General features: G+C 36.1%; 3 protein-coding genes across 7 annotated transcripts in view; 1 reads left to right on the top strand and 2 right to left on the bottom strand.

Annotated features, from left to right (window-relative positions):
• Nucleotides 1–4,537, bottom strand: part of LOC114309988 (F-box protein SKIP16) — an 8,198-nt gene extending 3,661 nt beyond the window's left edge. Inside the window, exons 1-2 of one of the 2 annotated variants that reach the window (XM_082874991.1) lie at nucleotides 3,933–4,537; nucleotides 85–807 (exon numbers count right to left, since the gene is read on the bottom strand). In XM_082874991.1, the coding sequence (XP_082731117.1) occupies nucleotides 85–807; nucleotides 3,933–4,136 (927 nt within the window). In that variant the 5' untranslated portion in view covers nucleotides 4,137–4,537. Of the gene's footprint in view, nucleotides 1–84; nucleotides 1,741–3,932 lie in introns of both variants that reach the window. The other variant, XM_082874993.1, reaches the window with a different exon arrangement.
• Nucleotides 4,538–14,576: 10,039 nt separating this feature from the next.
• FPA (RNA binding protein) lies at nucleotides 14,577–45,485 on the bottom strand. 4 transcript variants are annotated; one of them, XM_028255890.2, is made up of 7 exons: nucleotides 45,014–45,484; nucleotides 40,666–40,911; nucleotides 39,973–40,113; nucleotides 38,682–39,697; nucleotides 36,565–37,639; nucleotides 36,270–36,486; nucleotides 14,577–14,904 (listed from the first exon to the last, which is right to left on the bottom strand). In XM_028255890.2, exons 1-6 carry the CDS (start codon nucleotides 45,305–45,307, stop codon nucleotides 36,289–36,291), a joined length of 2,970 nt encoding a protein of 989 aa, XP_028111691.2. In that variant the 5' UTR covers nucleotides 45,308–45,484; the 3' UTR covers nucleotides 14,577–14,904; nucleotides 36,270–36,288. The 4 variants fall into 4 exon arrangements, with proteins under 4 accessions (XP_028111691.2, XP_028111688.2, XP_028111689.2 ...); XM_028255887.2 differs by having other exon boundaries at nucleotides 36,270–37,639; nucleotides 45,014–45,485; XM_028255888.2 differs by lacking the exon at nucleotides 14,577–14,904 and adding an exon at nucleotides 31,972–32,301 and having other exon boundaries at nucleotides 36,270–37,639.
• Nucleotides 45,486–69,216: 23,731 nt separating this feature from the next.
• LOC114310008 (3-beta hydroxysteroid dehydrogenase/isomerase family protein) overlaps nucleotides 69,217–72,089 on the top strand; it is a 14,062-nt gene continuing 11,189 nt past the window's right edge. The window contains exons 1-3 of the mRNA XM_082874982.1: nucleotides 69,217–69,655; nucleotides 71,702–71,791; nucleotides 71,895–72,028. Of these exons, the coding sequence (XP_082731108.1) occupies nucleotides 69,424–69,655; nucleotides 71,702–71,791; nucleotides 71,895–72,028 (456 nt within the window). The 5' untranslated portion in view covers nucleotides 69,217–69,423. The remainder of the gene's footprint in view (nucleotides 69,656–71,701; nucleotides 71,792–71,894; nucleotides 72,029–72,089) is intronic.

Here is a 72,089-nt window from a genome sequence, read left to right as displayed (position 1 = left end):
TTGTAATAAAATCCAGTGCAAACACCCCCTCCCCACAGATAGAGAAGGCCTTTTGTGATTTGTGAATCTTGCATTGAGGGTTACCTGTACACCATTTGTTATTGCAGTGGAACAGTGTGGAGCTTCCTCTGGGAACTGGTTGATGCTTCTGATTTTTCCTTCTTCGCGAAGTTTAATAATGCCATTGTGTAAGCGGCGACCATGTTCTTCCAGCCATAATAGCAAGGCATCCTGTTGTTGACTACCTCCAGAATCATGTACAGAACTTAACAATGCATTTGGCACACAAGGAATCATTTCCCCATCAGTTGCAAGATTCTGGGTACCAACACAGAGTTGGCCATTGGTGCAGTTAAGGAAGAAAATCTTTTCAGTGTTAGTGGAAGAAGTTGCAACAACAATATATTTGGATCTGCGACTAAATCCAAGTTGATGTACGATATCCTTTGTTTCTAGGATTATCCGACTCAAAGGTAACAAGTACACGTTAACTAGGCTTTCATAAAAGCAGTAGCCACCTATGAGGCCCAATGGATTTCCAAACATGCCTCCACTAATTTTTTTGCTCAATATGTCTTGACCATCACAAAAACGATACAGAACCCTTGTGGGAAGAGGCAGTTTTACTTTCAATTTTTTTTCGAACTCCTTTATCTCATCCTCAGATGCACCTTTACGCAGTGTAGCCAACGCCTCAGGGAAATTTTCCGACAACCAGCATTTAAGTCTCGCCCAACATCTTCTTACTCGCATAACCAGAGGCCAAGGATACATACCAAAAGATTCCCGCCATATTTTATAAGCTTCCTGGTGGGAGGGGGAGAGAGAGAGAGAGAGATGGTTAATAAGTGCCAATTTCTCATCGAAACAGAAAAAGAATCATATGCTACAAAGCAGTATTTAAATCAGAGAAACCACTAGCTCAAATTGAAATCTTGGATAGACATGATAAAGATAGCATATGGAGCAAGAGGAGTATGACTAATAGGGTTATGACGTTAGATCAGCACGGCCAGGTTTAAGTTAGTTAGAAGCCAAGCACCCTGGCCCATACCAACCCTAACCCAAACTCAGCTCATATCATTCACCCCACTGGATATAACAATGTCAGTGTCATGTTTGGCCCTAAGCAGTCGACCTCAATTAACTAGATAAATAACAATTCAATCTTAATCTAGTCTACCACTGGAGGGGGAAGGGCTACAGGCAGCCTGGAGATGGTCAACCCAAACACATTCATTGATTATGCTTTTTGAAACGTACAGTATGGGAATGTTATAGCAGAGATAATGGTCGAAAACCACCACCTCACAAGAGGTGCTACTTGCTAGCTTACCATTTGCGAAAGGAAAATTCAAAGGAGAAACATGATGAACTTGTAAACAGTTCCAGTTGAATCCATACCACAATATGCAGATTGTAATCCTCCTCTAGACCAATCAATTTTAGGAAAATTTATCTATTAATTGAAGACTAGTTGTGATGCATGTCACATGGAATGTCTATAAATGGATGTCCAATCCAATTTGATAGTTTTGGGATATAAAAGTTGTCGGAATTTATGAAGAATATAGAGGAATTGAACCAGAATCCCAACTTTCCTTCTTAAAAAATGGCCAGATGCCCAGATGGTCGGATGGTTTTAGATCACATGATCCAAACTCATCCAAATCCAATCAATAGGACTAGTTATAAGTTGGGTGCAGCTGTATATCAAGTGGCAGTACCCAAGCATGCATCCTGTGTCAAGAGATACAGCTTAAAATGAGAAGGTTTTCAGAATAATAAAAGATCAAACAGAAGCTATGGAATGAAAACAGAAGTTACAGCCAAAAATGAAAATAAAAAATTCAAGCACCATGAGAGGGAAAAAAAAAACTTTAATTTGAACCTATTGATATACCCATCACTCATCTGCCATAAAAAGGACTTGCTAGTCCAGCAAAAGAACTAAGACCAAAATCTCTACCACCTCAGGTTGGTATATTGCAAAGTATTCAAGATATACAGGCAGGAAGCTCCAAATGGGCAAGGTGTTGTTTTGCCCATTTCAGTTATCAACACATACAAATGAAATCACCATAATGGACAAAAAAGGGAAATTTCAATGAAGACGAAAAGATATACATATTTCATACATATCTATTCTATTATATAACCTGTACAGGTCAATTAGTGTGAACACTTTTTTTGAAACTTTGTCACGCTTTTTTTATTTTCCAAAAATGATTTAGATGTTTAAAACTCCACAAAGATGGATGGTTTCTATGCATCTTCTTTATTCATAAACTACTGTTCTTTGCAGGTGCATTGCGCGTGCACCCACACTCTAGTACGATATAAATGTGTGTGTGTGTGTGTATAGAGAGAGAGAGAGAGAGGGAGAGCTCATTTAAATTCATTTTCAATCAATAGCACAGATGAAATGATATTCCTTTTGTCACCACAAACAATAAGAGTTTCTAGTGGCTGACTAGTTGTAAATGTCAGTAATGGTCCATTTTGGCTGTTGAGAAAATTGCACGAAGAACAAAGAAGAGAAGATTGAAACTAAGTAATTTCTAGTGCTTCAATTGCAAATGAAATGTTCAATTCTTTCATAAAAATATTCATCAACAGTTTTGAAGATCCTGATAATCTCCATGGACAACTGGGAAAAAAATTGACTCCATTCCAAATCACTGCTCTTAATTAGTGTAGATAAGACACAAACAAATTCCTCACCAAAACTCAATAAAAATGAAAATGGGTCCGAAACTACAACCTGCATCAACCAGCGCACGCACACACAAATGAAGAACATTCCAGTGAACATAATATTTGCTTGGTTGCCAAGAAACATAAGGCAAAACCCAAAAAAAAAAAAAAAAAAAGGAAAATAAACATCTAAGTCATGAACAGAACTCCTCAATTTTGTCGAATAATTTAATATATCAGCTAATTTAGGATTTTCTGGCTTTTTTTCTTTTTCTTTTTTTCTTTCCCTAAATGGGCACATTGCACTTTACCCCCTTATAGTTTGGTTCATATGCAGATTGCCCCTCTCTCATTTAGAAATGATCACATAGCTCCATTTTGATTCGCGGACTGAAGTGCGCTGTTAGGCATTTCGTCTAATTTAACAGCAAGTGTAAATATGTACCAAACATAAGAGTTATATGCTCATTTTTAAATTTCAAGTGAGTAAATTGCACATGGAATAAAGCACAGTGGGTTAAAGTGCACTTTGTCTTCCAAACAAATGACGAAAATATCCGTAGTTCACAAACTTCGGTTTCTAATAAACATGGGTATTTTAGTCTTTTTCATTAAATCATTAACGGGATTAACGGGCCTAATTGTGCACTTCAATCCGCAAATCAGAAGGAGGCTATGAGCTTATTTCCAAATGAGAGGGGGACAATCTGCACATATAGTTCAAACCACAAGGGGTAAAGTGAAATTTGCTATTTTTTTATAGCACAATTTCCATTTCAAAAATTTTAGTTTCTCCTTACTCCCACATTCTTCTCAGGAACCAAACAAAGCTCAAATTACTGCTCTCAATTAGTAGGTAAGACCCACAAACAAATTCTTCACCAAAACTCACCAAAAACAACAACAACAACAACAACAAAAGAAAAAAAGTCAGAAACTACACCTGCATAACATTCCAGTGAACCATAAAGTATGAAGTTTGTTTGGTTGCCAAGAAAAATAGGGCAAACCCCAACAAAAGAAAATAACTATCCAAATCATGATGAGATTTCCTGAATTACGTCAAAAAAGAATAGTTTTTTTGAAGCCCAATTTCTGTTTCGAAATTTTTCGTTTATCCATACTTGCACATTTTTCCCAGGAACCAAACAAAGATGAAAAGAAACTAATAATATTGTCAGACAATGAAAAGCATACACATAGAAAGAGAGATAGATATATGAATTAATATATACCTTGAAAGTGGAGATGGGATTGCCAAAAGGGTCTTCGGGAACAGAGAGTTGGAGGTCGTCGGCGCAGAACTTGGACCAGAGAGACTCGTCGGCAGTCCAATCCCGGAACCTCTTGCTCACGCTGGCAGCCGATGCTGCCCCTGTCGGACCCACCTTCGTCAGAATTTCATGAACCGCCAATCCACCCACACTCTCCAAATTCATCTCTCTCTCTCTCTCGTTTTGGGGACACTGGCAGGGATTAGCTGTGTGCGAATTTGTATATAGATAGCGTGAGAGAAAAGAGAGAGAAAGTGCGAAACAAGAGATTGGCTCGGTGAAGTGGAGAGAGTGTAAATGATCGGGTGTGTTACGGTGTTTGGGAGGTTTGTGTGTAAAGTGAGGTTTTATTTGTTTAAAAATCAGTAGAGCCGTCTACTCTGTTTTTGTCAATGTCACCTCATAAAATTGTAAAGTATTGAGATGAGACGGGAAGTGGTATTATGACACACCAGTTTCTTTGGTTTTAATTTTTAAAAATTAATTTTTTTTAAAGGGCAGTGATTGAGGGCCCGAAATGGGGGAGTCCGAATGCGTCGAAATTTCATTTCAGAAAAAAAAAAAAAAAAAAAAAAAAAAAAAAAAAAAGAAAACAGTTTCCAAAATTAGAAATTAGGGATATTAGGGGCAACTTTTTTAGGGCTACAAATCATTTTTCTTTTTTAAATTATATTTTTTTTATTTAGTGGATGTTTTTAAAATTTTAAGAAAATTTTTAAATATACCTAATAAAAATATATTTAAAAAATATAATATTTGAGAAAATCTTTAAAAAATATCAAAAAATACAAAAAAATACTAATATTCAGTACTTTTTTTATATTTTTGTATATTTATTAACTTTTCAAAATATTTTTTCATAAATATTTTATTACTTAGATACATCTAAGTAAGGTGTATCTAAAAAAGTAAAAAACAAATTGTTTAAAATTTTAAAAATATTCACGAAACACAAAAAAAATACGAAAAACAAAAAACACAAGGCTTGTTTGGTTTGTGTTTGTAGAATAGTTTTTGAGATAAAAAGTACGAAAATTTATTTGGTTTGCTTTTTTTCAAAAATGATTTTGGAAAATTATTTTGGGGAGAAAGTTTTAAAAAAAATGGTTGATTTGATGTGTATGAGAAAGAGAGTAATTTTAGAAAGAAGCAAACAAACAAATTTTTGAGATTTTTTTTGAAAAAATTTGTTTGGTTTGATTACTCTTGAAAATTTGTTTGTAGAATTTTTCCCAAAAACAAACCAAACAAACCCACAATTTTGAGAAAACTGAAACCAAACACACTGAATATTTTGCACCTTTAAATTATGTTTTTTATATTATTTTTAATTATAGTTATTTTTTTTAATTATATCTTATTTTAGTTATAATTTATGAGATTTTTAATTATGTCTCATATATTGGTGTTGTTTGGCAAGTTGGTTTGTGGCTAAAATAGCCACAAAAGACAAAATAAATTATTTTAGCCACAACAAACAAAACATCACATCCAATCCATAATCATTACACTCTTCTCTCACAAAAAAAGTCAAAAAAGTCAAAAAGTCATTCCCAAACCAAGCTTTTTAACCCAAGTTAAAATAGTCAAAAAAACCAAAAAGTCAACCCACTTCCCAAACGGAGTCATTGTTTGATTATGACTATTTTTTTGGATAATGTCAAGGACACTAAATTTTTTACCAAACAAATGACCAAATGACCCTATATCCATGTGAGACATTTTGTCATTTGTTTGGCAAAAAATTTGACACCTATAATATTTTTTTTATTATAATTTAAAAATATATAATCATTTTATTTATTTTTTTAATTATAAAGTATATACGGTATACATATTTTGAGGATCATTCATGACTGAGATATACATGATTTATCAACATTTCTACTTAAATGTATGTAAAACTTCAATCTATGAGGACCCACATCCATATAAAATATTTGATAAAAATAGTAATCACTATATTTTATTTTCGAATTAATGAATTTAATTTTTTGAAAATTGAGTTTTTTATTTTTCGTGTTTGTACGAGCAAGAAATAATTTTCTCGTATAATCCTGTTGATCAAATTCGCGCTCCTCCAAACGTCGTCGCTTTACTCCCTGAAAACACAAACGTGAGCTAGCTGGCGGGTGTGTACTGGATACCTCTCCGATGCCTAAGTCAGCAAAATAGACAAATAGACAAAAGTTATGTGTATTCGAGAATCAAAGTTTTGTTACCTCTCCATAGGTGATGTTATGAGCTTTTATAGGTTCCGCGTGACACAATCCTAGTAGGGACTCTTATTCCTCTATGTAGAGTCCTCCTAGGAATCACACTCCTGAAGGATAATGCTTATCCCTCAACACCCCCCCTCACTACTTAAACCAAGTGAGATGGTTTTATCCCGGTTGGAAGGTAGTACGACCGGGATAAAATAGCCATGCTAAACTGGCTAGAACGACCGAGCTTTAGCTAGCTCGGTTCTTTCCTCTGTTAATCGTACCTCGGTTTCATCTGTAGACCGTGCTAACCATAGCGTACTTGGACCGAGCTACTCAACAGCAAGGTCTTGAGTAGAAGCCAAAAATACCTCGGTTCAAGATGGTTTGACCGAGCTAACTGTCACCGCACCGGCCGTGGTGACCGAGCTAACAACCAAGCTCTTTCGGACCGGGCTATCTGCAAGGCTCCTCTGGACCAGACTAATTACAAGGCCCTTTTACTCAGCCCTTCTTATTGTGGTCCACAGAATGGCCCATTACCCAGCTTGGCCCAATTTACATATAAATTACCCTCTCAATTGCCCCTTAATTCCATCTGTGCAGCATGATAGGGATTACCTGTTACCAGCCGAGCTAAAAAAGCTTTAGCCTTCCAATCCGAGCTAAAGAACCTTAGCCTTCCAACCGAGCTAAATTCGCACCATGCTATCAATCTGTCCGGTCAAAACGTCTCTTCAGTCTCTAATTGAATCGATTTCCATTCTAAGAACACGTGGCAGACTCTGATTAGCTCAATGCAGCTATCATGCCGTCTTCGTACTCTGCGTTTTTTTTTAACAGTCCCGCCTTTTTGTCGTTCTTTACACAAAAACTACTCATTTTGAATCTATCACGTCTACTATTCATCATTTTCTCTCTCTTTGAGCTTATTCTCCTTTGTTCTCTTGCAACTGCGGAGCTCGTGTTCTTGCTGGGATCTTTTTCACCTTTGGTCCCTCTATTTTGAACTGGTATGTGACTCAAATCTCTTTCCTTTCCGTTGATTTCGCACTTATTTTGTAATGCATAGCATGCATTTCTGTATGATTTTCAAAAACACCTACTCCACTTTTGCTTCCATTTTCTGAAAAAACCTTTGTAATATAACCACTGTCTGTATGAATAACTGGGGACATGGTAGTTTTGATCCAAAATCATACTCCAACCGAACTAGGATATTGTTTGTATTAGATATGACCCTGGCCGAAATAAACAACCGGACCAAAACTTCATACCCTATTCGAAGTTTCAATAGGCCTTACCTCTTAGCCGGGCTATCGAACTGCATTAAGTGTGCGCAATACCATGCTAGAAAGCCCTAACTACCGACCGAGCTAAAACCTGGAGCTAAGCCAGCTCATTAGTTAAAACCGAAGTAACAATGCTGCCCCAAAAAGCTCAACCGGGCTAATGGCCCTTGCTCAAACCGAGGTAAGAATGGATAATGGCCCACGTAGCCGAGCTAGGACTTTGTTTATCTTGCATTTGTTTCTTTTAGCACGGTCCAACGATCTGTGCTTAACATCTTTCTTTTTTCACTTTACAGACTTAGGTTGCCAGGCACTCCCTTGAACGCTTAACTGAGCTACTCAGCGTCAATTCACGGCCGAGCTAATACTCCGTTAATTTATGCATAATTTTAAACCTCATGGGTAAATATAGGTTTTTGGTAAACACACCAGGGGCCATGGCCGAGTTCCGAAGGGACTACCATATCCCTGATGATGTCCATCTCACTCTAGCCGAACTGGATATCACACATTGGGGAAACCCTGGTTTTGTTCCTTTTACCCTTCTTTCCATTATAGAAACCGGACTAAGATTCCCTGTACAACCTCTTCTTTGCGAGTTCCTTAGACAAACCAACCTCTGCCCTACCCAGCTTTCCACAAATTCATACCGCATAATAAATGGCATCACCGAGCTAAACCGCCGGGCTGGCCTTAACCTCAGTCTAGCCGAACTCTTCCACCAATACTCCATAGGATCGGCTAAAGATGGCTGGGTTTACTATTTAAGAATAAGACGCCGTCGTGAAAAGATAATAAAGAATATCCCGGATAAAGATATGAATGAGGATGATTTCTTCTGGGTGTCTGGGAACTTTGAGGACCAACAAATCCAGATCCCGAGCGACAAAATAAATGGGAACAAGGGTGTAGCTGATAGGATTACCTCGGCTCAATTCCATACTTTTCTTTACTTCGGTTTCTTATCTTGAACCATACTAACTGTTATCTTTTTTTCTTCATGCAGATTTGAACTTCCTCAAGTCTCAGTACAGCTACCCAAACTTAAACGCACTTCGTGCCGCACTCCGATATCCAAACAGAAGCTGGGCCGAGCTACTGAATTTTGAACCGACCTACTGATATAATAGCCGCAAGAAGACCAGAGTGACCAATTTCCTCCTTGAACCTTCGCTAGAGCCAGATCCATCATTGCCTCAAATTAATCTCATCTCACAACTACCGAACAAGAAATGGCCAAGAAGAGAGTCGTAAGAGCACTCCTCACCAAGATAAATCGGCCCGAGGTACCACAAGCCGATCAAACCCAGGAGACCGTGGTAGCCCTACAATCCCATCAACCTGAATCGTCTCGGACTCGCAAGCGCGTTCGGTCTTCCACTACCGAGCCATGCCTTGTCGATGAGGACGAAACTCTGCTTCCTTCAACTGAAGTACCGAGCCCACAACCTGAGAGCCCAGACCGAGCTAACTCTTCTTATTAGGCACCGAGATTAACACATCAGAACCGAGCCATCAAACAAACAGATTCAATGGTGGCGGATAAAGATCACATGTTGGCCTTCAACCTGGCTAAGAGCGTGTGTCTGCCCCCTGATATGAGGGTTAATTTACCAAGATGAAGAAAATCAAGTTAAGTGTACGATTATGGAAATAAATTTGAAAGTTTGTTAGTTTGAGTTTGATTTTTATTATTCTTTATAAATTTGAGGTTCATCCTCACATGCATGTTAGAATTTCAAAGTTCTAGATTTAATTCATATGTAAAAAGACTTATGAGATTAAATTTGGGTTTGCATGTAAAATCAAGTTAGGACCAAGAGTATGAATTACGATTTCTTAAATTTGTTAAACTTGGGTTTAATTTCATATAAATAGATGAAGTTAGCAAGATGACGAATAAATGGAGTTATGTTCAATTTATGGAAATTAAATTGGAAATCAATTATTTTGACTTTAATTTTGTAATCTTGCATGAAATTAAGCTTCATTGTTACATGCATGAATAAATTTTATAAGTTTAATACTCTAATGATACATATATCATGGATTTTGAAGGATTTGGATTAATTTAATCTCATATTTTGAAGAGAAAAAAAAAATGTTTTATGAACATCAAGTTTATGGAAAATTAGAATTAATCTTAATGCTAGTTAAAGCTTTGATTTTATAATTAAATTTTTAATCCATGCATGTAGTGTGATTTAAGATTCTATTTAAATTACACATATTTTAATTATGAATTTTTCAAGAGTTTTGAGAGTTTAATTCTTGTTTTAAAAATTGTGGGCTTGAAATTGGGTTTGATATGGAGAAGATGAGTTAAAACTAAATTTGGACAATTGAAGCATGATTTTGAATGAATGATTTCTAATTGAAAGTGTTTATTTAATTATACAATGGTTTTCCGTTTTTGTGTACCAAAAGTACATGTTTTGAGGCTTTGAATACGAAATTTGAATTTCAATTACAATTTTGGAATTTCAGAATTTGCGTTGTCCGCTCGAGCAAGGGAAGTCTTGCTTGAGCGTGAAAATCGAGCTCCCAGTAGTTTTTCAAATTTTGCAGTCCACTCGAGCGACCAAAACGGCGCTCGAGCGGAGGCCCATTTGCAGCATATTTTGAAAAATTACACTTAGTTCACATTTTTATTCTCATCTCTTTCCAAGGCATTCTAAACATGATTTATGACTCAATAAAGATTAATAAGCTACCAATCAACATGGATTAGTTAGTTGAAAAGTGAATCATTGATCTAGTGGTAATTGTTTAAGAAGCTAAGTAAAAGATCAATCTATTTGGAAGATAAGGGCTTAGTAATGAAAGAATATGTGAAATAAGAACCTGGCTTATTTGAATGAGAAAGAATCAGCGTAGTAGAACTTTGGACTATTTAGACGAAAAAAGACTAGAAAAGTCAAGTTTGATCAAGGAAGGTATTTCAATGTGTTTATGTTATGTGCTTGTGTAGGTCACGCGCCATTGTCTGCCTGGTTTATCTGATATGTCCAGTCTGTCTGATTTGCTTCTGCAGCTATCTGTGAGTAATAACTTAGTAAAGTTATGCTCAACTGTATTTATTCTCTGTGTGATAAAATGAGATCTGTTTTGTGAAATGATATGTTCTGTATAATGAATGATTGTCTAATTTCTGATATCTACTTGTAACATCCTTAGCATCATGTGATATCTGTTAGCTGTTATCCAGTATCGGAGGTTCCTTTGTGGAACTTAATCTGTTAGCATTCTGTTACTCGTACCGGAGGCCTCGTCATGGGGGCTCAGCTTCCGTTTTGTTACCCAGATTCGGAGGTTCCTTTATGGAACTGGTTATTCGTAACCTCACGTGTATACGTTCTGTTCTGTTCTGTTAATGCTAATGGATGTATCACGTATGCTTGCGCATGACATATGATTTCTGTCTGTATATGATCTGGACAAATTATGAATTTGATATGAAACTGATTTATGATTTCTGAATCTGTACGGACTCATTCACTGAAACCCCTTTACTATGTTATTGTTCACTGAGCTTTCTTTTACAGTTTATATTATGTATGTAGGTGAGCCGGCGCGTGATTAGGGCTAGAGTTGACGGCCTTCATTTCTGTTTTTGTCAGCCAACAGTTGTGTCTCCCGTGGAGGTTCCGGACACGTCAAGTGATTGTTGCTATGTAATATAAAGTTTTAGTTATGTTTTCTTGTTTGGTTAAACAAGTCTTGTGTATTTTTGTAAATAGGGCGTAGCCCCTTTTTGTCTAATTTGTATATATAGGATGACTTAAAGATAATGTGTATATATGTATATAAAAAGTTTAAAATTTTTCTGTCTCATATAAGTCTACATAGCTCAATGGACGTTGTATATTGTTATTTGCTTCCGCTAGTCCCTAATATTATGTTAATCTGTCTCAGAGGCCTTCGGTAATCCCAGGATTACTGGTCGATTACGATGCTAAACTTATAAGGACGGGTTTGAGTCGTAACAAATAAAATAGTGACTTTTTACTTTTTTTGAAGATGCCAAACTTAACCTAAGTTTTAGCTAACTTCCCAAATCATTCCTTTATTTCACGTGTCAACCACACCACATTCAAGATGAATGACTACTGCATAATTGGAGATTTTACATCACTTGTAAATTAATTTTTACAATTATAACTTTTTAAATTCATTAAACAAATTTAAATTGTTAGTTTAAAAGACAAAATTATTACTTTCGATAATTAGTAAGAAAAAGTGGAACTTGATTGTTAAAATAAGTTATGACGGGTATGTTTGGTAACGTTTACGTTTTCAGTTTAAATTTACAAAAATTTTATAAACTGGTTTTTGTTTATTTTTTATTTATTTTTAGAAAAACATAAACTACAAACGCGTTTGGTAATTAACAAAATGTTTAAAAAAATTTAAAAATATAAAAAAGAGTGAGAAATGGAAAGTGGTGGCAAGTGGTGGTGAAAGATGGTGGTTGAAAGTGGTGACGGTGGGTGGTGGGTAGCTAGTGGTGGTGGGTGGTGGTGGTGGGTGGGTGAGTGGGTGACGGTGGTGGGTGGTGGCAGTTGGTGGTGGCAGGTGGGTGGCAAATGGCGGATGGCGGGTGATGGTGGGTGGTGGTGGCGGGTAGGTGGTGGTGGGTGGGTGGGTGGGTGAGTGGGTGACGGTGGCGGGTAGTGGGAGGTAGAGAGTGGGTGGTGGTGGTGGTGGCGGCGGTTGGTGGATGGTGGGTGGTGGTGGTGGGTAGGTGGGTGACGGTGACGGTGACGGTGGCGGGTGGTGGGTGATAGCGAGTAGATGGTGGTGGCGGTGGCGAGTGGTGGTAGCAGGTGGGTGGCGGATGGCGAGTGGTGGCGGGTAGGTGGCAGGTGGTGGTGGTGGTTGGTGGGTGGGTGGATGACGGTGGCAGGTGATAGGTGGTAGCGAGTAAGTGGTGGTGGGTGGTGGTGGCAGGTGAGTGGCGGGTGGGTGGTTGGTGGTGGTGGTGGTGGTGGTGGGTGGTGGGTGGTGGTGGCAGGTGGGTGGTGATGGTGGGTGACAGGTGGTGGATGGTGGTGGCAGGTGGGTGGTGGATGGTGGTGGCTGGTGGGTGGTGAGTGGTGGTGGCAAGTAGGTGGCGGGTGGGTGAAAGGTAGTTGCGAGTGGTGGGTGGTGGCGGGTGGATGGTAGGTAGGTAGGTGGTGGGTGGTGGTGGTGGCGGCGGCGAGGGGTGGGTGGTAGTGGCGAGTGGGTAACAGGTGGGTGGTGGGTGGTGGTGGTAGGTGAATGGTGATGGCAGGTGGTGGTGGGTGGTGGGTGGTGGGTGGTGGATGGTGGTGGCGGAAGATGGTGGTAGAAAATGGTGGCGGATGGTGGCTAGTATTGGGTGGTAAAAAAAAACTGAAAACTCAAAACAGAAACACATTTTTTGTGTTTTCATTTTTTGGTCAAATTTATAAACTGAGACCATTGATTTATAAATCAAATATTTTACCAAACAAGTTTTTATTTGAGTTTTTAAAATTTTTATAAATAAAAACTGAAAACTGAAAACGTAAATTACCAAATGACACCGACATAATTTGTATATTTACGTTAGTTATGGCACAATTTGTTTATTGTATAAAATATAAAATGTCATTGAAAAGTTATAATTACGACAAAAAAAAAAAAAAAAAAAGAATCTCTTGTCAATATGTATTTAAAGATTTTAAATAAGTTGAAAAAAAGTTATAAATCGTAATTTAAGAGAATCACATTTTTTTTATCAAATAAGTTTAAAATGTCCAATAAGTTCAAATTTCAAAAAAAGTTCAAAATGTCACAAAAAAATAAAATAAATGAGAAGCCAAAACAGTTTTTTTTTTTTTTGGATTTTTCTTTTTTTTTTTTACATTCGAGATTCATATATAAAAAAACAAATTGAAAAAGCTAAAAAATTGACATAATTTTAAAAAATTTACTAAAGACAAAAAATAAAAAATAAAAAAATTTGTCTTTTATAGAAGTTTCCAAAATTTGAAGGGGAAATAACAATAAGTGGAAGTTCAAAAATAAATATTAATGTTATGGAAAAATTTAGGTCAAATTTTACTTTATCCTCTATGATTTGGACCATATGCAGTTTAACCCCTTAACGTTTAAAAATAATTTCATGACTCCCATGTAATTTGTGGATTAAAGTGCACCATTAAATACTCTTAAGCATTCCGTTCAACTTAACAGTAAGTGTGAGCCTCCGTTTAGGAAGTGGGTTGGCTTTTTGACTTTTTTGACTATTTTAGCCTAGGCTAAAAAGTTTGATTTGTGAAGGACTTTTTGACTTTTTGACCTTTTTTTGTGAAAGAAGAGTGTAATGATTATGGGTTGGATATGATGTTTTGTTTTTTGTAGCTAAAATAGTCTATTTTGTCTTTTGTAGTTAAAATAGCCAAAAAAACCTAAAAAAGCTCTTCCCAAACGGACCCTTGAAACGTGTGTAAGTGGTTACATGTTTATTGTCAAATTTTAATGGAGTAAATCGCACATAAAATAAAACATGTAAGTGGTTATATGTTTATTTTCAAATTTCAATGAAGTAAACCGCACATGAAATAAAACACAAGAGATTAAAATGCACTTTGTCTTTTATACAAATGGCGAAAATATAAGGATATTTTAGTCTTTTTTATTAAATCATTAATGGTCTTAACGGTGCAATTTAGTTCACAAATTACTATGAGATTATGTTGTCATTTATAAACATTAAAGGGATAAACTGCCCAAACTAAAGAGGTAAAGTAAAATTTGCCCAAAACTTTACAAGTTTGACTTTTAATGTAGCAAAATTTTTCATTAATTTATAAAAAAAAAAAATCATACCTTCTACTTAAATGATATTTTCCCAAATCTAAATACCAAATTTTAAGTTAAATTTATGACTTAAAAAAATTAAGTTGTTTCACTCAAAACTTTTTAACTTTTTAATGACATGCTAAACACCCCCCCAAAATATAGTAAACCCAAAAATATGATGGAAGAAACAAAATTAAACCAAAATGGAGAGAGATGTTGACATATATGAATTAGAAAGAAAATATGCTTATGTCATGAGATTGATGTTGGTTATGTCATGAGAGAGAGAGAGAGAGGGAGAGTTGAAAGCTTCAATATATAGTTATGGATTCATCCACACATCAAAACACAATACAAAACAAAATGGAAAACACAAGGCGTCAGTTTTACATAACTACCCCCAAACAATTCGCTCTACCTACGAAAAAAGAGAACAGAAAAGAAAGGAAAAGAAAATAAAATTAGGCTACTTTTGGAAGGAAAGGACATTAAAGCCAACAACCAAACTCGCGCCCGTCAAATGACATTTTGAATTCCTCGGCGATCAATTAAAGCTATTAATGGCCACCACCAAATCACCCTTTTAATCGCCGTATTTGCAAGTGAAATAGTGGGTCCCAAACTTACCTACACACAATCAAAAAAACGTTTGAAAAGGTCATGTTAGGCAAAAGCAATACATTGCGACAATGTTACGTAATTCAAATTTTGTGATTTAAAAGTAGCTCAAATGGTTAAAACGACGTCGTTTTGAATACAGAACAACATAAAAATGACCAAAACGACGTCGTTTTGACCATTTGAGCCACGTTTGAGCCACAAAATTTGAAGTACAACACATTTTCCAATACATTGTAAAGCTCATTTTTGTTTTGTAATCAACTTTCATAATGAACAAAATGACTAAAACACCCTTGTCATTGATTTTTTAATAGCCCATTTCAGTTTAACCATAATAATAATAATAATAACCTAAATGACCAAAACATTTGTGAATCATGTTTTATTTTATGGTAACCTCTACAATTTTTTGATCTTGGGTTTGTTACAAAAACATAAAAGATAGAGAAAATTACTCATGTATTCTTAAACAAATATATTTTTTTTTTTCTTGTCATTTTCCTAGAGGAAAAGAAAATAAAAATTGCAGCAATCAAAGGTTGGTCCTTAATCTGAAAGTTTGAAGTTGGATCATGAAATGAAATAATCGACTTGAGTATGACTCGTGTTTAATTTGTTAAATAATCGTTCAAATTTGATAAAATATATTTTAAAATTATTTAAGTTTATAATATTTATTAAGGCACTAATTAACATCCCGGTAAAAGTGTACTTTTTTATCTTTTTATCTTTTGAATCACATTATCTCTCTATTTTTTTTACATATTTTTTGTAAAAAATTAAAAAATATACTTATTTAAATCAATCAAAACGCCCCCTAAAAATTGAGAAAGTTGTAATGTAATTAATCTTCGAGCTTTCAAATCAAACTTCAAGAATCTACTATATGAGTTTGTGAGTTATATGAATTATAAAAAATTAACCTACTAAAACCTGACTTGTTATTACTTTGATTAAAGTTTATTTGAGATCAACTTAAGGATATTTAAAACTCGTTTTCAAGTTAAAAATTAAACAACCTTGATGTCAACTACCTTGATGTCTTCCTACATTTACCAACTCACTCGAGCCAAAAGCAAATTCCATTGTGATGTAATTGAGCCCTAAAAATTCTCCACTATCACAAATGAAATTATCCAATTTGCGTTTGTCAAGTGATGTTTTTAACTAATAAAAACTAAGTAAATGTTACTTTATTCATCCCTTACAGATGGATTATATATGTACTTTGTTACTTATTTTTATCATAATCTTATGATAAAATTTGGGGGAATTACACTAACATTGTATTAGTAAAAATTATTTACAAACAAAAAAAGTAAAAAAATATTACAAATATTAATATTTAATATCATAAATTTTTTTCACTAATATGTAATAATTTTTTGAAAACCACGCTGAACAATAATTTCCCTATAAAATTATAATAATTTATGATTTAAAAATAAATTTATTTTACGACAAATCATACATAATTTTGTGTTTAATCTTGTTTTTAAATCACAAATCACCGAAATTCTAACTACCTAACAAGTTTGGGTCATCAAATCTTAGTAGTTTTGGCCTAGTGATCTTGTAATCACACCTTAAGACATGGTGAGAAATATGTTAAAAATTTGAGTTGATAGAGCAGTGATGATCTCTTTAGTTATAATCTAACTCTATTAACAAACTAACCTCCAACAATTTTGAAAAAAGAAAACCCAAAAACAAAAACAAAAACAAAAACAAAAAAATGATTGGAAACTCTAATTGAGCACTCCTAATACGGAATAAGCTTCCCTCCATATTTTCATACATCTCCATACTTCTCTTGAAGGCCCTAATTTGGACATGTACCTATAATCTGAGCCATCTATTTCGTAAATTTCGTAATAGTGGTCATTCATGTAAAAAGTGAGTTTCGTTAAAAAATTATAAACTTAAGAAAAATCGCATTTTATTTTATAAAATGAATGACAAATGTTATTATAATCTTAAACCATTCATTTTATAAAATAAAATATTTTTTGTTTGTGTTTATAATTTTATTTATAAAATTCATTTTTTATATAGATGACCTTTATTATGAAACTTACAAAATAAGTTGTTTAGATCATTAATGCGGGTTCAAATTGGGATTTACAAAAAAAGTATGAAAAAAATATGAAGAGATACAAATATAGAGAAAGCTTATCCGTCCTAATTTACCTTTAATGATGTGAAAACATCTCACTTAAAGAAAATGCGGTAGACCCCGGTGGGAGTAGTGAGAGTCCTTCTTGATTGGCTAGAAAATATATATATATATATATATATATATATATATATATATTTTTTTTATACTTCAGCCACTGACAGTATGTCTTGTGACAGTTGGGTGGCTAGTCACGGGGTCTCCAGCATCACCCCACTCTTTATTCATTCTCTCTTTAAATATAATATATTAAGGGGTTTGGTTATGGTGTGCAACTTACACCTTACACCTTATACCTTACACTTACACCTTACACTTACACCTTTTGTAAAAAATTAAACCTTACACTTACACCTTTTTTGAGGTTGCACACCATGTGCAACCCACTTACACCTTACACCTTACCCTTACACCTTACCCTTACACCTTATACTTATACTTATACTTACACCTTACACTTACACTTTTTGTGTAAGTGGCACATGGTGTGCACTTGCACACTTAAGAAAACTCCTATATTAAGACAGAAAACACCATTCAAAAAAATCAACGTCAACATCACATCACAGTAAAACTAATGAGTTATGTATGACACTGCAGTAAAAATAATGAGTTAAGGTCATGTTTGATTTAAAAGACTAATAGTGAAGTATTAATAATCCTATTAAATTAGTGTAAGATTCACTATCCAATTGGATTAATATCCATTGGATTAATAATCTCACCCCTACCTCATTACTAATAATCCTACAAATTTGTTGGATTAATTATCCATTGGATTAATAATCCTAAACCAAAATGTTAAAACAAACATGAGATAATTGGGCCCACGGATTAATAATCCTAATCCCATGCTCTAATCCACCCAATCAAACATGCCCAGGCCATGTTTGATTCACAACACTAATAGTGAGGTATTAATAATCCTATTAAATTAGTGTGGTATTAGTTATCCCACCCCTACCCCATTACTAATAATCCTACAAATTTGTTGGATTAATTATCCATTGGATTAATAATCCTAAACTAAAATGTCAAAACAAACATAGAATGATTGGGCCCACGGATTAATAATCCCAATCCTATACTTTAATCCTTCCAATCAAACATGCGATAAGAGTACACTCAACTTCGAATCTGTACCGATCTATGTATGACACTGCACATATTAGCCAATAAGGACACAACACATCTATCAGGTTCTTTTTACAGATCTAGTGCGTCTAATAATTTTACGTACCATTAACAGTGATTTTTGTTTTTACTGCCGTACCCCCCAACGCAGTGGAACAATGATGTTGGTTCAGACCCAAATAACATAGCAACACATCATCTTGTCAATTACATTATAAGCCCTCATTAAAGAGAAGTTATTGGTTGATACACTTTAGGGATGTCTCAAGTATGTTATGATTAGTTAAAAAAATAAAATTTATAATTTTATATTAAATAATTAAAAAATATAAAAGAACATAATGAATTATTATTAGCAAAAAGCAAAGTCAAGTGATGCTTCAAGAGCACCAAATAATTTCTCATATGGGAAGGCTATTTCGACTAAAATAATTCATAAAAATAAAATAATTAATAAGACAAAATATCACATTCAATTTATAATTATTTCTTTTTTTTTCAAAATCATCAATCAACTACAAAAAAAATATTTCTAAACACAATTTTTTTAACCAAGGTAAGATAATTAATTTCCCAAACAAGTTTGCATTGAAACATCAACAATTTAACCAAAATACAGGGTTAAAAAAAATTAAAATTTGATGTATAAAATTACTGTTAAGAAATTGCTAAATATCATAAATTTGTTATTCTGCTATGTCTTGCTCTTTCTCTCGAATGAAAGCTATATAATTCAATAATATTTTAATTTTTAAATTTATTTTGGTAAATTACTACTAAACCGTAACAAATCTCTCTCTTTTGTTTGGATTCCCATGTTGTGTGGTACTGTTTTTCTTTTAGATTTGAAAGTTAACAAAAAAAAAAAAAAAAAAAAAAAACCCGCCTTTTAAATAATCATTTTTCAAAGACAATTTATTTAAACCATTTATACCTTAAAAACTATAACACCACCAAGACGATAAATACCACCTAACCTAGCCCTTTACCTTCAAGCTCTAATGCTTACCCCCACCTAAAACTTCAAACCAACAATTAGTCCATGCTTGATGGACTAAATTAAATTGGATTAACATTCTTAGGATGGTTAATTATGAAACTATATAGTATATATATATAGGACTTGTTGACTCCAATATTAGAGCATAGAATTGGATTATGAATCCGGTGATATGCACATTCCTGCGTTTGAATGGCACAAATGGTGGCCAGCTTAGTAATCCGTAAGATTCCAATCCCACAAATTCATAAGATATTAAATACCATATGAAGGTAAGTATTAATTATCCCACACATATTTATCTTACTAATGGAGATGGCCAGTCAATCCAATGGTTAATCCCATAGATTATTAATCCTATCACTATTAACAAATCAGACAGCCGCATATAAAAATAATTCCTTTCCCAACCCCCCGCGCCAAAAAAAAAAAAAAAAAAAGAAGCCACAATGATGTGGATAGCGTCTCACAGGGTCTAATAAGTGATTACCAATATTATCCAAAATTATACTGAAGTTTACCCCAAAAAAAAAATTCACTATAAAATTACACTAAAATTTAGGGTCACTTTATAATTTATGCAGACTTATTTGTGAGGTGGCTTTGATGAAGTGGATTAGCATTAGTGATGTGGCTTGTGTACATCACCATCACTTCTTTATAGGAGTTGATTTATGGTGAATGATAAATTATTCACATATATGAATACATATGTATATTATATATATATATATATACACATACACACACATACGCATCCCATTATTTGGATGACACAAGATTATAAACAAAGACTGACAAAATCTTATCGATTTTGTAATTTAATTAATTAGTCTTTGGATGACACAAGATTATAAAAAAAGATTGACAAAAACTTATCAATTTTATAATTTAATTAATTAGTCTAAACCTCTCATTCATCTCTCATCAATAGTCCTCTACATAAGCGATATCACTTTCTGGTAGACTAATAGACCAAACCCCAATTTTCTTAATCAAACATAAGATTATATATTATTAATCCAATCATGTCCACCCAAACAAACAAATATGCCCTTACTAACATCGACACCACCACTGCACCTGAAACCGCACTCCTAACTTTTCCAAGATAACCTTCCAATTGGCAGAAACACTTGAATCACCAAACCCACTTCTAATTCATCATATATACATCAAATACCAAAACCCAACTAGTCGACCACTAATCCTTTGAAAAATCAACAAAAACCACCACAACAAAACCTCTTAGGCCAATTCTTATTCAACCACAAATCTCGTTTTCATAAATCACATTTCTGTCACCCTCAACTGCCAAAGGGTCGGAATTTTTGACATGACACAAACTAGACACGAATTTAGAAGGGTTATAGTTATCGACGCAAACCTAAACACAATGATACAAAAAATAACATAGATTAAATCGGTGCCAAACCCACCAAACTCAAATTTGTCATGTTGGGTAATATATCAGCTATTATCAACGCAAACCTAAACACAATAATACAAAAAATAAATTAGATTAAATTGGTGCCAAACCCACCTAACTCAAATTTGTCATGTTGGGTAATGTATCAGCTATTGGAGATAGTTATGAATTATATATTACGTGGCAATTGCTTTAGTTATTGAATGTAATTGTACTTTTTTCTATTGATGAAAGGTCATGCCGATTTAGAATATTAATCAAGCTATTAGTAAAAATTCGAGACTTACCTATTTGACAATTTGTGTGGTTTTTCAGCTTCTACTTTTCTAAATTATTCATGATTTTTTTTTTTTTTTTTTTTGAGTTAGTTTTTTGGACATTGTCATTGTAAACGTAGTTATCCTAATTAACAAGAAAAAACAGGTTACATACACAATAACAAACTGATCGTTTTAATTGTTAATTGTAAAGACACTCAAAAAAAAGATTCAACAATGCTTGATAATTCAAATTTTCATAGCCCGAATAGCGCGAATGTCTCAAAACGGCGTCGTTTTAGAGATAAAACGACGTCGTTTTAATACATTTGAGCTATTTGGCCACACAAATTCGAGCTACCAAGCATTTTTCTAAAAGATTGGGTCACGTTAATGTCAGGATACTCGAAACTTCGGGACAATGTTTGACAGAATCTGACACAAATTCGAAACGACAGGACCAAGTTCAGACCAAACAGTGAGTAACAGATTCAGAGTTGAAGAAATCAAAGTGCTTTCTACATATTAAAGCTACTTGAAACGAATAAAGAGGTACACTAGCTTTGAGTCGATTTCAAAATCCACTCACAAAAAAGCCTTCAACACCTCCTTCATGGAGTCACCACTAACAACACGAAGTTTTGCTATGTTCACTCCCAATTCATCAAATTCATCTCTTATTATTTGTAGTCATTTATTTATTTATTTATTTATCCAATTTAATTATGAAGCCAATTTCTCTTCTTGAAATGATAATTTTTTTTAGTGGGTATGGATTTCAGATACCAAAAATCAGTTTTAAATGTTAAATATAGGGATTCTGTAATCTAAAGACCCCCCCCCCCCCCCCAAAAAAAAAAAAAAAAAAAAAAACCTATATGATTTTAGAGAATTGCTATCTTCTGAATTTCTAAACAAAAGAGCCGTCTTTGAATAAGGTCAACTTCATATAGTGTTGCGAATAATTTTAAGTTGTGTTTGGATTATATATAAAATAAAATAAAAATTAAAAAAAAAAATGAAAAGAATTGACAGTACCATTCACATGAAATCACTCAAATTTAGATTGAGAAGTTTAGACACCAAGTTTCAAAGCTTTACCATAATAGATTTGAAATAACAATGTAAAAAATATGATTAATTCTTAAAATTCTAATTGCAAAAAAATCATAATAAAATACTTATCTTCCCAAAAAAGCAATTGCCAAATGGAAACTGAATATTTCATAATTACTTATTGCATCTGATTAAGTGAAATTTCATTTTTAAAGAGGAACTACAACTCCTAATTTGACTATAGTATTTCTTGAATCTAGCCAACTTAAATAGAATTTTGAAGGTCTTTTTAAGTTATTATATGGGACAGTTTGTCTTAAGATTCTCAAAATCAAATTGCTCGGCTTGCTATGAATTAACGGGAAATCGTAGAATTCGAGTCATAAAAAGCATGAAGTTTAATTTGTGCAAAACTAGATTAAAAAAAAAAAAACAAATGTTCGATGGTCATAACCCCAGTAATTTCATTGGTCGGAACAGCCTACACTTCACAATCGAATCATAAGGCAAGTATCCCCATTCTACATATAACTTAGTAAAACCCTTGAATTTTATTCCTCGCTTGAGCTCAATAACCTCAAAATATTTTATCTTACAATTATCAGTAATCTTATTTCGTGAAAGAAAAATTCATTCTCTGAATTCTTATGTTAATTTAAGAGTTAGTATATTCAAAAAGTATGAAAATAAATTTTCTGAAAGATGTGAACATCACTACTGCTGCACAACTCCAGTTATTAAGGTAAAAATGATTTGGTACCTTTAAAAAGCCATTGATTGGGACTTGTTTAGAAAACTCAGATTGCTTAGATCTTCAAATATTCCTTTACAAATTTCATACAGTTCAGAGGTGCTAAGCCAAACTCCATTTTTATCTTTGGTTAATAGAAGAGACATGAAAAACAAATTCATAACAAGGAAGAAGAACCTATGGGTACATAAAATTTCGTAGTTCGATGTGCAATTTTAACCCTTTGTATGCACAGAGTTTGATCTACTAGAAAAGTGCATAGATTCATATTCCATTTATATTTACAAAGTAAAAATTTTGATATTAAGAGCCCAACTTTGACATACGTACTTTAACTAATTCCTTCTCAAAGTAACGTTCACCCCACGAGCATACTCCCGTATTGATGTTTGCATTGTTTTCAAAACCCTGTTTGCTTAACTTTAGAATATCGGGTAAATCTTAGAGTTGCCCGTGGGCATGCCCACAAAATCTAGACCTAATAGACATTTTGCCATAACATCATCGGTTTTTTCACTTAAATTTGTTTGTTTGTTTGTTTATTTGTTCTTTGTTGGAAAAAAACATGTTAAGAGTTTGTTTCCAATCACATATAGCAGTTAGTGTTCCAGAGGGAAAATCTTGTGACTCGAAACACAAACCACTCCAGTAAGTAGAATGTGATTGGAACATATCATGACGTGTACTCTAGAACACGTTGGCTCACGCTGATCATGCAGTTTGAATAGCAATACATCTCTATATGTGAAAGAGACTTGTTTAAAAATTGACGATTTGATGATACCAAGTTTGATTAACATACAAGATTACGATAAATTAGTCAAACTTGTTATGTTGATTGAAGTAGTGCCTCCCCAAGTCTTTTGCCCTAAAACTCTCTTTTTAGACATCAGTTCATGTTTCTTGTTTTACTTGTAATCGCTAAAAAAGAAATTGAAAATATAGGGGAAAATTATATTAATCGCCAAATTAGTATTTTGACACACAAGTGAACCATTTTGTGGTTTGTGGGTTGTAAAACAGAAATCGCTGGAGTATTTAAGTTCTCTAGAAACCATGGTTCATTGAAAATCAAGTTGTTTGTTAACCACACATACTGTGCAATTCTCTCATCAACACATAGATTGAAGATGGTTTAGTTAGATAGTTTTCATTTTTGACTTAGAGAGAGTTTCTGTGATCTTCATTTTTACAAAATAGATTTTGTAGGAACGCTTAATTTTGCCGATGCCTTCTTGTATTGATTTTGGATACTTCTAGTGTATGGATATTGTGTCCCTTCTAGGTCTTTATGTAATAGACAAAATTACTCATTAAAAATTTAAAAAAAGAAAAGAAAAAAAAGTTATGTACGTAGTACCAAAAATAACAAAACAAGTAGGCATAGATTTTTTAAAAAGGAAATCTCCTATGTTGAATGTTTCATATTATCAAGGCATTATCCAAATATAATGAAAATTTCATCAAAAAAAAAAAGAATAGAAGTAGTTTGATTTGGATTGCTTATGTGTTTGCAATACATAAATGACTGATAGCAGTTGTGCTCATCATGCATTCATGTATATCATTTTACTTGTACTTGAGCTCTTTCATTATACAACTATGAGGATGATTTTATACAACTATAAGGATGATTTTGAAGGATTACTAATACTTTTTCCTAGGCTGAGGATTACTAATACTTGAATTAATAGTATTAACTACTTGTCGATAGAACTCTTTCCTTAAAATTTTGCTGATATTTCATCTTACTAATTCAGTTTCTACCATTAATGTACCAAATTCCCATTGTAATTTATCTGAGATATGAAACCATACAGCATCCCAACTCATATTTTTGAGGCAAGTTTTTTAAAAATTAAATCTCATATAAAATAAAATATAATTCACAATTACAACTTCAAAAACACTTATAAGGCTCACCCTAGATATATAAAAAGAATATGACAAGATAAAAAAGCTTCATATTTTCATGAACATGTGAGCTACACAATGCTATAAAAGATGGAAAACTAACCCGTGTGATTGTAATTAAAGCATATATCATTAGCAAAAGGCAATTAAGTAAACAACCACTGCAATCTCCCTAAAGAATGCATGTGAAAATAAAAAATATCATGAAAAACAGAGAACAATATGTGAATATAAATGCAGTAAACAGAGACATTCTTTCATGCCAGAAGAATTTACCAAAGACACTGCAAACTTAGTCAATCAATAAACTTAAGCAGCTGCAAGAAAATGAATTTAGGTACAAAAGAAAACAAAACATGGAAAAATAATTGTAAATTGGATATGCTATAGGATAAAGCCAGGCATATTGACAACAGATACAGTCAGGTTTCAACAGCATTTGAACACATAAACATGCCTTGTACATGAAATGGGGGACAAAAAAATAAGAAGAAGAAGAAGAAGAAGAAGAAGAAGAAGAAGAAGAAGAAGAAGGGGTGAAAATTGAACCAAACTGAGACTAAACTTCTATCTAAAGTCTAGCAACCAAGATGCTAAAAAACTTGACAGATCTCTTAAAGTCCCATAAAAAGACTTGTGAAGTCTCAATTCTTTATAATAAACCACTGGCTCCAGATCACATTTTTTGCAACTGCTGCTCAACCAACATGTCCACCTCAATCTCAACAATGATTAACTTCACCACAAAGAAATTCCACACACTATACTCACTTGACATAAAACTCCAATTATCTGATGATGCTGCAAAATCCTCAACTCAGATGGCCAAACAATTAAAGTCCAATAGGTATTGACATCAATTGGCATTGGAAGGGGTATCAGATTAATCTCTTCAAAACATCCATCTTCACAAAAAGGGCCATTGATCCAGTAACACATCACTGCTTTCAGCCAACAAAACAAACAAGCAATCTAGGAACAACTTTTTCTCTGGTTTCACCAAATCGAGGCATTACGCTCTGATTATTTCATACCAGAAAGGCGCTTCAAAACACTAACCATATCACCTATTACTATTACTATTAGACAAATATATTTATACACAATCCAGAGATACAAGGTAATTGAACTCCAATTGGTATTGACATCTAATGCCATTGGGAGGTATCAGATTGATCTCTTCAGAAATTCCGTCTTCATAGAAAGGGCTACTCCAGCCATATATCACTGCTTTCAGCCCACAAAACAAAAAAGTAACAACAATTTCTCTAGTTTCACCCAAAGTTTTAAAAGGCTTTACTGGGGCGGGGCTCGCCTCGCCTTGAGGCTCAGGTAAAACACATCAAGGTTTAGAATTTTAGGATTTACTCCCCAAAGGCTAGCGCATAACAGTTTGAGGCATGCACCTTAGGTGTGTCTTGTACGCCTTTTACACATAAGCATATGAGAAGTACACATATGAAGAGGTTGCCTTGGGTTTTTGTTAAACTTACTCTAGCAGATTGTTTAAACATAAAAAAGAAAAAAATAAAAATAAAAGAACCTCCATTTTGCAAATTGTAAAGGAAAATTAAGTAAATGACCAATCAAGAAAAAACACAATTAATTCTCAAATGAGAAGCTCAATCACTAAAACTAAGGATATTAATTTCACTTTCAATGAAGGCAAACTTCATTTTTTACAATGAAATGTTCAATGCCTTGAGGAGAAAAAGTGTTTACACCTTTATATTTATTTATTTTTAATATTTTAAAATATTTAATTTATTCATTAAATATTAAAATTCAAAATTCAAAATTCAAAATACTTACACCTTGACGTCTTAAGGCTTACGCCTCGCTTCATGAGGGGTAAAACATCTCGAGTTACGCATTCGCCTTTAAAAACTTTGGTTTCACCAAAACTTTGCTCTGAGTATTTCATACCAGAAGGCCGCTTTGATGATTTCATATCAAAAAGAACTTTCTAACCACTAACCATATCACCTATTACAATTAGATTAATACATTTATACACATCAAAATACACAAGGCAATTTTAGCAGGCCACAAGTGATGGTATAAAACCTAACACCACCACAAACAATAGCACTAGATAACAAACAGACCTGCTAGACACAGTTTTCCTGATTATATTTGCCTAATAAATGGTATGGTCAACATTCTGATGCATCACAAAAGATTTAATTCAAGCGTACAAATACATCCTGATATCCTCCAACACAAAATATTATAGCCCACCAAGTGTGTAGAGAAAACAGACAATAAATAACTGAAGTAGAACAGCTTTAGGAAACTCGGAGAATTGCGGCTTACAGTAGGAATTGTGGTGCGTTTTGGACATGATACCATCTTAGAAGTGTTCAGCTTCTTATTCCTCTTACATCATGAAGTTATCTTATTGTTTTAAGTAGGGGTGAGCAACGGATATTCTAATCCGCCAAAACCGACCGAATCGATCCGTCGCATTTTGGACAAATGCGTGATGACATTGATTTTTTCCAATCCGCCTAGTTTTGGACGGATGACGGATTTGATTCCATTGGCCGCAACCGAACTGCCAAACCGCGAGCACCCCTAGTAATTTGTAAGACTTTGTATTTTCAATTTATTTATATATTATGTATGTGTTTTCAATTAAAAGAGAGTTTAAATATTCTGTTGTGTTTTTAATTTGTTTTCAATTTGAAAATCCTTTTATCAAATGGCAAGTGTTAATATTTAGTATTTTCATGTGAAAAATATAAGAGCATCTCCAACCCTGAACCAAAGTTTTCATCAAATCTGAGTAAAAAAATGACTTTTTCCTCAATCTGATACCGAGTGCTCCAACGGTTGATTTTCATCAAATTTTCATCAATTTTGTGCCGAGATAACCGGTTGGTCGACCGGTTAAGCCAAAAAAAAAAATTTTTTTTTTTTTTTTTTGAACTTTTTGAACCTTTTAGTGGTCGACCGGCCAGTCAACCAGCAAGGCAAAAAAGTTTTTTTTTTTTTTTCAACTGTTTGACCTTTTTTTTGGAACTGTTTGAACCTTTTGGTGGTCGACCGGTTGGTCAACCGGCTGGTCGACCGGTTGGTCTCCCCCAACGGTCATGCACAGTGTTTTAATGAAATGCGGAGCTTGTCCTCATTTTGGTGAAACGTTTGGTGAAATCTCGATTTGATATCAATTTGGTGAAACCGTTGGAGCATGAAAAAGTGCTTTTTTCACCAAATTTTAAATTTGATGCCAGATTTGGTTCAGGGTTGGAGATGGTCTAAGATTTAGGCCAAGTTTTGCATCCTCAAAAAAAATCTAAAAAGTCAAAAAGTCACTATTCTATTTAAATCACATCATCTTATTTAAGTCACATCATCTCTCTATCACATCATTTCAAACTCAACCCATACCCAACCCATATTTCATAAAAAGTCAAAAAATACACTTATTTAGGACACCCCAAGCAACCCCTTAATTTTGTCATTTTTAAAAAAAAAATCAAATTAAATAGTTTTGAATTAAAAAAATAAGTAATGAAATATTTTGGATAATACATTATTTTCTTATATGTATTTATTATTCGTATTTAACAATTTACTTGAAAATCTTTTAGTTATGAAAATTTCCGCATCGGCGTGTCCATGTCGTGTCATGTGTATGCTTCTTCGGCCTAAGCCATAGCCTCAACCTCAATCTGACTAAAGTATAGTGGTAATGCCCTGAAGGACCACATATAATTCTTAAACTTATGTCCTCTTACGACCAAACCACATCAAAATATATAGTTTATGATGGATGCCTAACACAAAGCAAGACAACAATTACAAGCTAATTTTCATGCTAGAAGACGTAATTTTTTTTCTTCAAAATAAAATGACCGTTTTTATACCTTCAATTTTCCATTTTAGCCAACAATAGTTTGCCTTGTGATGGAATACAAGTGAAGGATAACTACTTTCCTAAGATAAAGGTTGGGGAAAAAAAAGAAAGGCATTACTCTGTTATTTACCCACACCGTTTTAACATTTCAACTCAAGAAGCCACTAATTCTATTCCTCAAGTTGTAAAGATTATAAACTTGCAAACTTGTTAGGAGATGCAACTTTTCCTATAAAGGGGCGGCTTGGTCCAAAAGTAAAACTTGTAGTTAGTGTCCCTAGTTGCGAGAGTCACCTGCCTTGGGTCACAATATATTGTATGATTCCGTTCGATACACCAAGTAATCAATTCGTATAAAAAGGGTGAATCGACAAAAGCCAAATCACATTAAAATCTCGTAGGATTTGGTTCAATACACCAAGCAATCGATTCAACCTTATCCATCTATTTGTACTAGGAAAAAGAAATATTTTGGAGTCATCAAGTGAGTTTGGAAAAAGTATGATGATTTGGATACTATGGGCCCCTACGGTGAGTTTTTGGAGATGATGATTAAAGAATGAAGTATTGAAAACTTTTGGAGTTTTCCAATTTTTGCCTCCTAACTTTTTTGGTTTTTTTTTTTGAATGATTGCTTTTTGACAAAAGTGTAGACTATTACAACTATTTTACTTTTTGGAAAATTGCCATTCAACAACTCCAAAATTGTAGGAGGTTTTAAGCAAGATTATATATTCTCCCCAACAATAGTATCAATAAGGAGACCATTTGCGTTAAATTGAAGACTTGCATAGTTTTGTATCAAAGACATGCATAGTTAAGGAAGGCTATTACATACCGTTTGTCCCACTCTATGCGGACTGTCAATGGGTTGGTTAGGTACAAACTAAGAAGCACGGACACTTCTAGGAAGGTGACGTATCCGTGTCGGGTACGTGTCGGACACCGACACTCTCAGGACACGTGTCCGACACTCTTCAAAACGTGTCCTATTGTTTAAAGACTTGGACACTCTTTGGACACTTGAAGGACACACGTATCAATCGTTTAAACACACGTGTCTAACGATTAGACATACGCAAAACTAATTATAAGTTTGAACAAAATAACTTAAGATACAATAATAAAATAAAAACCATATAAATTTATAAGAATTAGTGTCATATTGCATTTTTTATTATCTTTGAATGATATATTCATATATATATAACATATAATAAATATATAAAATTATATATTTCATGCGTGTCCTCCTCGTGTCGTGTCCTGCATTTTTTGAAAATTAACGTGTCGGCGTGTCCGTGTCGTACTCGTGTCGTGTCAAGTGTCCGTGTCCATGCTTCTTAGGGTACAAACCTAGCAACAACATTATGTGAAGTAGATACCTTCAAAATCAATCCACATTCAATGCTCAATAGCTTAGCAAAGAAGAACACCCCCCCTCCACCCTTCCCCCCCCCCCCCAAAAAAAAAAAAAAAAAAAAAAAAAAAAAAACCCTTTCCCTCTGTCTCGCTCACACAACTACATGCTAAACTAAGACCATTTCACTCAAAGTAGAACATTGACATCAACAAATAACCAAATTCTGAAAAAGCTGTAACATCTTAGTATCTCATCCTACATTTTGAATTTTTCTTTGAGTTACATAGAATCTTCCCATATAACATATTTTCATCTCATAATATTCGCAAAGTAATGAAGTCGGAAGATGCTTCCAAATCACAAGTACATAATTAATCCCTAAGATTAATATGTAACATTCGACTTTCAACTCCGCTCTCCTTCACTTCTGTTAGTCTTATCGACCACTCTTGCCTAGCCTAGCTTAACCAAGTTTGACCTCCGCTCTCCTAAAAGATGACGAGTCTTTTATGTCTTGTTGTCTTTACATTTACAAGAATCTAGATCTAGGTCGAAAAGCTTTTACAACTAGAGGGCGAGTCTAGCGAAAAGCTAGGAGCTCGCAACAACTAAATCACAATCTCCGAGCGAGCTCATATTGACATAGGCTGGCTCTTTTCAATGCTGGGAGTGAAGCTGGCCTTGCAAGAACTATCTATTCAATCAAGGAGATGGCAAGCAGAACGCACCCAAACTCATAGGCAATGACATTAGAATTGTTGGAAATCGCCAACTTGGTTGGTCCAAACAAGAAAAGCATGGAATCTTTGGGCATTGCTTAGGCTGAGTTAAGTAAAGACAGGCTACCTAGAAACTAAACAATAAACATGAAAACTTCCCTCTTAACATTACTAACAATTAGTTTTCTTACTTTTTATTTCATTATTGATTTGAGACTAGTTAGGAGAATAAAAATGAAAATTCCTATTATGATAATTTCTTTTCTTTTTTAATAGTATATCAAATCTATTTTCTATTTTAGAATGAACGACGACCAACCAACACTTTGACTTTACTTTAACTCATTAGATTCATTAGTACGTTCATTAATTGAAAGATCTTATTATACGTTATTAAATAGTAAAATAAATAAAAATTCACAATTTTAAAAGCTAAACCTAGTGAATTCCTAATTGGCATTAGGGGATTTTTTTTCCAATTGATTATTTTATCACAATGGTTGATTTTACATCATCGAATGGACCCGCCCTTTCTTCCATATGCATGCTATGATATGGTTTGAATCATAAGAGTACTTTCTTCTAATCGAATTATATCAATCACCAATTTGAGCAAAGACCCCCACTACTTGGATTCAAAAGGCGCTTTCAATACCAGTGAATTGGTGCTCAAGTTGAAATCAGTTGTCCTTCCATAGATTTCAACTCCAAGAGACAAAATCTCCATGCATGTGTTCTTTTCTCAAGTGCGTTTACAAAAATAGAATATGAAGTTTGCCCGGGATTCGAACCCAGAACTAGTCAGATGGAGTAGATAATTTCCTTGTTAAACAAGCAAAAACCCTTCCCTAAGTCTTGTTTGTCCATTTGATCCGAGTCCGGATCTTCTTCCAGATTGCAAAAATAAAATACAAATTTCCATACACGACTTCAATATGACAATGGGTTGCCTGGGATTCGAATCAAGAAATAGTCGGATTGAGTAGATAATTTACTTGTTAAACAAGCAAAAACCCCTCCGCAAGTTGTGCTTGTCCATTTGATCTGAGTCTTGATCTTCTTCTATATTACTCTCTTCAAGATTTTCTCCAGGAAAAGGCAATCTTTCTAGTGACAAAACTACTTGACCCCCTCTAGGAAAAGATGCACCAATCCCTTTGGCCTTACCTTATGACCTTGGCCACTTTTTTTAAGTGATTAATATGCACAATTTCATAATTATGTACATGAACAAATTCCATAGGCCATTTATATCCAAAAAAACCAATGTACGATCACTCTTCATGACTCCATATACTTGGGGGAATTTAATGGATGGCCCCCACCTCTACTTGGAGATTTCAACTTCTACTAAATTAGAGCAAACCATCAAATTGGGCAAATTCAAAACAAGTATCACCCTCAAAAAAGAGTAAATTTAAGAGATTGATGTTTAATGAGGTTCTAACATCACAAAAGTACACCACACCATGAGACTGAATGTTGCAAAGCACTTAAACGAAGGCTACATATACCTATGAAATGAAGTTTAAGAAGGAAACAATAATAACAAAGACATAGGGCTTAGGGCACTAGAACCATCTTCAAGATCCGTCCTCAATGATAATAAGATTAAAAACTCTCTCTATCTCATCCCTCACACTCATTCATCCGAACTGTTAATTTTTGTTTGTCCACAAGAAAAAATGCTTCCAACACACAAAGGAGCATCTAAGGCATTGAAGGTACATGTGGCACCTACGCTGGAGCAGACACGATGACAGCTATGTTAATCCAGAGGACAACCAAAAAAATGTTGTAACATCTATTGACTTGACAAAGTAAATGACACAAAACAAAATCAAACTCGCATTATGAATGATCAACATATCAATTCCAAGTAATTACGAACATCTTTTTAATGACAAGGTCGGCAATAACATATGCCACATTCTATATATTTTATTTCCACATAATAACTTTGCCATTCATTGAGCAAATGACAAAAAACATCTTTTTAAATTTATTTCCACATAATAACTCAGAAAATACAGATTGCCGCGGATGTAAGGGCTTTTGAACTTATTCATATATATTTTCTGATTGTCTTGTTTTAGGCCTTAATCGCATTATAGGATAAATAATTCCTATAATTGGAGGGGCTTGAACATTAATGCAATTAAGGCCTAAAACAAGACAGTTAGAAAATGTATATGAATAAGTTCAAAAGCCCTTACATCCACGGCAATCTATATTGTCTGAGTTATTATGTGGAAATAAATTTTTAAAAAAATACTTAATGAATGGCAATTTAAACATAGAATGTGGCATATGTTATTGCCGACCTTGTCATCAAAAAGAACCTACCTATTTTAATGGCATAAGCTCTATAGGTTAATGCTTTCCATGCATAGTTGTCACACGGCATATAATGTTACTGAGTTGTTTTCTATTATAGACAATTCTTTATTTAGATATGAAGTAGAGGGAAATAAAGGTATGCGGGCTCAACCTAGGCTGCCAGCCAAGATGAAGATAGATTGAAGGGGTTGTCAGGGAGCTTCATAGGGAATTGTAGGATCCCTAGCTCAAAATATTGCAGCCAACCAGGATTCAGGGGAAAGATAGTCACGAGGAAAACTAATTCCATAGTCAAGGCTGAGACAGACCCTATATTTACTTCGTAATAGTCTTTAGCTCGACATTGTCAAGCCATATTATCTACCCAAATGGACTTTAAACTAACATTCTATCTTACTGCCTCCTTCGGTGAGAAATTCCCTTCCTTTGTCTAAAATGCTTGATTGCTCTGTGCTCAGCAAACGTACAAAGTGGAGCTGCCCGCTGTTTGGCTGACCCTCTTCTTCCCATTCAGGTTGGGTTGACCCAAAAGTACAGTAAGAAGGAATGGAACCACCGGAAGTGTTTTAAAAAGCGCGCTTAGGCATGCGCCTAAGCTCAAGGTGCAATGAGGCACAGCCCTATGCCTCGAACAGATCGAGGCGAGGCAAGGAATGGAAGGGGCACGAAAGGTGCCGGGGTGAGGGCTTTATTCTAAGGTGCAAGGTGTGGGCTTTATGCGCCTCATGTATTTTTTTACTCAAACTGTTGATTAAGCGATTTTTCTGTGTGCATACCCACAGGGAATTATAACCCTTCAATATAAAAGGCCAAACGTGATCAGAAAGTGATAAAAAAAAAATTATAAAAAAAAAAAAAACCTAGGCGGAGATCAATTAAAAAAATCAATCGACATTGCATGGAAAAGAGAAAGATCGACATTTGTCTTCTTCAAGTTCTTCTCTTCTCCTCCTTCTTCTTCTTCTTCTTCTTCGTAGTGTTCTCCTTCTTCTTCGCTGGTCCTAGTTCTCTCTCTCTTCGCTGGTCCTAGTTCTCTCTCTCCCTCTTTTTTTCTTTCTTTTTCTGCTACAGCCACTGTTCCCCATTTCTTTCGCTAGGTTGTCCTTCTTCGCTGCTCGTGGTTCTCTCTCTGCTTCTTTTTTTTTCTTTCTTTCTTTTTATGCTTGTGCATGCAAAAAGGTGGATTTTTATTAACCTTTTCTTCTTTTGTTGGATAATATATTTGTGATTTTTAGAAGATTGAATATTATGTTTAAAGATTATTTGCCTACTTTAAAATGTTATGTTTATGTTGAAAACTTTACCTACTTTAAAATTTTGCTTATATTCTACAACTTGCGCCTCACTTTAGTGAGGCGCGCACCTCTCCTCACGCCTCGCACTTAGGCTATAGGAGACCTTATCGCCTTTGTGCGCCTAGAGCTTTTTAAAACACGGCGCCGTAGAGTCATCTACAATTCACACTTGGGCAAAGACGACTAACTTTGGAAGCGAAATACGAACCAATCTCCGCTATTCCGAGTTCCCTATATTCGTAGCGAAATCAAGGTCTATGATAAAGGCCAAAGCCTTATGAATTCAAGTTTGAGGACATCCACTTAGTGCATTTATGCCAAAAGTTAGGTATGTACCCAATCCAACCCCTCCCAAACACCCATTAATAGGAATTAATTGGGCATTATTTATTTTTTAATATAATTATATATACACAAAAGAAGAACCAAATTCTTTTTACAGTTAAAAAGATAATTGACCTAATACAATATTAGCATAAATTGATAATTTGATATGATACTTCATCAGTCCTAGATTCACTAGATTTTTTACTTGTAAATATGGGTAGTAGCTCATGTGTGACGGGTGTAGATTAAACAAAGTGCGCTTAAGAATTGCAACAACAGTGCCAGAAAATCAGTTTGAATTTACACCCGAAAGATCTACTATGGAAGCAATTTTTTTAGGAAGACCAATAGAAATTTACAGTGTGAAGAGGAGTGATCTTAGTATGATTTTTATAAATCTAAAAAAACAATTACGATAGGGTGCCTATAGATATAATATGGTGAGTATAAGAGAAAACAGATGTGACAAAAGGGTATTGATGCAATAAATGACACGCACGATGGAGCTATGACTGCCATTAGATCACCAAGAGAAATAGCAAGAGTGTTTTGTAACAAGCCTATGTTGCTACGTTGCCAGATCCAGTAAAGAAGCCTATGCTACCAGATGGCGCCAGATCCAGTAAAGAAGCCTATGTGGCTAAAATAACTGTGAATTCTATTCATAAAAATTAACTGATCCAGTTTTAGCATTACAACAAGCACAACCACAAAAAGGAAAAGGAAAAGGTAAAAAGCAAAAACAAAAAAAAACAAAACATAAGCACGTGTTCTGTGATTTGTAGGGATAAACACAAATGTACATGTCTATGAAGTAAGTTCCATAGCAGTATCTCCTAAATTCTAGATTTTGAGAATCACCAAGCCTAAATGCTTCAACTTGAAAGGAAACACCAAGTATATCTCAACATATTGCAGAGAAACAAACTTCGAAATATTCTACAATATAGAGAATACCCCAACCTACCCTCTACGCAACTGACACATCCTTGTGAGAGATCTAGTAGATGACATACCAGAACTAGCAACAAAGGCTTCAACCAAATGTAAGTAGTTTTTTTCTAAGCCGAAAATTATCCACAACAACTAAGAACCGACCTATAAACCGATTAAAGCATGTTGAGAAAAAAGAAATTCCAGCATAAGTGGCTAAAACTGCAAAAAAATGAATTCCAACAACCTAACTCTGGTTTTCCCTAGCCATGAAACCACTATCAAAGACAAACCAGCAGGGCTAAACTCCTACACTCTACTCTTCCAAAGGGATCACAATCCAAAATGCCAAGAATAAATCAGATCCCAAAAGAGGCCAATTTTCCACCTCCAATAAGCATTCTTCAATTTCTGTCAACCAACCTTTGAATCCCCATGTAACCAAATGCTTTAAACCTTCCATGCCAAACTTAATTCCACAAACAATATCCAATAAGAAATCAAGAGATCATTTATTCCCTCCTCTGCACCTTATATCATCAGAAAACTTAATGAAACGACAATTCAATTTTAATGCCATTTGGATAAAGTTCTCAATATGAGGTTATGTATCCAAACCGGAGTAACTTGTTCATCTCACCAACCTTATTCAAAGTTTTCTAAATATCACACGAACTGCAAAAACCAGGTCAAATATAAAAGAGGGCAGAATGCAAGATTGAGTTTCATCATGAAATCACATTTTAGCAGAGAAATGACTTTCCTGGAAAACTCGTATATTCAAAAGAAGAAAAAATCATGGATTAAGCAATTACCTGGTTGACGGAAATATCATTAATGATTAACGGACCCTTGCCCTGCTTGAGTGCTTGGTTGTTGCTGTTGCTGTTGCTGTTGCTGCTGCTTCTGCTGTATCTGGAGGAGGAGGTTAGCTGCGAACTGCAGCGTTGACTGGTACCTCTGATTCTTATCAACCTCAACCTCTGATGTTCCCTGACTTGCTCCATAAAGGGCAGGCTGAAGCTGCAGAACCTGATTCGAAAGCTCAGATATATCAGCACCCTGCGGCAATGCAGTATGGGGCTGCTGAGTAACATTACTACCATGAACCTGATTAGACAATGAAACAGAGTTTGCAGGTTGCTGATAGATAGATGAACCATATGAACCAAGAGAATCTGTTCCATGTGCCATCCCAAAGCCCGTCTGAGTAATCTGAGGAACTTCATACTGACGTTGCCAGTCAACCTGTGGGGAAACAGAAAGTTGTCCACTCTGTGAAGGGTTTCCTAACATATTCAGTGGCCTAGAAGAAACTGCACCTTGTGGCAGGTGAAATGCAGGATCTTGAACTTGGGAGTTTCCAGTAACCCCCAGTGGAGAATTGCTTGATGTGTTCAAGCCAGTTGCGTAAGTCTGAACCTGGGGAAGTTGTCTCTGGAGATTAAATTGATGCTCCACTTGATGCAATGGATGACCAGTCTGCTCAGGACCTTGTTGCAGAAGTCCCCTTTCCAATTCAGTGCTAGCAGGCATTGAAGGTCTCATCGAGGACGATCCTAGTGGTTGTTGGGCAGCTTCTGAACCAGAAGATTTTGCAGTGGCTGGAAGTAAGGATGCTAGAGTGGCAATAAGCTCAGGAGTCAAACTAACTCCAGCTTGAGACACTGCTGCAGTATTTCCTGAGGCTGGCTGCATGGGAAGCGAGGCAGTAGTAGAAGGTGCAAGCTGATTTCTAGGAGGCAATGAGTCCTCGTGTAACGCACTACTATAATCCATCTGCAAAACATTTTCCTCCCGAGGCAAGCCACTGTACTCATTTTGAGAAGGAATCTGATGTCCATCCATGTAGTGAGACGGGAAGGACTGTGGCTGCATGGATGTACTACTAGGGGAATGTTGTGCGAACTTCAGGACCACCCCATAAAGGCGTTCAGGACCCGCAACATTTAGCACATTAGAGAGGAAATCTGACGGAGGCACCAAAAATAAGGTGGTCCCATCCTCAAACTTGGCCACCCCAGCCCGGCCTTTTGCCCCTAAATAACGCAGAAACTCAGTGTACGAAGCAAAATCCTCTTCACTATCAGGCAGAAAGAAGACAATATCATATCCAATGGCATCAGAATAATGTTTTGTTAACATGTCAAGGCCTGTTCGGGCTGAGCAATTGACCACGTCAGGACTGCAGATAAAAAAGTTCCATATTAGAAATAAAAATGACAGGATTCAGGACAACTAGTCATATGCTACATCTACCAGATCACAATAGCAAAGTTCTGGGTTTAAGTGAAAAATAATTCACCAGGACACAGTCACATGATTAAGCATCAAAACAACCCAACGTTAAAAAATGAAGATAAATATAATGACAGATAGGAAGTAATCAAGAACAAAATTAGGCCATGATCTAAATCCATAAATAATCCCACAATGAGTCGATAAAAGGAATGTGTAATCAAACAAAAAGCACACTTAAGCTCTCCAAAACTTAAATGAAGAAATAAGAAAGCAAAAGGATTTACAAAATTGTTGCCACTTTGTGATACTACAACGGAGGATTATCTACAACAATTTATCTATGATGGTGTTTGGGAAGTGGGTTTTATGTAGGTTTTTTTAGATGTAGGATATTATTGAAGAAAAAAAAAATTGTATTTGGGAAGATAGTTGGGTTTTTTTGTGGTTGGATGTGATGTTTGTGAGAGAAAAAGTGAAATGATTATGGGGTTGGATGTGATATTTTGTTTGGATGTGTTTTTTTTTTATTTTGCAAAATTTTTGTCTTTTAGTGGAAAAAATGAGAAAAAACCCAACTAAAATTCTTCCCAAACACCACCTATGTATCCTTCCACAAGCAATAACGAAGATATATACTCATCTTCAATTCTTAAATAATTCATATTATGATATATCTGGGGTATACAAAACTCACTGAATGGCTCAATACATTTGATGAGCCGATACATCATAAGATGTATTGATAAGCAAACCCATTACCTACAAAAGAATAAGAGAATTAAAGAATAACAATTGAAGTGGCTAAATTACAGTGATGTAATAGTTTTAGTTTTAGAAAAATCTTTGGTAAGAATCATATTATGCAAGACCCAATCAAACAACATTAGTTGCATTTATTGTGCAAAGTTAAAACAGACATCCAAAAACTTCACTTAATAAAAGGGATAACTACACAGAAAGTAGGTGACAATCAAAATAACACTTACATCTCAGACTCAATGCCTCTCCCAAGAGGGACACAACGAGCACAACAAACAGGGGTTCCACCCTTGGCAATAACACCACGCCATATGTAATCATGATCCGGATGGACGTGATCATTTCCAACAGTTTTGATCCTTACTTCTGGTGGACTAAAGATATTCTTCTCTTGAACATTGACCTCTGAACCTGAAGCACCTCCATCAACTTGCGGGCGAAGCCCATGTAATCGGTCCAACCCCAAGCCCTGATCATCCATTTTCTTTGAAGGAAAAGAAGAATCATAAACAGGAAAAACTGTATCAATCCTTGCCCGCTTGGATTCCCTTTGAAGTTGATTTGCATCAAATACATCCCATGCACCAGACACAGGTCTGATTGGTCGCTTCATGCCCGATGAAGGAGATGGAAGCATCCCAGGTGCAGGAGACAATCTTCTCCAATTTGGACCACCCATCAGACCATTGGGATTAGCATCCGGCCGTTTATGCAGTGCAGTCAAATCATTGAATTCTGGTCCTGAAAGTAGAGGTTCAAAGTTACCTTGAGGACCAAAAGGCCTCATCAGCATATTAGGACCGAGAATACCACTAGATGGTGCAGGTCCAGAAAGTGTATTTGCAACCATCGGAAGATTATGATGAAACATGTCCATATGTGCAGGTCGAAATGGAGGTTCATTAAAAAACATATCCGGCCTTGGCCCTTTGATTCCCGGGTGAAATCCAGGGTAATCTTGGCTAGGAGCAAGACCACTGTCCGAATACATAATCGATATCCTCGAATCATTGAAAAGACGACCTTGTAACCCTTCTTTGGCACGCCGTGCCTCATCAACACTTCTGAATTCAACTAACGAGTAGTGCATCAAAGGAAAACTTCTAATTGACTCGATCTCACCAAATAAAATCATCGCATTGTGCAACATCTGCTCATCAACATGAACAGGAGGAGGGTAACCTATCCACAATATATTGCTTGGCTGTCCATCGCCCTTTGGCCCTCCAGAAGATTGAGAATGCTATCACGAACATAAAAGGACAAGTTTAAGATGTTATCAAACCCACTCAATTAAAATTTAAAGTAAAACCTCATGTTCAGTAAGCAGTCTGCACTCTAAAAATTTATAAGAAATAACTACTGTCAGCTAAATACAGGATCTCCCAGAACATGATGAACATTTAGTGGCATTAGTGTGCAATGAAGCTGTGGGGAGCAAAGCATGAATTCCAGCTAGCCCCCACAAATTTACCTCAATTGAATATAGCAAATTAATGATTGATGGTTGAAAATTACCAGTTGTCTTTTGGACCCAGAATGCATAGGCTCAGAATAGTTTCTAATGGTGTCTTGTGGCATCCATGGTGAATCAGAAGGGCCCATTCTCCGGCTAAGAAACTGTCCTTCCCTTGCATCATGGTAATCAGCCCCTTGTTCCTATCGACATAAAAAAAGCATAAGACCAAAAATTAATGAAATTAAAAGAAGTTACTAAGCAGAGGTGGGCATACAAAGAGGACTTACGGGATCAGCAAGACCTGCTAACAAGTCAGAAAGGAATTGAGACAACAACATTTTTATTTCAATTTGAGCAGGATTTTGTTTGTCATATTGGGGTGATCTTCCAGAGTTGAAAGTGGATTGGATTTAGTGCCCAGCAAGGATAGGTTCAATGGCAGTTGTATAAATGACCTAAGAATGTACCAATGGGCTGGCTAGCACATCTAAAATACAAGGATAATTCCTCAAAGTACCAAATTTCCCTTATCAGGTGCAATAACTAATATATTAAAAAGGGTGACCAAGAATAATTATATATTAAAAAGGGTGACCAAGAATAATTCTAAGCACCTCACTGTGACAGAGACACTATGATGTAGGGCACAGTTAAAACTTCAACTCACTATGCAAGTAATCACAGTACCTTATCCAAGCTACAATTAAATATTCCAAAGCACATCTAAAACGTGATTGAATTAATCGACTTACTCTTCTTGAAGTCTGTGATCTGAGGAAATCAACACGTATCTGGTCACTGCCTATTTGCTTCCCATTCATACTTTTTAATGCTTGAAAAGCATCTTCCAATCTAAGGTAATCAACATATGCAGTATTACGGTCCCTGAGGAACTTGAACTCCTCAATTTTACCAAATTTGAGAAACTCTTCTTCCAAAATTTCCTTCGTAATGGATGGGCCGATTCCACTAACCCACAAACTTTTGCATGGTTTAGCCTGCCTCCTCCAAAAAAAGTAATAGGTTAGAACTCGGCGAAAAAACCCAAAAAATGTGTAGTTGTAATAGCAACTTTACCCTACAAACAACAGGAAAAAGATGATACATTAATCAAGAGAAATACACATCATAGACACCCAAATATGCATACGTTGCCAGATGGATGAGTGTTCCAAAAGTCATATGCATTTCCCTTCTAGCATAACCCATCAAGTAAACTAGAATGTTTACACCCTGCTAATGGTAACAATGCAAGTCTACTTGGTATGTAACTTCTAGTACCACTTAAAACGAAATAAACAACACAAATCACAACTGCCTGTTACCATGTTCATGTCTCAAATGAATTTGAATCAAGCAAGGTATTGATGCATTAGAATTGCATTAAAGCATTTTTCTGGTCAAACTAAACTAATAAACATAGTTATGCGCATCAAAACCCTAAAAAGCATGGACAAGTGACACAACACTAGCACGCCGACATTACAATTTTCAAAAGATGTTGGGCACGACACAAGAGGGTACTCACAAAATTTATAGTTTTATGTATTCATTATGAGAAAAATTATATATATATATATATATGAATATTTCATAATAAAAAATGGGTGTTATTAATGTGTGCCCTTAGAGCACATGTTAAGCAAGCTTAAGGCTGTGTTTGGTTAGTTTCTCCAAACATATTTCCACCCTTTATTTTGAGTGTCTTATTTGTTTAGAGTATTCAAAAATTAATTCTACAACCCCTTTTGAAAACTCTTTCCAAGGTGGGAAAATTTGAGCTAACTGGACGTCCGGCCCGATTGACCGGAGCAGTGCAATTCTTTTTTTTATAAATGCCACATGTTATTTTTTATATTTTAAATAAAAAAAAAAATTGAAATTTTTTTAAAAAATTTATGAGCTTTGAATAAAATTTTGAATTGTATGTTTAGTTATGAGTTGTAAGTTTTTGTATCAAATATCACATGTCACATCAAAATTTCCCCACTCAATTCAAAACTCTTTTCAAAACTCATTCACCAAACAAATTTTCCACACTCAAATCATAATTTCAAAACTCACAAACTCAAAATACAATTCTATTCTCAAATCATATTTAGAAAACTCTACCAAACGCTACCTAAAAAGATTATACATTGTTTTATTGCATTCACTTTCATGCGAGATGTACAATCTTTTCATGTTAACAAAATTCATAAAAAGATTATAACATAACACTAATTTCTAAAGTTTAAAGGTAGAGGGATAAATAAATATCTACATTATTTTTCTATTATCATTGGATCTTAAGTTATTTTGTTTAAACTTCTAGTGTGTTTCGTGCGTCTAAGCAATGGGCACGTGTCTTCCAAGTGTCCGAAGCGTGTCGAGATCTAAAAAAATTAACAAAATAATAGGACATGTTTTAAAGAGTGTCTGACACTCGTCGATAAGTGTCTAAGAAGTGTAAATGCTTCGTAGATCAAACCAAAAGATTTTAAAATTCATATTATTAAAAGAAAATTATTGGAATTGCATTAACTCATTTTCCAATCTACATAAAGCATTACTAAATACTTATGCATTTCCATACCCTTTCACGATAATAAATTGTTTTCTTTTTTTTTTTTCATCCTTTTCTTCACTATTTACTAAATTACTAAAAACCAAAATATACAATTCCATAAAAATCAATTGAACCCCTACAAATAATATTTTTAAAGTATGAATTATGGACACTCCAAAAAAGTGTCGTAGCAGTGTTGAACATGCCCGGGACACACCATTATTTAATTAATTTGTGTTTTGGGAACACACTAAGGACACGCCAACTAGTTTTCCCCTCTCTTCTTTAGTACTTTTGATGGATGTAGAATGTTAAATGTTTATTACTTTTTTTTTTCTTTTTTATGGATGATCAATCAATTAATTATTTAAATATAATGTTGTTTTTAAAATTTAATTCGTGTTAGTTTTTGTTAATTTTGATGGTTTGTGTACATAATATTAATTTACATAGCACGTCATGTCTCTACTATGTCCATGTCCGCATTTTTTTTAAATCACTTTATCCAATGTCCATATCCGTGTTCGCGTCCATGCTTTTTAGTTCTTAAATCAATTTAGCTAAACAAATACAAACTATGTTCTCTATTATTTCAACCATTGTATAGTTATTACCATTAACAAAGGTCAACTTCCCATAACATGTATAACCTTAATAGACCAAATCAAAGTTCAATTTTTTTTTCCCCACCTTCATTTGCAAATCCCATTATGTGTGCCTTAATTCATTTAAAATATCTTTTATATGTAGATATGCCTTTAAATATGCATTTCTAGAAATGAACTTTAGTCATAGTCCCCCCCCCCCCCCCAAGCTGCTTTAGTGCTTTTGATGGAGATAGAATGTTAAATGTTTATTACTTTTTTTTTTCTTTTTTTTTATGATGATCAATTAATCATTTAAATATATTTTTTTAATTTGATTACCGTTGGTTTTGTTAAATTGAATTAGTGTTAGATTTTGTTAATTATGATGGTTTGTGGACTCATAATATTAATCTACATAGCAAGTCATTTCTCCATTGTGTTTGTGTCCTAATTTTTTTTGAATCACTGTCCCATGTCCATATTCATGTCCTTGCTTCTTAATTTTAAAATCAATTTAGCTAAATAAATACAAATTATATTCTCTATTATTTCAACCATTATTTCATTATCACCATTAACAAAGGGCAACATCTCATAACAAGTATAACCTTAATACACCAAATCAAAGTAAAAAAAAAATTGCCACCTTCATTTGCAAATCCCATCATGTGTGCCTTAATTCAGTTAAATTATCTTTTATATGTAGATAATCTTTTAAATATGCATATCATGAAATCAACTTTAGTCATAGCAAGAAGATTCTTCAGTGACCCAATCTCTATCCAACACCATTATGCCCATCCTGGTACACGTATTTACTTCTTCACATGAAATGTACACATATATACACAAGCAGTAAGAATTCATCTCAAGCACTCCTGCTTTATGCATTGTTTCATTTAGGTTAACCATCTACAGAGGTGAGAGGTTACTATTCCTTTATTTCAGTTTGTCAAAAAAAATTAAGCAAGGGTTAACCGTAACCCCAAGCTGAATGTGCACAGATGCGGCATAAATTCACGGATCAGTTACTCACCAAAAGAAAACCCAGAGGATAGTCATAGAGGTGTGGACTTTCTTGATGGGTAGTTTTGGATGCCTTTGATCTTTCTAAATTCTTCATAGATTTGTTTACATGCAGAAGACTCAAGAAATTTGGAGGTAGAACAAGTTGGCCATTTTTTTCATTTATCTGTGCATTTGAAAGGTGACAAATAGGAAAAACTTGGAAAGTGTAGATTTGTAAGTTGTGTAGAATCAAACGTAATTTTCTTAGTCTTTTGCATCATTGGGCCGAAAAAACATGAATTGATCCCTTGAGAATATTTTTGGATCTTGTACCTAGCATGGACTCTCTTGTCCATAGATTAAGTTTTGTATGATTTTGGTGGTCAACTGATAGAAAAACCAAAAGTTCTGAATTTATGTGGAACCAAAAAATTATAGAAAGTTTTTGTAAAATTTCAAATCCGAAATTCTCATAATTTGGTCAAATGTTCTGATTTTACAGCCGAAAATTTTAAGTCTGAATTTTTGGGTGGCGCAATCGTGTTGCAGGCCAATGAATCAAGGGATTTGGATCAGATCACACCTGTATTTGCAGACTAATCTGAATCGAAGAAAGGGTTTCCCCGGCAACCACTTGAATGTAAATGAGGGATTTTATTCATTCATTGACCCCAAAAAAAATGTAGATGGAGAAAAATAGTTGAAAAAAGCTATCAAATTTTAAATTTTGAAATTTAATTCAGCACATTGAAGCCACCAAAACTTCTCCGATTCTGAATGCACAAATGCTCAGTTGTAAGTAGAACAATAACGATTACACAGACCAACCAATCAATTGAAAAAACAACAAACCACACAAATTAGACTAAACCCATCAATTGAAAAACAACAAACTACACAAATTAAACTAAACCCAGTAGTAAAACCTAAAGAAAGGGCACAAAGATGAGAACAAACCGGTCTCGCAAACTGAATCTTCAAAGAATTTCCACGCAAAATCGTCCCTTGGAGGGCCTGCTTGGCAGCCTTAGCATCCTCGATTCGCTTGTAGTAGACAAAAGCGTAACTCCTCGAAGCGTAAGGGGTTACGCTATCGACTGAACCGTGTCTGGAGAAGAGATTCATCAAATCGAGATCTGTGACATCGGGAGAGAGATTTCCAACCCATAAATTGTTGGAAGGTGGTACGGGATATTCCGAATCGTTACCACCGTGAGTCGGTTTGCTCGATCTGTTCGGAGCTTGAAACATGGTTGTTGAATCGAATCGAAACCCTAGACGAACACAGGCTTTGAGAGAGAGATTTGATACAGAGGGAGAAAGAGAAAGAGAAAGATGAGGGTTCGAGAGAATGGCTTTAAAAAATATAAATAGCAAAATCTGTGTATTTTGCGCAGTCCCTATGTGCGCATCAGTTACGCTATCTTGTAACTTGAGGAAAGAAAATAACTGTTTATTTAAGTTATAAGAGGAAAAAAAAAAAAAAAAAAAAAACCTTATTTGGCATATATTAAAAAAATTAAAAAGTTGAAAAATTAATATCTTATTTAAATCATATCCTTTTTTTATTACATCACTTCAAATTTAGCTCATATCTAACTCATATTTTATAAAAAGGTTCAACTTGTCTCAAGTTGAGATCAAGATTGGACCCGTCCAGTTCGGCCTATGGGGCTTATTTTTTGGGCCCGTTTTGATAATCCGAACCGTCAATGTGTATAACTCATCGAGTACTACATGTTTGTAAAAAATCACGTTGATCGGATATCAATAGCTATGTGATCAAATCAGTTTTATATAAAAAAAATGGACGATGAAACAATTAACGGTTGATAAAAAACTGTTTTGTTCACATAGCTATCGATATCCGATTAACGTGATTTTTTACAGGCATATAGTACTCGATGAGTTCTACACATTGAACGGTTTGGATTATCAAAACGGGACCCGTGGTGGGCCCCCACCGGCCCAATAGCACGGTCTAATCCAATCTTAGACTGGACCAAAGCCACTGCATTTATAAAAAATCAAAAAGTGTACTTATTTAGATCATCCCAAATCACTCCTAATTGTTTGGTTTTATTTTTTCAGAAACACTTTTTAAAAAAATATATTTTATTATTTTCATATTTTTAAATTTTTATTAATTTTTTTAATATTTTAAGCAATTTTTTTGCTTTTTAGACTCACCTAACATAAATATACCTAAAAAGTAAAAAAATTGTAAAAAAAATCTTTTAAAAATTCACTAAATACTAAAAATATAAAAAAAATATAAGAATTCAGTATATTTTTTATATTTTTATGTATTTATTAATTTTTGTAAATATTTTTCACAATTTTTTTACTATTTAGATATATCTAAGTAAAGTATATCTAAAAAAGTAAAAAAAATGCTTAAAATTTTAAAAATATTCACTAAAAATAAAAAAAACACACGAAAACTAAAATACTCAATTTTTAAAAAACTTAATTCAGAAAACTCAAATCAAATACACTGATTGCGATTTTTTTTTTTATTTGAATAAATAAGAAATTAAAAAAAAATTAAAAAGTGATTGTGACCTTTTATTTAGTTAGATTTTATTAGACAAAATAAAAGAAAAAATTTTATGTTATATTATTAAAATAATTTTTTTATATTTTGTCAATTATTTTATTTCTTTTATTTTTATAAGGAAAAATTTGGTATTATAAAAATATACAAATTTGCTGATTTCTTTTCTTTCTAAACCTCTCCACTTTTGGAAAGATTGACAATAAGGGTTATAAGATAAATGGGTTTTTTTTCATTTATCCTCATTTCTCTCCATTTAAGTTATTCAAACAAAATAAGAGAAATATATATATCTCAATTTCTTTCATTTTCTCTCCAAATCACTTAGTCCAAACATAGTATTAGATTTTGAGGGTCGGTTTGTCAACATATGCATTTTTTTGGGGAGGAGAAAATTTATAAATTAAAAAGTTACTTAAAAAAAAAAAGAGACGGTCAGTTAATAATTCTCCTCGTATAATCCTGTTGACCAAGTCCACGCTCCTCCGTACGACGTCGCTTTATCACCTGAAAACACAAACGTGAGCTAGCCGGCGGGTGTGTGCCGGAAACCTCTCCGATGCCTAAGTCAGTAAGCTTGACAAATAGACAAAGCTCTATGTTCTCAGAAAGAATTATGTTCAATTACCTCCTCCAATGTGATGTTTGTGAGCTTTTATAAGTTTCCCGTGGCACAATCCTGGTAGGACTTGGATTCCTCCACGCAGAGTCCTCCTAGGATTCATACTCCTAAGGATAATGCTTATCCTTTTACACCCTCCCCCACTGCTTAAACCAAGTGGGATGGTTTTCCCTTTGGCCGAACTACCTTTTGACCGAAGTCACACTGGCTATGCTAAGCCACGGAGAAGACCGAACTATCCTTAGCTCGGTTTTCTCCTCCAACTCCTTATCTCGGCTTTCCCCCGTTCAACCATGATGCGTTTAGACCAAGCTTCTGAGTAGCAAGCTCTAGCCGACCTAACCATAATATGTCACGACCGGACCAAACGCAAGGCCGGACTCCCTTCAACTGCCACCGGACCGGAGTTGCTATACACACTCTTTAACCGGAGTAACCACACCTCTCCTGGGCCGAAATAACTTCACCTCTTCTGGGCCGGAGTATCTATACCTCTACTGGGGCCGAAATAACACTACGGCTTCTTACCGATTCTTTCACACTTTGGGCCGCATGGCCCAACTCACAGCTCGGCCCAATTCTTTCCCAAAAATTACCCTCTCAATTGCCCCTTAATTCCATCTGCACAGCGTGATTGGGATTACCAGTCTACCAACCGAGCTGAAGTTTATTAAGCCTTTCCAGCCGAGCTAAAAACCCTTTAGCTTCTCCAGCCGACCTAATTTTACGTCGGGCTTCACTCTGTTCGGTCAAAACGTCTCTTCAATCACAGCGACTGTAACGCTTCCCATTCCAATAACACGTGGCAGATTCTGATAGGCTGAGGACGGCTGTCACGCCGTCTTTCGTACTTCGTGAATTTTGAACAGTCCCGCCCAAATTTTGGGCTTTCTAACAAAAACACGCCCTGAGGCTAGGTCCCTTCACCTTTGTCATTTCTTCATCTTCTCTCTCTGTGTTCTTGTTGTTCGTGCTATTTCTTTACTGCGACAGTCTTCATCTTCAGTCCCTCCTTATTCAATTCTGGTAAGCAAATCCACTTTTCCTTCATGTTTTTGCTTTTACATTCGTTTTGTGCAACTGTATATCTTGTTTTGTATGTTTTTTGCCAATACTTTCTTCCATTTGCTGCTTTTGCTTCCGTATTTTTATGAAAAAACCAGTAGAACTTCATGTGTGTATGAACTATTATGTAGAAAAACCAGTCTTAGATCCAAAATCACATAGCAACCGAACTAGGATACTGTTTGTCCAATATTGGTAGATCACTTCAGTCAATAGCCGAACTAGAACTTGTAGAGACAACAGTAGCTTCAAAAAAATAACCTTCTGATTTACTTTAGCCGAAATAAGATCACCGAACGAAGTCTGAATATACCAAACTAGGAACCTCAGTTTTCAACCGAACTAAGCTTTTGGGGCCAAGCAAGCTTTCTTAGTTCCTAAACCGAACTCAGAAAGCCGCCAATAGAGGCTTAACCGAAGTAACTTTATTCATACTGCAACCGATTTAGGCCCTGGGGCTAAACCAGCTTTCTTAGTTTTTTAGACCGAACTCAGAAAGCTGCCCCTAGTCGTTAAACCGGTCTACCGAGCAACCTGCCCAAACCAAGCTACCAAACCTTTCGATGAACCGAGATAGAACCAGCTTTTTGAGGCCGAAGTAGGGCTCTTATACCTTGCTTTTAAATTGTAGCACGGTCCATTGATCAGTGCTTTAACCCCCTCTGTTTTTTACTTTGCAGACTTAGGTTACCCAAGCACTCCTGCGTGCGCTCAACCGAGCTACTGAGCACGATTTTTGCACCGATATAAATTATAAGTAAATTATTCATCAGATGGGTAAGTATAGGTATCTAGTTGAGACCCCTGGTGGCATGGCCGAATTTAGGAAAGATTACCAAATTCCTGATGACGTCCATCTGACGTTGGCAAAAAAAGATGTTATTCCTTGGGAAAATGAAGGCTTCGTCCCTTTTACCCTTCAATCCATAATAGAAACCGGACTACGGTTTCCTGTCCAACCGTTGATCTGCGAATTCCTTAGGCAGACTAGATTATGCCCCACCCAACTGTCCACCAATACATACCGTATTATAATGGGGATAGCCGCACTGAACCACCAAACCGGACTGAACCTTGGCCTGGCCGAAATTTTCCATCAATACTCCATCGGCTCAAAAGATGCTGGGTGGGTCTATTACCTTAGGATTCGCCGCCGCCGAAGATAGTTAAACACATACCGGACAAAGATCTTAACGATGATGATTTCTTCTGGGTCTCTGGGAACTTTGAGGATTTTCAAGCCCAAATTCCTGGCCGACCTATAAATTGGAAAAAGTGAGAGTCTGGTAATTTAACTTCGGTCTTCTTCCTTGTATGTTATCTCGATTTTTAGTCTATTAACCGAACTAACACTTCTCTTTTTTGCAGATTTCGCCCACCTCCGTTCCCTATATAGTTATCCCAACCTTGCAATTTTGCGAGCCGCACTACGGTGTCAAGAAAGGAGTTGGGCTAAGCTTCTAAACTTTGAGCCGACCTATCGGTATAGCGGTCGCCGAAAAGCAAGGGTAACCGATTTCCTTCTTGAGGAAGCACCAGAACCGGACCCAACCTTGCCCGAAATACGACTTGTCCCATTAACTGTTGAAGAGGAGATGGCAAAGAAAAGCAGAGTTAGGGCCCTTCTGACCGCAACAACCAGAGCCGAAGTACCACCAACTATTGAGGCGCAGCCTGCCGTTGTGGCCCTCCCCTCTCAACGGCCTTCTTCATCTCGCCCTTCCAAGCGCGCCCGATCTACATCGACCGAACAGCAACTCGTCGATGAGGTTGAATCCATCCCCCAAAGTCCTCAACCTTCCCCCCAACCGGAGCAAACTGACCGAGCCGAATCTCCGAAGTGGGCTCCGCCGCTGACCTTTAACGACCGAGACATCAAAGCTACTGACTCGGTTGTGGCTGAAAAAGATCACCAATTGGCCTTTAACCTGGCCAAAAGTGTGTGCCTCCCCAAGGACATGGAGCACCACTTAAAGCAATTGAACACCGAAATGAAGTCAATTCGGTCTGCATCCAAGTCCATGATTTTGGTAAGTAACTGTCCATTTTTTCTTGTTTGAATTTTCCAACCTTTACTTCGGCTTAAGAGAAGTCTCTATTTTGTCAGGCCTTACAGAAGAACAACATCACTTACAAGAAAGTCCAAGAACTCCGTAAAACCACAAGGCAAGCAATGGCGGAAGCTGAGGCAAATGCGGCCGAACTAGAGGAGGCCGAAAGGAAAATGACCGAGCTTCAAGCAGAGAACAGTCGACTTGCCGATCTGGTTAGCTCGGCTGAAGCGGAGAGGCAGAAAGCGGCCATCGCTATGAAAGACAAATATCTGCGGGAGTTGGTGAAGCTTGAGAAGAGAAAAGACACCGAAATAGGCGAACTAAAAAAGAGTGTGGAGGCGGCCGAAAAGGAGGGGTACAAGCGAGGTTACAAGGAGGCAGAAGACGCCTATGTCAAACAATGCGACGCCGCGAAGGAGCTGTTCTTTAAGTGCGGCTGGAGGGCGGCTGTGGAGAAGCTCGGTCATGATCAACAGGCCGAGGTCTTCGACCCTCCAGCTTACTTTATACCGAAGTCCCTTGCGGAGTATGCAGACGCCTTGCAACAAGAGTTTCTGGAGGACTCAGACTCTGATGACTCCTCTGCTCCCGAAGACATTCCGGTTGTAAGTGCAGACCCGTCTCTTCGGTTGGAGCCCATGGTGGATGACCTACCTATCGAACAGCCAAATGAAACCGTGGTTCCAACCGAAACCAACCCGGTGACCAAGCGTGATCTTCCCCTTGAAACCGGTTTTCAAGTTGATGGTGATGCGGCCTTTGACGCCGAAATACAAGAGCTCTTTTCTTGACTTTGTACTTTTTTCTTTTTCTTATTTCGTCTTTGTAACCGGGCTTTGGTCCTTGCTTTGTACTTATTTTGATCTTTAATGAAATGGAAATTTGCTTGAACTCTAACTTCGGTTTTGGTATGTATGTCTGTACTTTGTAATGCCTTCAGTTACTCCAACTGTTATTTCGGTTTTGGCTGGTTAAATTACGATTACTAGCCAACCACTCCTTAGCCGATATAATCACTTCGGCTGAGGAGTACAAAGTGCTGAATCCAGTCAATCCAACTTCAGCCATACCCTTACTATGGCTGAAGGGTAACAAGTGTTGGTTTATTTCAGCCAACCACTCTTCAGCCTTGCACTTACTTCGGCTGAAGAGTAACAAGTGTTGGTTTATTCCAGCCAACCACTCTTCAGCCATGCACTTACTTCGGCTGAAGAGTAACAGGAGTTGGTTTCTTCCAGCCAACCACTCTTCAGCCTTGCACTTACTTCGGCTGAAGAGTAACAAGAGTTGGTTTATTCCAACCAACCACTCTTCAGCCTTGCACTTACTTCGGCTGAAGAGTAACAATAGTTGATTTATTCCAGCCAACCACTCTTCAGCCTTGCACTTACTTCGGCTGAAGAGTAACAGGTGTTGGTTTATTCCAGCCAACCACTCTTCAGCCTTGCACTTACTTCGGCTGAAGAGTAACAAGAGTTGGTTTATTCCAGCCAACCACTCTTCGGCCTTGCACTTACTTTGGCTGAAGAGTAACAAGAGTTGGTTTATTCCAGCCAACCATCGAAGTTAGTTTTTCCAGCTAACTTATAGTATTTGGTTATTCCGACCAAATGTCCTGCAGCCTGGATCCTTATCCTGGGTTTAGGAAGGGTGTTGGTTTATTCCAGCCAACCTCTAAGTTAGTTTTTCCGGCTAACTTAGAATGAAAATGCTTGCAATGCGCCTAATCTTTACTAAAGCTAACTTTTACAAGGAACAACTTGTGCTAAAAAGAATTTCTCATTTTATTGAATGAAGAGAAAATTACATATGTTTGAAAAGAAAAAGCTAAAAGTAAAATAACTTGAGATTGGCCGTATTCCATGGCCTAGGGATTGCCTTGCCATCCTTGTCTTCTAGGTGGTATGCCCCTTTGCCTGCTAACCTAACCACCTTATAAGGACCTTCCCAATTTGAGCCTAACTTGCCATCTCCTGGGATCAAGGTGTTTCCCATTACTTTGCGTAGTACCCAATCCCCAATCTTGAATTGTCTTGGATGCACCTTTTTGCTGTATTTTCTGATTAACTCTTGTTGGTATGAGGCGATGTGGACTAGTGCTCTTTCTCTTCTTTCTTCTGCAAGGTCGAGTTCTAAGGCTATGGCTTCTCCATTTAAGTTTGGATCAAAATTTTCGCTTCGAATTGTGGGGAGGCCAACTTCTAGTGGGATCACCGCTTCCATTCCATAAGCTAAGGAGAATGGTGTTTCTCTAGTCGATCGCCGGGGCGTGGTGCGGTAAGCCCATAAGACGTGAGGAAGTTCATCTGCCCACTTGCCTTTTGCTCTCTCTAGCCTTTTCTTTAGTCCATCCAAGACGACTTTATTTGATGCTTCAGCTTGCCCATTTGCTTGAGGATATGCCGGTGTGGAATTGTAGAACTCTATCTTGTACTCTTCACAAAAGCTTCTGAAGATTCTGCCGTCAAACTGAGTACCATTGTCTGAGATTAGTGCTTTTGGAATGCCAAACCGAGTGATGATATTCTGCCAACCAAACTTCTTCACATCTTTTTCTTTGATTGACGCTAATGCTTCTGCTTCCACCCACTTTGTGAAGTAGTCTGTTGCTGCGAGAAAGAATTTTCTGCCGCCGGGTGCTGTTGGAAGTGGTCCTACTATGTCCAAGCCCCACATTGCGAAAGGTCATGGGCTAGTTAAGGGTAGGAGTTCTCTTGCTGGTTGATGTATTTGGTGTGCGAATTTCTGGCATTTTTCACACTTCTTCACATATTTCTCTGAGTCTGCTTGCATATATGGCCACCAATATCCTTGCGAAATAGCCCTGTAAGCGAGCGACCTTCCCCCTTGATGACTTCCACACACCCCTTCGTGTATTTCGAACAGGAATGCTTCTACTTTGCTGGGATGAACGCACTTGAGGTAAGGCCCAGAGAACGACTTCTTGTATAATGCCAAAGATGGAGATAGCCAAAATCGCTGCGACTTTGCCCTTATTCTGTTGGCTTCTTTTTTCTCTTCTGGTAGGATGCCGTCTTTTAGGAATAGGATGATGGGATCCATCCAAGAAGGGCCTAATTCTGTGCAACATACTTCTTCTGCTTCGGGGTCTTCTATGCTTGGTCTTGGTAAGAAGTCGATGAGTAATGGATGAGGGATTGATGTATCTGCCATTGAGGCAAGGCCTGCTAGCTTGTCCGCCCGGCTGTTTTCCTCCCTGCCAATTTGTTCTATCCTTACCACATCAAACTTCTTGATCTCTGTTCTGACTAACTCTTGGTACTTGGCCATTCTGTCGTCCTTTACTTCGTATTCGCCAGAAATTTGGTTTACCACCAGCAGAGAGTCACTGTATACCATTAGTTCGGTGGCCTTCATGTAGTATGCCGACTTAAGTCCTGCGAGAAGCGCCTCATACTCCGCTTCATTGTTGGATGCTGGGAAGCCAAGGTTGATTGCTTGCTCTACAGCCAGGCTGTCTGGAGAAATGAGGACTATGCCAAGCCCTGCACCATGTCGGTTGGATGCTCCATCGACAAAGAGCTTCCACATTTCTCCAACGAATAACTTCCAGCAAGTGGAAGGATCAGATGATGCCGTGGGGTCAAGGATGGTGTTTTCTTCATGGTCCATGTTGGCTATCTGTCCTTCGTCCTCTGTTTGAGCTGTTGGTGGGCCTTTGTTTGTCTCTTCCTTGTTGTCCTTAGTACGGTCTGCCTTGGTGCTTGATTGACTACCTTCTACTAGGGGTTGTGCTATTCCGGCGTCAACTTCCGTCCCTAGTTCGGTTGTGTCAGTTAGGTCGACTGGGCAGATATGATGACTTCCAAGAGTAAATTCTGTGACGAAGTCTGCCAAAGATTGGGCTTTTATTGCGGTTTTGGGTTGGAACTTTATGTCGAATTGTCCTAACTCTACTGCCCATTTCAAAATTCGCCCACTAAAGTTCGCCCTTTCAAACAGAGCTTTTAATGGAAAGGCTGTGAGGACGACTATGGTGTGGGCGTGAAAGTAGTGCGCCAACTTTCTGGATGCCATCATTAATGCTAATGCCAGTTTCTCCAGGGGCAAGTACCTTGTTTCGGCTCCCAATAATGTCTTGCTGACGTAAAAGATAGGCAAGTGTTGTATTCCTTCTGCACGAACCAACACTGCGCTGACTGCGTGCTGGGAGACTGCCAGATACAAAAAGAGTTCTTCACCAGGTACTGGAGTAACAAGTAGTGGTGGGGAAGACATGTATTCCTTCAAGCTTTCCAGAGCTCGGTCGCATTCTTCATCCCACTCAAACTTGGTCTTTAAAGCTTGGAAGAATGGTCGCAGTCTGTCTGACGACCTGCTTATAAACCGGTTGAGTGCAGCCGCCATACCAGTGAGATGCTGCACCTCTTTGACTGAGTTTGGTCTCTCCAACTCCTGGATTGCTTTGATCTGAGAGGGGTCTGCTTCTATACCTCGGTTGGTCACCAGGAAGCCCAAGAATTTGCCAGATCCAACTCCGAATGCGCATTTGGACGCATTGAGGCGCAACTTGTGTTTCTTCAGGATCTGGAACATCTCGCCTAGATCTTTAAGATGGTCATTCTCATCCTTGCTCTTGACCACCATGTCGTCGATGTAAGCCTCCATTGTTCTGCCTAACAATGGTTCAAACATCTTGGTGACCATCCGTTGGAATGTCGCCCCTGCGTTCTTTAGGCCAAAGGGCATGACCTTGTAGCAATATAATCCCCTTGGTGTCGTGAAGGATGTGACTTCCTGGTTTGGTTCATGCATGGCGATCTGGTGGTAGCCTCTGTATGCATCCAGAAAGCTAAGTCGGTTATGTCCTGCCGTTAGGTCCACCAGTTGATCTATCCTTGGTAGAGGAAAGCTATCTTTTGGGCACGCCTTGTTGACTGTTTTGTAGTCGACGCAGATACGCCATTTACCATTCTTTTTTGGCACTACGACTGTGTTGGAGATCCATCTTGGGTAGTGCACTTCTCTTATTGCTCCTGCCTCCAGCAGGTTGCCTACCTCTTCTGCCACTATTTCGGCGTGGTGGAGTGTCGATCTGCGTGTGCGTTGAATGACTGGTCTGGCGGATGGTTGGATATTGAGTTGGTGACTGATGAAGTTTGGATCAATGCCTGGCATGTCGTAAGGTGTCCAGGCAAACACTTCGATATTAGAGGTCAAGAATTCCAAGACCTCTGATCTCTCAGTGCTGGACAACGATGAGCCAAGCAAGAAGAACTTATCCGGGTTCTTCTCGTCTATTTTTACCTCCACCAAGTCCTCCACCGCTTTCTGATCAGCCTCTTTGCCGACGTCCACGAATAGTTCATTACTCTCTGGTTCTTCCACCGAATGAACGTATCCTTTGGCAGCTCGGCTTCCATTTGCTGTGGCGAAGTATTGTTTTGACATGATCTGATCGCCATAGACTTCTTCAATTATACCGGTGTCATTGGGAACCGCATTACCTGATGGTATGATGACGCTACCGAACGCATGGCATGCAACCATGTTCTGCCCAAGATGATGTTGTATGTGGAGGGGACCTTCAATACCCAGAACTCCACTTGTTTTGTTACACTCCCTGCTCTGACTGGAAGAATTATTTTGCCGACAGGCCACTCTGGCATGGAGTTGAATCCAATCAGGGGAGAAACTGCAGGCGCCAAGTCTTTGTCTTGCAGCTTCAGTTGTTTAAATGTGTCGTAGTACATGATCTCACATGAACTACCCTGGTCAATCAGAATCCGCTTGACGTCAAAATCTTTGACTCGGAGAGTGACAACCAGAGCATCATTGTGAGGACAGTATATTCGATCCAGGTCCTTATCCGAAAAAGACATGACGTTTGTTGCCTCTGTTTTCCCCTTCTTGATGGCAGGTTGGGCACTTAATACTTCCCTAAAGTGCTCAGCCTTCTTAATTGAACCTCTGAGCTCGCATACGCGCTCAGGTTCAAAAATTCCATGAATTACATTGATAATGCCTTGAGGTGGTGCATCGATTGGCATTCTGTTGGGATGGTCATTATGATCTTGGGGGGCCGGTTGCGCTCCCCCTTCAATGTATTTGTCCAAGTGGCCTGCTGCCACCAATTCTTCCAAGTGTTGTCTCAGTGGCGTGCAATTCTCAGTTCGGTGCCCCTTTTCTTTGTGGAAGGTGCAACGTGATCTGTCGTTGTAATCTTTCTGAGCTTCCCCTAGCTTGGCTGGCCACTTGACGAAAGGCTCATCTTTTATTTCGCTCAGAATCCGATATATTGGCTTTTTGAACACCATTGTTATGGCAGTGCGGATTCTTAACCATCTTTTGTCTGGGTCTTCTCCGTTATCTCGTCTGCCACGCCCGTTTCTATTCTGCCGATCTACTGTATTGACCTTTGCTGAGGTCTTCTTTTCTGGTACTGCGGTTGCACTAGATTTTGCTTTTACACGTGCGCCATCCTCTTCTACCCTGATGTGCTGATGCACTCTTTCCATCAGGGCCTCTATGGTGAGGGGTGGCGTCATGGTAATCGAATCCCTTAGTCTGTTCCCTACTGGTAGGCCTCTTTTATATTGCGCAATGGCTAGATTGGTGGGGCAGTCTCCAATCTGGTTGAATGTCTCCCAGTAGCGACTGTTGTAAGATCTGAGGGTCTCTTTTTCACCCATGTCGATGGAGAGTAACTGGTCTATCTCCACCGGTGTTTTAGTATTTGTTCAAAACCTCGTTACGAACGCTTCTGCCAATTGGGCCCAGGAGGCTATGCTGCCCTCTGGGAGCTTTTCGAACCAAGTCAAGCCTAGGTCGCCAAGACTTGACGGGAAGAGTATGCACATTAAGGCCTCGTTTCGCCTGTACACAGCCATGACTTGGCGAAAGTGGCTCAGGTGTGAATACGGGTCCGTCTTCCCTTCATATGTATTGAATTTCGGCTGAAGGAAGCCTGATGGTAGGGGCGCGTTTTCGATCGCCGGGACAAACGGCGAAGTCTGTAGTCTTGCCAATGCCTTGTCCGTTGGTTCGTAGGCCGGTCTCGGTATTGGCATTCCAACCTCGACGCTTCCATGCGTCCGATGAGCCAACCGTTGTAAGGCCGAAACTCGGTGTGGATCCCTTGCCCTGGCATTCTCCTTGCATCGTGCTTTTTCTTCGAGCACGGTTCGTAAGTCGGATGACCTGGGCAGCTCTGTTTGTCTAGATCTGGTTTGGTGTGAATGTGAAGGCCAATACGTGTTTCCTTCAGTGTATGATCTTTCGGATCTCGTCCTCTCAGACCTGGAGTGACGAGTCCTGGAAGATAAGGAATGAGTGTCGCCTGTCCTGAGGTTTCTGCTCTCTCCTTGGGAGGGTGTAGTGTTCCTACTACGATTCTCTGAGTGGCGAGGGGGCGTCTTGTGCTTGCGCCCCTCTCTTGTCGCCACATCTTTAGTCTTCATCTGGCGTTTTAATGTTTCCATGTCCGCCGCCATCTTCCGAATTAGTTCATCTTGTTCCTTCACGCGATCTTCCAAGGCTTGAGAATCAATTCTCCTCCTTTGCCTGTCAGGACTTTGAGAGTGACGAGGGCTGCTATTCCGCCTTCCCCTGCCACTCCTCCTGGAGTTATGTTGTTGGGGCTCCAGATCTGCCATAGGAGGAACAGAGGGTAATCCTTCTCGCCTTGCGCCCCCGTCTGGAGTTAGCCCATCGACGGCGGACTGCGGTAGTTCTTCAATGTGCGCCATTGATTGAGAAAAGGAGAAGTTTGGTCAAGAGGTTTTTGTTTTTGTCTGTTGTTCCCACCGACGACGCCAATTGTACGGGGAGGAAATAATTCTCCTCGTATAATCCTGTTGACCAAGTCCACGCTCCTTCGTACGACGTCGCTTTATCACCTGAAAACACAAACGTGAGCTAGCCGGCGGGTGTGTGCCGGAAACCTCTCCGATGCCTAAGTCAGTAAGCTTGACAAATAGACAAAGCTCTATGTTCTCAGAAAGAATTATGTTCAATTACCTCCTCCAAGGTGATGTTTGTGAGCTTTTATAAGTTTCCCGTGGCACAATCCTGGTAGGACTTGGATTCCTCCACGCAGAGTCCTCCTAGGATTCATACTCCTAAGGATAATGCTTATCCTTTTACACCCTCCCCCACTGCTTAAACCAAGTGGGATGGTTTTCCCTTTGGCCGAACTACCTTTTGACCGAAGTCACACTGGCTATGCTAAGCCACGGAGAAGACCGAACTATCCTTAGCTCGGTTTTCTCTTCCAACTCCTTATCTCGGCTTTCCCCCGTTCAACCATGATGCGTTTAGACCAAGCTTCTGAGTAGCAAGCTCTAGCCGACCTAACCATAATATGTCACGACCGGACCAAACGCAAGGCCGGACTCCCTTCAAACTGCCACCGGACCGGAGTTGCTATACACACTCTTTAACCGGAGTAACCACACCTCTCTTGGGCCGAAATAACTTCACCTCTTCTGGGCCGGAGTATCTATACCTCTACTGGGGCCGAAATAACACTACGGCTTCTTACCGATTCTTTCACACTTTGGGCCGCATGGCCCAACTCACAGCTCGGCCCAATTCTTTCCCAAAAATTACCCTCTCACATAGTATTAGATTTTGAGGGTCGGTTTGTCAACATATGCATTTTTTTTGGGAGGAGAAAATTTATAAATTAAAAAGTTACTTAAAAAAAAAAGAGACGGTCAGTTAATAAATTCACTTATGAATTTTTTATGCTTAAAAGTTTAAGCGCTAGGTTAGTTTGTCTAGAAGGACAAATTTAGATAAAACAATCAAATTATCCATTTATGGGCCATTTGGGAAGCTATAAATAAATAAATTTTTAACTTTTAATTCGTTTTAGATCATATCACTTTTCACATTTTTTACACATAAAATAATAAAAAAGTTAAAAAAAAAAATTTAAAAAGTAAACTTTTAGCTAACTTTCCAAATCACCCATATATATATACTAATACGGTGAAACAAATCAAATCATCCTTCTCAGTCTCTCTCTTATTTTCTTGAAACCCGTATCTCCTCTCTCCCTCTCCTCTAACTTCCATCGATCGATCTGAGATAGTCTTCACAAATCTTAGCCACCATTGTCATAGCTGAAAAAAATAAGAGTCATCTCTGTCTCGATATGTCACGACCTAAACCCGCCCCTATAAGTTTAGCGTCGTAATCGGCCAGTAATCCAAAGATTACTTACGGCCTCAAAGACAAAATTCAAAATATTTAAGTATAATTGGGGCCTGAAGCGGAAGCAAAATAAAAATAATGTTGTCCATTGAACTATGTGTACATGATCAACTATAGAAATTAAAACACTTATATATACATATACGAAGACATATTTTATAACATATTTCATAGACTTTGTACGGGAAAGAAATAAACCTTCTCGTATAATCCTGTTGACCAAGTCTACTCTCCTCCGTACGTCGTCGCTTTATCACCTGAAAACACAAACGTGAGCTAGCCAGCGGGTGTGTACCGGAAACCTCTCTGATGCCTAAGTCAGTAAGCTTGACAAATAGACAAAAGCTCTGTGTATTCAGAAAGCAAAATTGTGTGTTACCTCTCCCAAGGTGATGTTTGTGAGCTTTTATAGGTTTCGTGTGGCACAATCCTAGTAGGACTTCTACTCCTCCATGCAGAGTCCTCCTATGATTCATACTCCTGAAAGATAATGCTTATCCTTCAACACCCCCCTCACTGCTTAAACCAAGTGAGATGGTTCTATCATGGCCGAACTCCAATACGACCGAAGTAAACACGACTATGCATAGCCGTAGAACAAGCCGAACTAGTTCTTCCTTTTACTTCTCTTACGTCGGCTTCTCATGCACAACACATGGCATGGTTAGACCGAACTAACGAATCGTAACCGGTATAACTCCAAGACCGGTCTAACTCAAAGGTACCGTTAGACCGATCTAACTTCGTTCTTACGTCGGACCGGACTAGCTTCGCAGTCTTAGGACCGGACTAACTTCGGAGTATTCATACGACCGGAGTGACTTACATAGCCCTTTTACTCGGCCCTTTGTACTGTGGCTCATAACGGCCCATTACCCAGCTCGGCCCAATTTTCACATAAATTACCCTCTCACACTTCATGAAGGACTTTTAACAAAATACAAATACCAACTCAAGCCCAACAAAATAAATAAAGCCTCTACACAGAGGTAATTCTTGGATGGCTTGACAAAGAGGCAGACTCCAGGACAAACTGTAACGTTGATCCTCTAATTGCTCACCTACATATATATATATATATATATAAAGAGTAAGCTAACGCCCAATAAATAATACCAGAGTAAAGAAGCTGTATGAATGAGATTCTTAATCAAGTAAATCACATTAATGCATATTACATGTAAATCAAATTAGAACGACCTCGGGTCTGTTATTTTTATATTTATATCTATGCGTATGTTCATATTCATGTGTCATGAACACTTTTTCATTCAAATGACCTTTGACCCATCATAATATTCAAACGACCTTAGGCCCAATTCATTCACATCAAACGGCCTCGGGCCCAATCATATCAAATCGGCCTTAGACCCAACCATCATATCAAACGACCTCTAGCCTAATCATATCAAACGGCCTCGGGCCCATCACAATATTCAAACGCCCTTTGACCCATCATAATATTCAAACGGCCTTTGGCCCATCATTATATTCAAACAGCCTTGGGCCCAAATCATACTTTTCACAGAGCCTTGTACAAAAATTAGGCATATAGAATACTTGTAACAATCCGAAAATTTAAGTTGTCCCTTAAATTTTATTTTAATATTATTTAATTATAAATGATAAAAACTCTAAATATTTAATTAAATATTTCATAAGAGTAAAATAAAATATTAAATGTTATGGGTGTATGAAATAAAGTGTAATTAAATTAGGAATTATATATTATAAAATTTAAAAAAAAAAACATATAATTAGTTTAAGATTTGGGCCAAATTATAATTAAAAATAAAAACAAAAAGGACCCTACGCTTCTCCAGCCTAGCCTGTAGATTGATGACTATACATGAATGGTTCTAAAGAATTGGTGAGTCACCTAATATAGAGGGACATGTGGAAACCTGTTGGATAGATGGCTGGGTGGTAAGCTTGCCACGTGTTAACACTTGATTAGGGATTAAGGGGTTTTCACCGACTATAAATAGAGGGAGTAGTAGAGTGCTAAGCGGGGAGGGTAGCATACAAAGAAACACAAAGTCGATATTAGGAAAATAAAAGTTAAGGATCAATTCTAATGTGAGTTATATTTTACCTTGAATCACCATAACACATTTTACGTATATTTTAATAAGTTATGTTTTATAAATTACATTAATATTTTAATTACGTGGGTTATTTTCTGAACTCTATTTGTTTAAAATGAAACCCATAGATATATTTGTTTACATTTTAATGACTATTTGACTATGAGTTTATATGCAATTATGTTTTGTAAGTACCACCACGTGAGTCTCACGCTTTGGAAGACTTAAATAATCATCGGCTTCTGTTTGGTCACTTTGTGACCCTCTATTGTCATGGATCTATTGACCTCTGTTATGTGCGGAGTAATGTGCTGTGCGGAGATAAGTGCTACACCATTGTAAGAGTCACTTCTATAATCCGTATGAGTCATCTATTGAATCCGTACCTCTGTTCTGACTGTCACTTCTGTGACCTCAGTTCAGTTCTGTTCTGTACCGTGGTTATGGTTATTTATTTACATAATCTTAGTTTTGCTACTTAAATGATTATTTGTTAAAACTAAGTTATCTTAAATATTTTAGTTACATAACTATCAATGGTTATTTTGTGTCCCTTATACTCTTGGCGTAATATTTCTCACTCTGTCATGTGCTTATAGTTGTTTACCAATTTTCAGGAAACACAGCAATATAGAAATAATTTTTGGAAAATCTTAGATGTGGGGCTGCAGAATAGACACACATAGCGCGTTTATAGTATTTTTATATGTAAATATCAATATTTTTTATCAATAAATTTTGTAATAAAAATAGAAGCTCCAATGACTCTTTTGGTACCCTCACTTCTTTTGGTACCCTCACTTAAATGTTATTTCCGTTTGCGTTTATTAATTTGTTCAAGAATTAGCCGGAGATAATTTCAGTTACTGGCCATCACGATACTTAACCCTTTGATATAGGGAGCGGGTCGCAACAAGTGGTATCAGAGCAATAGTTTATAAAAAAATAAATAAATAAAACAAATCATCATTGGAGCATAGGATACACGCACATTTAAGAAGTGGAATAGCGGATAATTAGTACATAAATATTATATTTTGTTAGTCGATTTAATTATATTATAATTTTATATAATCTTAATTATATTATAATTTTACATGATTTTATATATATATATATATATAAATTTATTTTATTTTTTTTAGTGCATAATTTGTAAAGGATAATAGATATAATTTATATTTGTTGTAGCAAAAGAAGGAAAAGAAACAAAGGACGTTGGGCTCAAGCACCCACCAAAATTATAATATAATTAAATACATATAATTTTCAGTTCAGTATTCAAAAAATATATATATTTCGACTTTTTAAAAGTGGTTTCAAATTATAAAGATACTAATTTTGAAACTATTTTCCATCAGTGGAAAGTTCATGGATAAAAGAAATGGAAACTTATCTCAAATTCCTTCAACTCTTGCATGTGATTCTGTCATTTCATTTTCAGTCGCTTGTTTAATTATGTTCTCATTTTTTTATTTTTAGAAATAAAACCAATGAAAAGTTTTTATAGTTACCGTTTGTTTCTCATTATTGGCCCAACACAATTTTTGACAACTCAACAGTGAGTTATTTTTGGTAATTTTTTTGAGGTAATGATTTAGCAGTATTTTATATCAGATTAATCATCAAATTTATTCTTGATAGATATATTTATCAGAGTGCGCAGCGGATAGCTTGTACATATGACAAATTTCGAGAACGAAATTTTAAAATGAAAGAAGATTGTAACAATCCGAAAATTTAAGTTGTCTCTTAAATTTTATTTTAGTATTTTTTAATTATAAATGATAAAAACTCTAAATATTTAATTAAATATTCCGTAAGAGTAAAATAAAATATTAAATGTTATGGGTATATGAGATAAAGTGTAATTAAATTATGAATTATATATTATAAAAAAAAGAGCATATAATTAGTTTAAGATTTGGGCCAAATTATAATTAAAAAAAAAAATAGAGGGCCCTACGCTTCTCCAGCCTAGCTTGTAGATTGATAACTATGCATAAATGGTTTTAAAGAATTGGTGAGTCATCTAATCTAGAGAGACATGTGGAAACCTATTGGATAGATGGTTGGGTGGTAAGCTTGCCACGTGTTAACACTGGATTAGGGTGTTAACACTGGATTAGGGATTAAAGGGTTTTCACCAACTACAAATAGAGGGAGTAGTAGAGTACTAAGCGGGGAAGGTAGCATACAAAGAAACACAAAGTCAATATTAGGAAAATAAAAGTTAAGGATCAATTCTAAGGTGAGTTATATTATACCTTGAGTCACCATAATATATTTTACGTCTGTTTTAATAAGTTTTGTTTTATAAATTACATCAATATTCAATTACGTGGGTTATTTTCTGAATTCTATTTGTTTAAATGAAACTCATGGATATGTTTTATTTACCTTTTAATGATTATTTGACTATAACCTTATATACAATTATGTTTTGTAAATACCACCACAGGAGTCCCACGCATTGGGGGATTTAAATAACCATCGGCTTCTGTTTGGTCACTTTGTGGCCCTCTATTGTCATAGATCTATTGACCTCTGTTCTGTGCAGAGATAAGTGCTACACCATCGCAGGAGCCGTCTCTATAATCCGTATGAGCCACCTATTGAATCCGTACCTCTGTTATGACTGTTACTCCTGTGACCTCTGTTATGTTATGTTATGTTATGTTCTGTTTTGTACCATGGTTATGGTTATTTATTTACATAATCTTAGTTTTGCTACTTAAATGATTATTTGTTCAAACTAAATTATCTTAAATATTTTAGTTACATAACTATCTATGGTTATTTTGTGTCCCTTATACTCTTGGCATAATATTTCTCACTATACCATATGCTTATAGTTGTTTACCAATTTTCGGGAAACAACGCAATTCATAAATAGTTTTTTGAAAGTCTTAGACACGGGGCTGCGGAATAGACACATATAGCACGTTTATAGTATTTTTATATGTAAATATCGATATTTTTTTTATCAATAAATTTTGTAATAAAAATAGAAACTCCAATGACTCTTTTGGTACCCTCACTTAAATATTATTTCCGCTCATGTTTATTAATTTGTTTAAGAATTGGTCAGAGGTAATTTCAGTTAGTAGCCATCATGATACTTAACCCTTGGGTACGGGGAGTGAGTCGTGACAATACTCATTCATAATTCAAATCAACAAATCAATGAGGTTTATACAAAAGTAGCATTTGAAAAATAACATACTTGAAAATATCTTTACTAAGAAATTACTCATAGTGTTCAAATGCCTGGTTCACCCTTACAGTTGACCCTACACAATTCATAATACACATAAAAATCGGGTTACAATACAATTCATTATGTTCTTAACTTGTTTAATTCTCTTAGGCTTCTTTCTTACTATTTTGATTCATTTATAATGTCTAATGTATGCTTAAGAGTGTTTAGAAATAAAAGAGAACGAAAATCGGAACATGAAATAGCTTTTCAAAATTTTTGGAAACAAGACTTTTCGCTTGAGCGCAACATTAGTTGCTCAAGCGAACCCCTTGGTCTGTAAAAATACTGGTTGCTTGAATTCTATGCTCGAGCGACAACTTTTTCGCTCGAGCGATGATGACGAATTCTAGGTTTTTCAGAATTTTGTTTAAATTTCAAAACACATTACCAAGGCTCCAAATTCATGCATGAGATACTCAAATATGCAGAAATATCCTCAATTAGATATATTTGAAGTTAGTTCCACTTATACTTCAAAATTCCATGACTTTACTTGAAATTTAAGCCTTAGATTTCATGTTTAAAAAATCATCTTTCAATTGTTTCTTTATTTTATGAAACATAAAATTGGAGTTACAAACCCCCTTTCAAAAATATTTGCATAGATGAAGTTTAAATTAAAATCAAACTAATTGTTTGATTCTCAACATAAATTATAATTTATCTCTAAATTTGTCCAAATTAAATTTAATTCAATTTTTTTCCCTATCAAGTCCAATTTTAAACCCACAAATTCTAAATCATGAATTGAACTTCAAAAACTCCTGAAAGTTTATGATGCATGTACAATTAGAGTATTAAAACTTATAAAATTTGCTCATGCATGTAGCAATGAAACTCAAATTCATGCAAGATTACAAAAATCAAATTCAACATAATTAATTCCCAAGTTTATTTCCATAACCATGAACATGCATTTAACCCATTTCACGTTCAAAACCCAATTTATTTCTAATTCCATGAATATAATCTCAAATCCTTCTCAATCTCAAGTATTATGAGAAGATATTACAAAATCAAACCAAAAATAATTCATTTCTAAAACCATGAATCTAACTTAATGTCGTCATCTTCTTGTTAATTTCTTTGTAATTACATGAGATTGAATCCAACCATCTCTTAATTTCAGCTTTTAGGTGATTTATCTACAAAATTTAAGCTTCAATTTCTTACCTTAAGCCTTCAATGGTTGAATTTCTTGAGTTCACTTATTCCTATTTCAACACAATACTTGAGTTGTTCTTCTTCTTCCATCCAAAATTTTCAACAAGTGGGCTCTCTCTCTCTGTTTGTCTCCAGCCGAACAGGTTGATAAACCAAAGACAATACATATCACTTATTCCTTGACTTCAATCACTTCTTTTATTATTAGGTAGCGGGACACTTGTCTCATGCAACACAATGAATAGTCATACATTTCTCCCTTCAATTTATGAAATCTAGCACAATATTATGTCCCTCTACTAAGGGGTTGTTTCAGGTGTCTTAAATAAGTGTATTTTTTTACTTTTTGGAGTAAAAAGTTAAGGAAAAAAATATGATTATTTGGGTTAACTTTTTAACTTTTTATGAAAAAACGTGTATTAAAAAATTGTATAAATTAGTGTGTAGGAGAAGATTAGAGGATGAGTTGTACGGCTGTCATGTCTGCAAAGGTAGAATAGGTGCTAAGAAGTAATTGTCTACTTTTTAGGCATTGCACTGGACGGTGTTGTTCGGCTCGTGGGGGCCATCACGGGTCCCGTTTTGATAATCTAAATCGTTGAATGTGTAGAATTCGTCGAGTACTATATGTCTGTAAAAAATTACGTTGATCGGATATCGATAGCTACCTGATTAGATTTGTTTTTTTCCAACCGTTAATTATAACACTTTTATTTTTTTATACAAAACTGATTTGATCATGTAGTTATTGATATCCGATCAATGTGATTTTTTTACAGACATATAGTACTCGAAGAGTTCTACATATTGACGGTTTAGATTATTAAAACGGGACCCGTGATGGGCCCTCACGGGCCGAACAATAGTGTGTTAAAATTGCACCCCAACTGTGCAATTTTTGTTACACAACGCAACACAGACTTAAGGTTGTCAGATTGATGTGTTGTAATTTTGTGTGTAAAATTAATTGTTTAATATTTTTTTGGATGAATAATAATAACTTTTTAACTTTTTGAATAACTTTTGGATTTTTTGTCTTTTTTGTGACATGTCAGAGGTTGTTTGGGGTGTCCTAAATAAGTGCATTTTTTGTCTTTCTAGACTAAAAAGTTGAGGAAAAAAATATGGATATTTGGATTAATTTTTTTGATTTTTTATGAAAAAATGTGTATTAAAAAATTTGTATAAATAAGTATATAGGAGAAGTTAGTGATGGAATAGGCCGTACGGTCGGAAGCGTAAGGGGGTAGCGTGGCAGAGTGTAGGGTAGGAGATGATTCTCTCATTTTCGAGCATAAATTGGACGGTGCTTTTCGGCCCATGGGGGCCACCACGGGTCCTGTTTTGCTAATCAGAATCGTGCAATGTGTAGAACTTGTCGAGTACTATATGCTTGTAAAAAATCACGTTGATCGGATATCAATAGCTATTTGATCGGATTAGTTTTTTTTCAACCGTTAACTATAACACCATCCATTTTTTTATACAAAATTGATTTGATCATATAGTTAGCGATATCCGACCAATGTGATTTTTAATAGGCATATAATACTCAACAAGTTCTACACATTGAACGGTTCAGATTACAAAAAAAGATCCGTGATGGACCTCACGGGCCAAACAACATAGTCCTTAAGTTTGCTTATGCCTGTGTAATTTATCCTCACCAAAGTCAGGCAAAGACGCCTTCCGTCAGAGTGAGTTGTCTCACAATTTGTCAAAAAATAATTTTTTTAATATTTTTTTTTGTGAATAGTGATAATTTTTTAATTTTTTTTTTGTAACTTTTTGACTTTTTTATAAGTTTTCAAACTAGCCTAACAATATTGTTTTGGTGTCTTCATTCATACTCGAAGAGAAACACCAAAACTTCATTTTTATAAAGAAAAATTACCATTTAGCAGTAGTTTAAAAAACTTATTATGTATTCATAAAAAAAAAAAAATTAAAACTAAAATTATTAATATTTATAAAATTTATCACTTATTTATAATTATTTTTTTAAATTCTCACTGAAATAAATTCCAAATTGTCCTTTTGTTGTTTCTTGGGTAATGGAGATGGATGGTGACTGCATGGTGAGAGTGGTGCAGCAAGAACTCATTTTATATATTTATGTTGTGTTTGGTTGGGGAATTTGGAGAGTGATTTGGAAAGGAAAATGGAAAAGGTAGGTGAAATGTGAATAAATCATGCCTATATTTCACATAGTTTCACACACCTTTTCCATTTCCCTTTCCAAATCCCTCAACCAAACACACCATTAGAGAAAGTAAGGACTGGGCTTCAATTAGGAGAGGTTTGGAGGGACCATAAGCGTGGCAAGTCTAAGGTAGGGTGGGTTCACCAAACAAGTTTTCCTCCCTTTTGCACGATGTTGACAGATGCTTCAACAATTTTCCTAGTTATTTCTTGATCTTCATTAAAAAAAAAAAAAAAAATACAAATTCAAAATTGAAAGGCTACCAATGTTAGGTAAATTTATGTAATAGCTCATAAACATAATACATAAAGAAAAACATAGCTGCAAACAACAATATTGTAGACTTACTTTTTAAAAAAAAAATAAAAATAAATTGCCGAGCTCACAAGTTGAGGCATAATAGATTAAAGAAAATATATTTGCAAACGATAAAATTTAAATTATTTTTTTGTTTGCTTTCAGTTATGGAAGTTAAATTCTACATGGAGTAATGCTATATAAGCAATTAAGTTTTATCAATTTTTGTTTACATGGAATAATTTATCTATCATGTTAATTTTTTTTTAAAAAAAGTAGTCAATTTCATTTACCAAAATGCATGAAAGCTCACAAATAATAATAATAATAATAATAATAACAACTAGAAATAATGTTCAAAATTTGAAAAAATGATGCGCATTTAAATTTGATTTTTTTGATATGTAACACGTATTTTTAGAAAACAAGCTATTTCATATGTATTAATGCCTAAATCATAAACGCTTTAATTCCTTTTTAAAATTTTATTTGATAATTTAAATTTAATAGATTTTTTTCTTCTAATTTTAGTTTTAATTTTTAATTTATTTATTTCATTTATTTTGGGTTTTATTGGGTGAGGGTAGGAGGTGAAAAGACCCAACAATTCCATCCATGAGTATGAGCCAAAACCATAATATTAGTTGGCCCATCAACCATCGGATTCTTGGGGACCCACATTTCATGAGTAAGGTAGTCCTACTCTAACGAAACATTTTCTTATTTTCGGCGCCAAGCATCCCCTCCTTTTCTTCGTGAATTTTCTCGCCTCCCAAACACACAATAAAATCACAACAATCCTCCTCTCTCTCTTTCTCTCTCTCTAACTTTCCTTTCTCTTTCTCTTTCTTTTTCTTGATCTCCAGAAAATAGAAAATGGTGATAGATTTAAGAACCTGCGTGGTCATAGGAGGAAGAGGCTTCATTGGACGATCGCTTGTCCTCAGGCTCTTGAAACTCGACGATCGGATCGTCCGAATTGCCGATTCCGCTCAGTCTCTCCAACTCGACCCCTCCGAGACCAACTCTCTCCTCTCCCAAGCCCTCTCCACCGGTCGCGCTTCCTACTTTCATGTCGATGTTCGCAACAAACCTCAAATCATCAATGGTAATATTTATATATATTTGAATTTATATACGAATATTTGTTTGTTTATATATATATATATTATGTGTATGCTGTGATGATCGTTGTTCTTGGTCTATTTGGAGTGTGTAAGTTAATCTAATTTGGGTTGTTTGGTTGCTGAGAAACTGCAAGAAAAGCAAAGAAAACAGAACTTGAGTTATACTGTAAAAACTAAACCTGATTGATTACGACTATAGGGTTTTGAGTTTGGGGATAGAAACTAAATGGAAAGATGGGGATTTGTTGATGGTGTATTTTGCAAGATCATGTGTTGGTAATTTGAAACATCTACTACTAGATGGTTGTTCTTTCTCTATATGGAGTAAACAAGTTGGTTTAATTTAGGTTTTGTTTAGTTGCAGAGAAAATGCTGGACAAGAATTGAATAGAGAATCTCGAGTCGTAAGCGGGATGCTGGTATAGGGTTTAAGTTTGAGTAAAAAATCCAATAGAAAGTATTAACCTTCTCAAGATTTTTTATTTTTATTTTTCCCCCGTTGTTTTCTTTCAACCAACAAAAGTGAGATCCAGGGATCTGGAAATTGCATAGTTTGTAAATGTTTGAGTTAAAATTAAAACAGCTACTGTATGTTTGTGCACTTAATAAGTTTTCTCAAATTTATTCTTGTACTGTATATTTGTATATTACCAATCAACATTTACAGACTTCACAGAATGAAATTTGGGGTGGTCTGGTTGATTGTTATATTATGTGATTATCATTTTACGCGAGTTTCTTTTTGTAATTCAATCTATAGCGCATAGAATGCCCTTGATTTGAGTCTAAATTTCTACCCCTCACCCTTTGTTCTTCTTGATGAGATATTTGAGGAAAATGATAGGAAAAATAGAGTTTGAATGCTACATTCTTTCCACAAAAAAAAAGAAAAAAAGAAAAAAAGAATAAAAAGAAGAAGATTATTTGGCTGAATGGTTGTAATAGGTTCAGTTGAGTAGAGGTTATACTTGTATTATTGTCCTTGTGTATGCCAATTAGTTTTGTTGCTGAAATAACTCTCTTCTCTGTTTACTATATCTTTTACAGTCTTTGTTTCCTTATGTTTCTTTCTTTCTTTATGCATTGTGCAGTTATTTATATACATGTCTGTCTATACGTGTTTACGTACGTACCTTTATATAATGATGTATCACTATTGTACTTTCTTTTATGCTCCATTTACACAGGTTTTGTTATTTGCAAATAAGTCATTATAACTTCTTTTCTTTGCAATTATATGCCATTTTTAAAACATAATAAAAAGAAGTCCAAAATTGCAACTTGCAAGCTTAGTCTCTATGAGCATTTGTGATTTTAAAATTTATTTTGGGATTATAGAAACCTCTGGAGTCAATCAATACAGTCAGGCTATGTTCTCCAATACATTCTCTCCCAAATTATTTCACCATTATTAAAAGAGTGTTGGCATCAGCGCCTGATATGCAGGACAACATCATGTGCTAATTTGAAATCAACTAAGGCTGTGTTTGGTTCTTGTATTTGGAAAGGGAAAGGGAAAGATAGAAGGTGTGTGAAATGCAGGTAAAATATAGTTATCTTTCATTTACATTTCACTTACCTTTTCCCTTTCACCTACTTTTTCCCTTTCATCTACTATTTCCCTTTCATCTACTATTTCCCTTTCCCTTTCCAAATCCCTATCTAAATCCTTGAACCAAACATAGTGTAAGTGTTGGCATCAGTGCCTGAATTTTCTTGTCCAAATCAGTTTTTCTCTTAGATGGCGGAATGCTACTGCATCCTTACCTAGTTTCATTCCATACCTTTGTGGTGTCATCATTGTTTTCTTTTTTGATGTTAGCATGCCAACCGTATTTTAAAAATGTGCTCTCTGACTCATCTTTTCTTTGTCTGTAATTGAAACTGATTTACTTTTTTATCATGCACTGTTGCTTTGTTTACCTTTTTCTCTTCATTATTTATATCGTATAATTTTATTTTTTAATCAATGATTTCTAAATTGGGGCTGGAAAACTCATTGCATGTGCCATATACATCCTTTGCAGCTATTGAAGGTTCCTCTGTTGTTTTTTATGTGGAGGCTGGTACCTCATCCACACATGATTTCTATGGATGCTACACACTCATTGTTCAAGGTTAATGCTCTGATTTTAATATTTAGTCTTGTTAAGTGAGCTTTTTGGGCAGTGAAGCCTTAAGAGGCAATCATGATTGCTTACTGTTGGATTTCTCATTCAGGTGCAAAAAATGTCATCAATGCTTGCCGAGAGTGCAAAGTCAAGCGACTAATTTACAACAGTTCTGCAGATGTAGTTTTTGACGGTTCATATGATATACATAATGGAGATGAGTCCTTGCTGTATGCTTGGAAAGTATGCCTCTCTTTTACAGTTCTTCATATGTTTTATAGAATATCTCTTAGGATCTTTCCTC

Source organism: Camellia sinensis, chromosome 6 (assembly GCF_055761805.1).
Source record: "Camellia sinensis isolate YWXY chromosome 6, ASM5576180v1, whole genome shotgun sequence".
In the NCBI taxonomy this organism is placed as follows: Eukaryota; Viridiplantae; Streptophyta; class Magnoliopsida; order Ericales; family Theaceae; genus Camellia; species Camellia sinensis.
This window is presented reverse-complemented; position numbering and strand designations above follow the sequence as displayed.

What these genes read in the sequence shown, in the direction of transcription:
- FPA (XM_028255887.2), bottom strand. Translation starts at nt 45,307, where the DNA reads ATGTTTCAAGCTCCGAACAGATCGAGCAAACCGACTCACGGTGGTAAC. An exon ending in AGATTCAGTTTGCGAGACCG is followed by an intron (nt 40,912 to 45,013) that starts GTTTGTTCTCAT and finishes TGGAGGAGGCAG; the next exon opens with GCTAAACCATGCAAAAGTTT. An exon ending in GATCACAGACTTCAAGAAGA is followed by an intron (nt 40,114 to 40,665) that starts GTAAGTCGATTA and finishes TTATGTCGATAG; the next exon opens with GAACAAGGGGCTGATTACCA.